Raw genomic sequence first — 72,089 nt, forward strand, 5'->3', positions numbered from 1 at the left:
ACTGCTCAGCACCAGAGAACTGTGTAGTCTGACTTTCAGTCTAATGCAGATGGGGCCAAGGAGTCATTTGAGAATTAGTTTAAATGAACTGAGCAATTTTGTGGCACTTCAAAAATAAAGCGCAGAAAACAAAGCATGATTTATATTTCAAAGAGAAAGCACATGCAACCCTCCCACTGCCCCATGTTGCATTAGGTATTGATCACAGACCACTACTTTTTGTATAGCAATTCTAATTTTTGAAACATTTATTAGTGAAGTGAATCTTCATAAGTAGACAGTATTCCTCTTTGGTGATGTTTAGATTTTCCATTAAAAGCAATTAGTTCATTGCAAATAGGTAAACAAGTACCCTCCAGTGACTACCTAACAAAACTGAAACTACTCTAAGATATTGTATTAGAAAAAAACTTCTGGTACGGAAGGTACATTTGCAGTCCGAAATGAAAATGGATGGGGTTGGATTAGATGTATTAAAAAAAGAAAGCTTCAAGGATAACTTTATGAATATTGATGCTCCTCCCACACTGAGCAATGCATCCCTACCTCTTTTAAATAAGCATGTCTACACGGAGCAAGCCACCAGATGACGCAACTGGTGGCTTCACGCGTCACAAGAACTGACTGATATAAGCACCAGATAAGGATTCAAATAGTCATATCTTTGTGTTCTTTATATATGTGTTGCTTCAGAGAGAAATCACCTGCAAACTTCTTGAATGGTAAGCGTAATATAGTTTTCCTGTAGCTCAGATTCTGTCGCTGAAATTTTTGTTGGGCCTATTTTTCTTTTGCTTTTAGGGAGATTTCTGTGTTAAAAATACAAGGTAGAATATTTGGAATTCATATCTAAATGTAAATTTGGCATAATTTCAGCTAATTGAATAACTGTATGATACATATCTTAGTGAATTTTAATAAAATCTACTTTTTTCAAGCAGGAAAATAGAAAGCAATATACAAATAATATGTCAACCTTCCATGTTCAGTATGACTTTACATTTCTTACAAACTAGTTTTTCTTTTGGCCACCAGACAACATTTATTTTCCCCAGCAGATCTATATATAAAAACATTTGAAGTATTGCACCTACCTTATTGGTAGATGTTAACTATATTTCTAAGTAATGTTTATAAAAATGAAATATTTGGTTATAAATGCTTAGACTAAAATGGACTGTTATTACTGAGGGTCTCATTCACAATTTTTTATCTCCTAAATATAAAATATAAAATATACTTCAAACAAATAACTTGTATCTGTGCCATTTAATAAGCATACAAAACTTAACCTTAGTCGATGAAACACAGTGTCTGAATGACTTTTATATGACCACCATCCTTCAGTTAGGACAGGAATGTCCAGGACTTGGGGAAATCAAGTCAAGAGTCAGTAAAAGACTAGCTAAAACATACTATACTGTGCTTAAAGTAATTCCATCACGATATTTTGGCCTTTTTCTTCTTTCCTGAATTATCTGTGTTTAAACTGACTAATTTAAAAATAAACTATATATTTCTGTATTTTATGAATTCAGGTATGTAGACACCATTTTTACTCAATTATATGTGTAACCATTTCAACATAATGTTTTCTTTCATTTTAAATAAAATATATCTAGTTCATTTGCACTATAGAACATACATTTTAATAATTCTAATTTTGAATGTCTTTTTTATTTTTTTCCTAACCTGATAGAAACAGTTCAATATACTGAAATTTCTGCTTCACAATTCCAGTGCAATTGCATGGGCAATTCATTGAGAAGAAATAAAACTGATATAGACATCTTGCAAAATAAATTATTGATATTTGAAAGAAGTGTAAACCTGAGTTGTAATCTGACATAGACAAGAGGAACTGGATTCTATTTTGAAAAATTGACATTTTGTTGCAGTTATACCAGTCTGTGATGATCCATAGAAAGCATTTAATGAAGACTTCTGGTGTTGACCACTTCTGCAATATAGATTCAATTATTTATTCCCAGTTACTTATACAAGAGATTCAGGTTAACCTGAAAGGTAGGATCCATGTCTCTCTCTAGATGTCAGAAATTAAGGAAATGCTTGTACGTAGAAGAATTAGACGGTTAAGTGAATCCTCTGAGTTCAAGAAATGAAAGTATAGTCTGCATAAGCTAAAGAGAAGACAAATGTTGGCTGGATAATAAGTACAATAAGGAAATAACATCAGGGAAAGAGAAGAAAGATAATTAAGCTGCCTTGAAATATAAACAGAGAAGCTAAGGGAGAAAAACAGGCATGAGAGGGGATAGTAGAAAGGCTAGAGATACAGTCATAAAAATAAGTTTGAAATGACGCTGTGAAGACAGTTGGAAATAATGCACACTATTATCTCCTCCACCCTTCATTTTCTGTGCTTGCAAACTGGTGACAGGGGAAACATCCATGTTCTTTTCCATCAGTGGTTCCCCAAAACAACTATGACAATGAAAAAGTTTGAGCACTGCTTTAGCAGTGAGATGCACATAGCACTCTGAGGAAAACAGTATCAGGTCCCCTCATGAAAATGCTGACATGCATTTTTCCACTATTTTACCTATTTTTGTGATATTAACATCTATTTCATTTTCCTCTGTTGATTTGGGTTCCCTGCACCACTCCCCCTCCAAGCTGAGACTTTTCTATTTCATTCTTATTTCAAGCACTTTCTGGCCCAAATCATCTTAGATATAAGAGTTATTTTCTGCAATCATGACTAAGTATGGGAAGATTCACACTCAGCTAGTAATTTGTAACATATCTCCATTGCTATCTTAATCCCTTAATGATGACATTTCTTTTGGAAAACATCTTTATATCTAGAAAAAGTATATCAGACATCCTACACAACAGGAAAACTCCAAGACAGTAAGCTCAAAATTTACTGTGTGTTTTCATTAGGAAATAATGGACGCATGGAAACATTCAACAGAATGATAAAGCAAGCAGTTAATGCAGTTGTAATAAGGAAGTATTCCTACTTATTTTGCTTTTCTGTTAACTGTATATGGTCAAGGCAATTATATTCCTAGAGTGTTATGAATTACTAGGACACATTCTGACATTTTCCTTCCTATGGTAATTTTTAAGACCTTCCACCTATAAAGACGTTTGCCAGTAACAGGTCAATATCAATAATCACCAGTGAGACAAGACTGTAACTCCAAAAGAACAAAAGCCATCAAAGGCTCTTTCCAGCTTTTCAGAGAAGAGAGTGTAGGAGTTGTGTGTCCAAGATGTCTTTACAGAGGACAGATTTTGCTGGATAGAATGTCCAGAAGAGAGAAGGGTTTCTAAGCAGGCAGACCAATGAATAAAAATTACTGTTGCAGTGAGGGTGCTGTTCCCTGACAGGCATGGCAGCATATAGACTGTGTAGGAGAAATCTGTGGATCCATGTTAGGACAGCAATGGCAATGTAGAATACACAGCTGATGAGGAAAGACCCAGTAGCGCTAAGAAATAATGCCTTCTGAACGTATTACCAGTCAGCAAGAAAGTGCCTGAATTAGACTGCAGGTAGGATCTAGGAGTGTCTTGCTTAAAGCAAAATCTTGCCTAATTCTTACATGTATAAATATCCCAAGGCGCCTGTATCTTCAGCCTGGTCTAGCTGATTGCAAGGGGATTAGACTAAATGTCCTTTAAAGGTCCCTTCCAACCCAAACCATGCAATGGTTCTATGTATTTCATTACTAAGATTGTCCAGATTTTTAGAGTTGGTACAGCTGGAGGTATAACTTCACAATATCCAGAACTGAAATAAACTTGTCCATAATAAGCAGTGTAATGCATATATACTATGCCTCAGTCTGATTGGACTTTATGGACCAGAAAGTCTCTGAAGCCTGATAATTCAGCTTTTCCTAAATTCCGTAGTTACGGGAAGCCCAGGATTGAGGTGAGGTCCCTGCTTCACAGATGGTTGCTGGGTTTGGTCAGTGGTAGCTGATTGTAAAACCACAAAACCAGTCCTGGAGGCAGACACAAGAAGGTAAGTTTTCCAGTGTGGAAGGGAACCAGACTTCAGAACTTTGATCCTGACAGTCTCTGGCTGTACATTGGCACAGCTTCAACAGAAGGAGAGAGCATCACTACCAGAAAGCAAGCTGCCATTTGGTGGCCATGATTGCTTTTATTAAGAAGTAGACAGAGTATGTTTTAGCCTCTTTAATTTGAAGGCGGCATATAATGCCTGGCATGTAAGAGGCCCTCTGCTTGTTTAAAAGATAGTTGGCAAGACATGGTTTTGCTCCCAGATTCACAGAAGCACTACTGTCTGGAATGGGTACCTAAGTCACCCCTTCCCTGTACACACTCCACTCTGAAGCATCCAACTCTCACAGGGACAGGGATTGCATTCAGTTTTGCTACCATACACTTAAACCTTTTCTAGATCCAGTTTGTATACTTAAAACCTTTTGTTGGAGTTAACTTGAAGCCAATAGTCACTGCTGATAATTGCTGAGATGTACTGAGAACCTTGGGAAGTATCCTTACAAAGAGTGTTCTCATGGAGTGTCATCTCCCTGACTTATTACAATTGATATTAACCATAACATCAATTTAAAGTACTTTCAAAGCATAGCTTGTACTCTATGGGCATCTATTTAAATTTCTTCTTGTACAAAGCATTAAAAGTAGGACTCAAAATCTGTAAGATATTTCATATCTGATAATCATTAGAAAAAAACAGACTGCAGTGTAGTGGACTGAATTATTGTTAAGTACTCTTTTGTTTGGGGTTTTTTTAAGTAAGGCATGTAATAAATCTGTCAATAACTTAAATCCTTCTGTTGAGCATAGCAGCATGTTCCTCGCTACAGCAAAATCTCAAGAAGAAAAAAAGCAATGAAAAATCCATTAGACATAAGGGTAAAATGCAAGTTAAATTCACTCTGCTGGTTTAAAAAGACAGTAGCATTTTTCTCCATGGCAAGTACAACATGTTTCTGAAAACTTGTAGGAGACACTACATGCTTGCTTGTTTAGGCAGTAGCTTGGATTAATTTTTGGATGACTGTAATCAATATCTGAAATAGTATGATAAATTCATTTGGCTTACTGTATTAAGCTGACAATACAAAATCCTCAGTATAACTTTACACATCATAATTTGTATAATACTTCCTAAATAAATCACTTCCAAACCAAAAAACACACAGTCCATCCTTTTCATTACTGGTATTTGCTTGAATTTACAGTTCCTAGGCCTTCAAAATTAACAAAATTGCAGTACTGTGTTACTAAGGCTGCAAGACAGGAATGGTGCATACTTATGGTATATACAATTTAATTATTAAACAAACATTTTTAATGAAATGCTGCTTTATGATTACCTTTAGTGAATTTTGCTTGTACTAATGGATTCACTATTCTACCATTAGCAGGATCATGTTTGAAATAAAATGGTATAAACGTGTTTTAATCTACTCTTGGGAAAAACAGCTGCAAGAAAGGTTACACTCTGATTACTTATGTGAATTAGTTCCTTATGTCAAATCATTATGCAGAAATAAAAGCTGTGGTCAGCCCACTTAAAATTCCATTTGATTCCTCCTGGGAATGGAAAACCTTTGTATTATTTGTCATGCTCTGAACATTCTTCTGAACATTTAATAGAAGACTGAAAACTAAGAGTAATTTTAAAAGAAGGGGGCAGTATTATCTGATTGAAGAAAATAAGTAAAACCATGGCTGTTTGAGGATCGTGACTTCTGTTGTTTCATAGCATTACTCTGACTGCAATTTAGGGGATGTTAAGAAAAAAATGGATGATAGATTTACTAGTGCTTACTAATGATTCAGCAATACCTCTATTTCCCAGTAATGATTCTTGCAGAAAATAACATTTATTTTCTTTATATGATATCTAGACTGTTATTTGTTGAGCTTAATTTCTCACAATGAGTACTATGAGCAACAGAAAAGTTAAGGTCAGACAGAGAATTCAAAGGGACCTCACCATGGGAAGGTGAACAATCTCATTGAGGCTGCTCCTAGTCGAAGTACAAGGTAAAGGCTTTAGAAATACAGAGGGCTCCTCCTGTGACTTAATCCCAAATCACATAAATAGAATCTCTGCAGGCACTAATGACTATCTTGAGTGTAGCTTTCTTGCTATAGCATAAATGACCGTGTTTCTTTTGGTCACAATTAACGATGACATAACACTAAAATGTGCCTTAATGTACTGCTGTTGAATGTATGCAATATCTATGGGCTATGGCAGAATGTGGGCTGAAGAAACTTTTTTTGTTCCATTTGTTAATGTTGCCTGATAAATAATAGGACCAAAGCTCTACATCACAAGCACTTAAAACCACCCAGTTAGTCTTAGGACTATTTAGTCTTATGATCTTAAGACTACTTAATTAAGGTTGTGTACCTTAAGCAACTTACTATAAATGATTCTGGAGTTAAAAGCTCCACGATCAAAACAACAAACACACCATTTGTAGAGAGAAGTCTGGTGTTACACATGCCAGTGAAACTCTGAAGGAAGCGGCAAGTGTAAAGGTACAAATACCAGTGGTAAGTGCATTTAGGAAAGTTCTTCAACAAGGTCCTTCCTCAGTCTCTTAATGAAAATAAACTGTCTTAAGACAGGCGGGAAGGTTTTTCTGAATCTGGGTTAAGGGTTTAAAAAAAAAATGGAATAGAAATAAACTTTCTCAGGGCAAGGACCCCTTAAAGCCAGTGTTGGGATCAACGGTGCAAAGACATTCTGGTGATATGGAAGGCATTATTGAATTTTTCAGAATGACCAAAAATGTAGATGGTTGTGGGAGATCCCACAAGGTTTGGTGATACAGTAATGAAATGTCAGATGAAATTAAATGCTGATAAATGCTAGGTGGGTACACAGAGGAAATATAACCCTAATTATCCTCATACCAGTGAGTATAGCACAAGTGCTATTTTTTTATACTATCTCCACTTAGAAAAGGGATTGTGGTGTTTCTCAGGGAACTTAGCTCAGTGGCATTCAAAAAAATCGAATGCCTTTGTGAGCACTTAGGTGAGGAATGAAGAAAAAATTGAATAAACAGTTGGTACTATTGCTCGAATATACCTTGACTTCAGCCTGTAGGTCTTGCCATCCCATTTCAAAAGGAACATGGAAATGATGCAGAGTAGCAGGATGAGGTTGTTCAGAGATACAAAATGGCATCCCTAAGAAGAAAAACCATACGAATGAAGCCTGATTAGTGAGCAAATAGCTGGAAGAAATTTGCGAAATCATGAGCATTAACAGGGATTTTAAAAAAATAGAGAACAACTCTCCATTTCTCAAAATAAAAACACTAGGGAGCACCAAGGGAAGCTAGTGGTAAAAGAAAGCATTTTTCACAAACACATAATGAAATTACGGCACTTAGTGCCACAGAATGTTGTGGCACGGACAGCATAAAAGAGTTCAAAACGAATCCGTGGAGAGTTGCCGATGACGGCTGTGAACAGGCTGCGCTGGCCGGACACCTGGCTGCGGCACCCCCGAAGCTGCCGCTGCCATAAACCGTGGGGGCGCCGGCAGCTGCCACCCGTGAGCCCACGCCGCTCCGCCCGAGCCTCTGCCCGACCGCCGGTAGGGCTCGTCCTATCGCCTTAAGTAAACCGTTAGTTCTCCGAGATACACCTGTGGAATTCCGTTTGAGAAGAATGACTCAGTTAAAGTCGCTTTCGCAATTAACCCATCGAAACGCTTCGAGCTGCTCCCTTTCTGTACTCTTCCCATCGCTTTCCTGCGCTGCTCCAAACTCGCTGGTAAAAAAATGGTACAAGAAAATGTTGTGACTACAAAGGAAATACCGAAAAGCGAAGCGTAGGAAACTCGACTAACCGTGTTAAAGACGGGAGGCGGGTGCAGGCCGTCCGCTCGGCCCCGCAGACGGCGGCAGCGGCGCTGCCCGGCCGCCCCGGCCCCTCTCCGCGCGGGCTGCGCCGAGAGCCCGGCTTCGCTCCTCCGGCTGCGCTCTGCGTTTATTTACTTTCATATTTGCACACTGTGCTCTCCGCCCTGCAGCTCTGCACGTACAGATGCGCGCACCTCCAGGGACCTCTGTCACTGCCACATACCCCCTAAAACCCAGCGGTGGCCGTTAACTCCGTCAGCGGTGGCCGCCGCGGCTCCCCACCCGGCTGCGGGGGCGGCCGCCCAGCGCCCACGCAGCGCGGGTCCAGGCGGCGGCCCCTGCGGGGGACCGCCCGGACCTGCCCGTCGGCGCGGCGGAGGGCAGCTCTGCCTGCCGGGGTCCGCGGCGGGAGCGCCCCCGCCCGCTTTCCCCGCCTCCTGCCGCCGCTTCGCGGGGTGGCCGGGCGCGGCCTCGGCACGGGCCGTCACTCTGTCTCTCGCCTCGCAGGTCTCCGGAGCGGGCGGGGCGGGCGCTGCTCGGAGCCGCGCGGGTGGTCGCCATGAAGCGCTCGCTGCTGCGGCTCTGCCAGGCGCGGGAGAAGGCGGCGGCCTCCAGCTCCTACCAGGGCGTCGTCTGCGAGGCGGATGCCGCCTCCGTCGCCTCGCAGGATGTCTTCAAGGTGCGTGCGGCGGGGCGCGGAGCGAGTGGCGGTCCCGGGAGCGGGGTGGCGGGTGTGAGTGAGGGGGCAGCCCAGCTGCCCGAAACACCGAGGCCGGCGTGGGACGAGACGTTGCCCAAGGCTGGGAGGGCGCTGGGACGCGGAGGGTGAAGGCGGAGGGTGAAGGTGGAGGGTGCGGTGGGTGGGGGCGAAGTCGGGATTGGAGGCAGCTGTGCGGGCTTGGCACTGTTTGTGTCCCGGACACCCTTTGCTCCAGGAGACCCTTTCCCCTCACTCGTCAAGGGAGCCGTGAGGGAAGAGCCGAGGGGTGGGAGAGGGGCTGGGAGCCTCCCTGGCCATGGGGTGTGAAGGCACAGGACACTGCGGCGTTGTGTGGCCAAGTCCGAGCCGGGGCGAGTGGGGATGCGGGAGGGGAGCTGGCGAAGGAGGACGCAGGGTCGCAGGGGTGGGTGGTGGTGGCAGGCAGCTGCCGTGGGCTCACATCCCCCCCGGGCATGGCTCCCCAGAAAAGGTCCCACTCTTAGAGGGCGGTCCAGAAGTTATGATGGGAATCAGCAGACCGTCTAGCAAAAACGTCTGGAAGGTTTAGAAGCGCTGGGACTGTAATGAAGGCAAAGGGAACCAGCAGCACCAACCTACAAATGCGAAATTGCTGCCAGGAAGGATCTAACACCTTCTCTTTTGCACAGAGAACAGAACAAGAAGTTGTGCGTGTGTATTGCAGCTAGGGAGACCCAGACCAAGTGTCAGGGAAGCCTTTTCTAAGAGTTAAGACATATCAAGCGAAGGAAGAGGTTGCTTATAGGATGAATGACTTGGGTAACTTAGGAGATTTGTAAGAGCAGGCTAAAAGAATTTGACAAAGTATGTGAATGAGTTTAAAGACCTCTTGAGGTCATTTCCAGCCTTGTTTTCTGTGTGCTAGCTATAGTCCTGAGCAGCACCTCTTCAGCATAATACAGCTTGTCACTGTGGTGGGTGATCTGCCACCGGAGCTGTTCAGGTGAAGGGCAAAGCAGCTGCTGTTGTTTAAAATAACTTGCTTTGCTGTTTTGAACCAACCAACCAAAGTACTGAGAAGACCCAACTGATTTCTTCCTTTCCCATTTTATTAATGAAACACTGCATTATTGGCTGAAAAATCTTATTTTTGTTGACAGAAGTTATCATCATGCCACATTTGGTCTTACTGATGAAAAATTCCAATGTAATGAGTGGTCAAATGTCGTCTAAATCAATAGAAAGATTTAAAATTCATTAAAATTAAAATAAGTTAGAATATTAGAAGGAATAGAAGATACTGGGCTTTGTAATAAGGTTTTCTTAAATAGCTTTTTGATGTGTATAAAATGTATAGATATTTGTGTATGTAATTGACCTCTTATTTTTGTGACAGTTGAAAGTTAAGTACCCTTTCCACAATGGAAATTATCTTTTTCTGATTGCACTTTTGAAGCAGATGTTACTCCTGTACTGGCCCCAGTCTTCTAAATCTTTAAACGCATTTGCAACGTTGTTGACAGAAGTAACCTCTTTGAGGTCAGTGTGGCTAAGCTGAAGTTAAGTTAAACACGTGCTTAAGAGTATGAATGGGCTGCCGGTAATGTGTATTACCTTCTTGACAGCAACAATAGTTGAGTCGTTGTGGCTCAGGCGATCCTGGAGAGCAAAGTTTTCCTTTTCTTTTGCAGCTGAGAAGGAACAGTGATTTTAGAGGATTTGCATTTTTTTTACCCTTTGCTTGCTTACACATCATTGGGAAAGTTTGCATTATTTTTGATATGCATTTTTCTTTCTTTTTTTTTTTTTTAATGTTGTGGAATTGTTCTTATTCCCTGTTAACTTTTTAATAACTTGGTTTTAAATTATTGCCCCTTCTACTGCAATCATTTTTTTCTATCACTTTTCTTCATATACAACTATGGATTTTGAAACACTCTTTAACAAAAATATTTGGAGAACATCATAAAGTATCAGCAATGTTGCCATAGTGGGCTTCAGTTGCAAAGCACAGTACCAGGAAGGTATCAAGGTATAAGTGGGCTGAGCTGTCAGAGGGGGTTTTATTGTACTGTGCTATGAAGATGCTGGGTTGTTTCAGGCTGAGATAGTAGCCTATGGGATGCTTTTAGGATACTGATGAAATTAAAGAATTTATCGGTTGCTCTGACATAACATCACAGAAACCCAACAGCTGAACTTGAGAGCATAGGGCATAATATCATTCTCTGTAGAAAGATCTAGAAAAGGCATTTGTCTAGATTATTATTTTTTCCTCTCTGTTGAATGTATCTGGCATGGCCAAAGCTGTAGAGAGTATAAAACAGTAAGTGATGAATTTGCTTTTTTGAGATTTTCCATGGTGGAGGGAGGATCTTGGATGTACAACAGAAGACAAAATAATGTATTCAAGATAATTTCCATTTTTGTTAATTCTGCACTGTTTCTCATCTGGGTCTGATTTTACAACCAATTAAATCGATCTGAGTTTGACTGTTAACTCAATTTGATCAGGATTTGTGTACTTCTGTATGCAACGAAACAGTTGGGGGAGAATTATTGAGTGGTAACATGCCCACAGTAACACATTATAGCATTGCTAACATTTTGCCTATTAAAAGAATGAGAAAATAAGAAAATTTGTGTCCAAAATAGGTGATTTCAGATGGAAGCGCCTGTAGGCTAAGGAGCTTCATTAAGAAGAATCGTTCTGGGCTTACCAAAGTGGATGAATTAAATGCCACCCCACTGCATCACGCTGCGGAAGGAGGTCAAATAGAATTAATGCAGCTGATCATAGACGATTCTTCCTGTGAAGGTAAGACACATTTTATGAAATATCTTATTTTATAGAATAAAAATGTTCAATAATCTAAATGTTTGTTACTCAACTGAAGCAGAACTGGTATTTGTTATCTACATTTACAGTTTTAAATAGAATTCAGACTGTCTGCCACAGTTTGCAGTGTCTCAGGTGTGTGGGTTGCCCTTTTTGTTAGGACTGTTTTCTCTCTAATGCAGTGAATCAATATATCTTATTTTGTTGGGACTCAGGTTTACAGTCCTCAGAAATAAAAAAGAAAACTTCAGTGAAGTACAAGTAGGCTGACTTTTTGTCTTCCTTATTTATGTTATGTGTCTTTTGTTACATTTCTAATACAGGAAATTTAAAAGAGAATTAATTTGGCTTCTTATGCTTGTCATTGAAGTTGTCATTGTAACAATGTATAACTTAATTAGTAGCGGGGAAGAGTAAACATTTGATGAGATAGGCCATCTAAAAACGTTTAGGGAAGAAGTGGTACATAGGAGAATATGGGGGCCTTCAATGATGGAAAACTTTCTGTGTAAAAAGTGTCGTTTAGTAGCTATTAGTAAGCGTTGTGAACTACATAGTACTCCACTGATAGACTGTGAGCTACTGAGCAAACATGCAATAGCCCTGAAAAGCTCATTTTTTCACCCAGTGTTGGCCAATCTAATTTTAGACTACTCTGGCTGAAATTTATTTTTCTTTTCAGTATATAACTTTTGTCTTGATTTTTTAGAATATTTGTTTAAGTTTATTTGAAATTTTGAATCTCAGAATATATGTGTACAATAGACCATTTTTATCACTGGGCATGAATGGATTGACTTCTGTGTTCTCAAGTGAATCAGAATAGATAGGGTCTTTGATCTTACAATTTACAAGCACTTATTCAGTATCTCTTATTTTAGTTATTCACATACACTTGTTTTGTGCATCCTCTAAAGCAATAGCTGCGAAGTTGAGTAAGATAGGAAAGAGAAGAGACAAGGAAAGAGAAATCAAGTAACCCTTGGTGGGGGAAAAATAATGTGCAAGAAACAGATGTTTCACTCCTCCCATCTCTCTAACTAATACTGCGTATTCAGCACAATATTTAATCAAGATAACACAATGCACTGTGTGACATGGAATCTTTCCTTTTTTTTCTTCAAAGAAATGCAGTAGCACAGACCTAAACCTCCATTGAGGACACTTTTTTTTTTTTTTTTTCTTCCAGTACAATCAGAACATGTGATGATTTTGCTTTGGTTTTGTTTTTGTTTTCTCTCTTTTGGCCTAGTACTAAATGTGATGGATTCTTCTGGAAATACCCCACTGCACTGGGCCACAAAGAAAAACCAGGTTGAAAGTGTTAGTTTGCTTCTTAGCAGGGGAGCCAATCCAAACATTCTGAACTCCAATATGATGGCACCTTTGCACATGGCAGTGCAGTCCCTGCATAATGAAATTGTTAAGGTAAGTCTAAAGTCCTCATAAATCTACAGACTTAATAAGTAGCTCAACAGCAGCTGCGTGCAGAATGCCAAGACCTTGTTTATACATGCTGTATCTCCCCTGTGTGCTTTGTTTAGAGAGTAGGTTGTGTAACATAGGATGCTTATAGAAATGTTTGTGTCTTCTTAGCACAGCAAGTCAAAAATAACCTACTGATTTATATAAATACTGATATTTATGTAATGATAGTAGTTGTTACATTTCATGGAGAATTCTTTTAGTTTCTGAATTTTAAAAGTTCAGAAAGTTATTTTTCAAAAGAAAAAAAGGTTCTTTTTAACACTAAAATTTCATGTAGGCACGTGTCATTTCAAATGTTTATGTTCTGATTTTATTTTTTTTTAAATTGTATAGGGAGTCATAGAAGTATCAACATTTTCTAGTTTCATATTGCATTTTTTTAATGAAAACCAGATTAAAATTAGTCAGAAAACACAGTTCTTAAAACCAAGATTTTAATAATAATTTGAATAATAGCAGAACTAAAGCTGCAATTAAAAATCACAAAAATATATTGTGAAGAAATTACTAAGGTGTCCATTTTGAACCTTGTAAAATAGCAACAGCATTGAGATTTTAAGCACCATAATTTTTTCATCATTTGTCCAAGTGCAATGAGAATGTTTTCTTCATATGCAGCATTTGGATAGAATTTTAGAATTTGTAAAGGTTTTGAATTTACAAGGTGAATGCAATCTTAAAACTGTATCACTTGCTTCTCCCTTTAAAGTTGTCTTTTTTATTACTTCATCAAAAAAAAACCCAAAAGAAAACCATATTCCTCTGTTCAAGACTTAAAATCCTTTAGAAATTTTCAATGATGAAATATTTCACTGTCCTCACGTCTTTTACAAAATCTGATTTTATTATGAATTAAGAACAGAAAAATCTGAAATACAATGGAGTTTTTTAAATGGCCTTTGTGTCAAGTTCTGGGTTTGAGTTATTTTACAGCTCTGCTCTTGACTAAATGCGTGCTCTCATTCCCCCTCCTACCCCCCTCCCATTGTGTATTCAAGCTAATTCTCCTTTTGGTTTCTATTGTCAAATTGCCTGAGAGTGATTGAAATGTGCCAGTCCCTCCAGTACAGTAAAATTCTTTGGAATTACTGAATGACAATTAAATAAATATGTAGGTAGAGGAATAAATATGGGGTGCAGTACAATCATGATCATTTCTAGATCCTTCGCTTCTCAAAAAATGCTGGAAGCAGTCATAGAGGTACTTGGTGATACTGATAGCTCAGTGTTAACTGTTAACATAGGGACTGAAGCAGGAGTTCAGGATTGGAAGGGTCCCTGTTTCAATTTTCTTGTTTCCCTTGGTATTTTATATCTGTCCAATAGATGCCTAATCGAGCAGGATCTACAACATTGCCACTTTCCAGGGAATACAGAACATTACAAGACATTATAACAAACTTTGGTTAAAAATCCCCATCTGCACTTTGCTACAGAAAAGGTTTTTGTCCCAGTATTGGGAAAATTGTTAAATAAAACTTTCAGCTCCTGTGCAGCTATATACAGTGTTTAATCTAGTTACCCAGCTGTCTGCTGTAAAGAATTTTACTTTGCTTTTCTGTTCTTACCTGCATTTTTCTACATTCTCCTGCTCCTCTGCCTGTGTGTTGCGGGCTGTTGGCATGTGAAAAGAGCAAGTTGCAAGAGTGCTATGGGTGATAAACAACAAAAGTAATGGAATAGGCCTTCATTGTTGTGTTTGGCTTATGGCTGACTGAATGTTTTCTTAACCATTTAGATTTTAGTACAGCATAGCAGTACAGATGTTAATTTGGAAGGTGAAGCAGGGAACACACCTATAATTGTTGCATGTTACAAGGATAATCCTGAAGCACTGACACTTCTGGTAGGTATAATTATCCATCAATTTTTAATATAATTTGTTTACCTTGATGCAGTGTTATTCTGTTCCTGTGTTCTGTCTTTGTTCAATGGAGGACGGTTAGTCATGGATCTGGTATTCAAGTTGCTTTGCATAGATTACTAAGAAACAACCTTTTAGGAGCATATATTAATATATCGGAGCGGCAAACTTACAAAAAAATTTAAACTGATTTTGAAAGGCATGAGAACACAAGATGAAGCACATGTATTTATAGATGTATGGATATAACATGTAAAAGATGTTTGAGTATAAACTTCACAATGCATATACAGCATTTAAAAAAAAGGAGACTGGTACCCAGGAGACTGTGTCTGCTGCTCAGAGAGGCTGTGGAGTCTCTTTCTCTGGAGACATTCAAAACCCGCCTGGACGTGATCCCGTGCAACCTCTCTAGGTGAACATGTTTAGCAGGGGGTTGGCCTAGACCAGGGGTCCTCAAACTTTTTAACCAGGGGGCCGGCACGCGGATGCAGTGGCAGGCAGTCATCTGCGGCTGCTTGGTTTCCCCCCCCAGCCCCCGGCGGGGGGGGGGGGGGGATTCTGTAAATACCGGGGGCCGGATGGAGGACCCTGGGGGCCCATATCCAGCCCGCGGGCTGTAGTTTGAGGACCCCTGGCCTAGATGATCTCCAGAGGTCCCTTCCAACCCTGGCCATTCTGTGATTCTGTGTAATAGCATGTTCATTATTCAGAATTTTCTGTATGTCATTAAGCTATATCCAGATATTTTCCAGATTGAAAACGGAGGGAAAATATGTAAACCAAACAAAACAGGATGTATGCCTATCCATGCAGCTGCCTTTTCAGGTGCAAAGACGTGTATGGAAATTCTTTTAAAAAAAGGTAAATACATTGTTCCCAAACACTCAGTAGGATTTATTGTTTATAATAACATTATCTATTTTCTGCTTTAATTCTCAAAGAACTGTGAAAACAAGGACTTATAACTGTGATTGTACTTACAAGAAGTTAATGCAATTATTCCTATGGGTAATTCATGCTCATAACTTTTGTATGATTGCAGCCTAACTGCTTTCCTAAATGCGTGTCCACCCATTGTTTAATGATAGATGTGAAAGGTTTGTATTTTGAGGAAGGAGAATATTATTCCACAGTTAATATACTTGTTTTGAAAGCCTTTGTATCTTCTGTTATCTCATTCTCACTTTAAAAAAATCCATTTATTTTCATGTCTTAGGTGAAGAATTGGGTCACTCTGCTAAAACCCACATCAATTTTACTAATAATGGAAAGTGCAGTCCACTTCATTTGGCGGTTCAAAGTGGAGACCTTGAAATGATTAAAATGTGCATTGAATTCGGAGCCCAAATTGATCTAAAACAGGTAAAACTCAGAGTGGAGCAAAATGTAATTTTGGTAAAACCGAGGTATTTCTAAATCTCTGAACGGTATGAAAAAAAAGTTGAACAGATAATCAGTGCTCATGGTCTCTTCCAATGCAAAACCAAGGGAGCAGCAAATGAAAAAAAAAGTCTCATGTTCAAATCAGGCAAAATGCCAGGTTTCTTTACACAACTTACATAGGATGTTGTGGATATGAAAATACATTTCAAATTTTTATTTGAATTCAAATTAATTCAAAATAAATTTCAAAGTACATTTGGGCAGATCTATCGAGGAAAAATTGGTTCTCAACTACTACATACAATGATACCCCCTCTGGCTGAGGAAGTCCTTGAGTCATAAACAGAGCCTGGGAGAGCACTCTGCAGAATGGTGCGGCCTTCTTTAGAAACCCTTTACTATGCAACTGCTATCGTCTCTTCCGAGAAGTGGAATCTTCAATCTGACCCTTTCTCATCATTCTTGTTTATCCCTAGCCTTGCCTTGGCCTTTATAATATCTTCTTTGTAAGCAAGCACAAATTCATACTACTGCTGCTACTGTGATACTGTTGGTGTAAGGGCCTGTGCCCAGCTTCATGATGAATAAACATTTCTGCAGATATCTGTCATTAATCAAATTGTTTGCAAGGCTGAAATCAACTCATGAGAGCAAAGATAAACATGGTTTAGCCTTCTTTTATTGGTTTGATTCTTTGAACACGCAGCTTTTGAATGAGATGATTTATGCTGCTGATTTTGTGATGGGTAAGACTCTCCTTTTGAGAATGCTTATGGCATTGTGGAAAAGCCCATTCCAACGCATTCACTGAAATGTTCCTGTTCTAAAAAGGAGAAAGTCAAAAGCCTCAGGCATGTATCAAAGTTAGTTTGTCCCATCTAGCTAAATCATGTTCTGGCACATATTGTTCTAATACTTTATTGCTTAGTAATTTTATGACTGTCTAGCTTATAATAGTTTAATAACATATTAAAACAAGTTATTTTTAACCTGCAGAAAATTTTATTGAAGAATTACTTCTAAGGAAGATCCCTTTCAAGGAAGTCAAAAACATTTTAGAATAATACATTTTCTGTATTATAAGGGCACATTTGTTTGCTATTCATTTGTATTGATCTATGTATGGTTTTCGGTAGTTTTCCTTTGCTTCATCTCTTGTATTAAAGGGTGCTCTCTGTGTCTGTTTATTAATTCAACTACAAAGATTGCTAAGACTGTAATTATCTCATATCTTAGAGACTTGGTGTAAAACAATAAGAAGCTTTGTAGTAATCCTTTAAAACTATCTCTGTAGTCTCTTCTGGTTTTTAAGATCTCTTTAGAGTTCCACTATAGTTAAAGACTAAAGTTTCATTACTTACATAGAAATGTAGGCATTTAAGAATCATGAATCCCGGCTAGTTCACTAGTATGTTTACGAGGTTGGAGGTTAGGTTGTTGGGGTTTAAATATTTAAATGTTGTTTCATTTTCCCATTTACAGAATGAAAAGTGCACAGCACTTCATTTTGCTGCCACTCAAGGAGCAACGGAGATTGTGAAATTAATGATGTCATCCTACGCTGGTGAGGAATCCATTATTGATGCTGTAGATGGGAATAAGGAAACATTGCTTCACAGGTAGGAGGCTGCTCTGCCAGATTTCACTGTAAATTATGTGAGCTATGATATTCTCAGTTATTGTCAGCACCAAATTATACTTTATATAGTATACTTTGGAACACCCATATGGGTTGAAACAACTTCATGGGATGGGGGATGGTTTTAGTGATAGAGTCAGTAATTTGGTCAGAATGCTAAACGTTTTTGTGCTGCACCCAAAATCAAGAGTTCCAGTTATCTTGGAACCATGCCAAGGGATGCTCACTAACAGTATTGAAAATTCCCTCCAGCATAGTAGGTGAACAAGTTCATGGATTGTTAACAGACTCTGAGGTTGTGGAACAAATGCCCTCATCTAATAGGATTATGTTCTCCAGAAATGAGTGAAAAATATAAATTCTTTAAAAATGTTTTCTTTTTTCCTCAAAAAATTACCTTATACTTACCAACAAATAGATGTTGGTACACTTCTTTATGACTACAAAATTGTAGATGGTGTTTGTGTATGTAATAATCCTCTAGGCTTCTCTAGTTTTTCACACTCCGTTTGAAACCAGAGTACTAGACTGTGGAGAAGTTTCCTCAGTCTTCTGTGGCAGAAAGACACTTAGATGTGCTGGCTACCAGCTCCATGGAAGATAGTATATTTCCCCATCTATACATTTTTGCAAGAAAGATGTGTCTCACTGCATTTAAGTGTATTACAATATAAAATAATTAGTAGAAAGTCAGAGGCAGGGGAGATGATTCAAAGATAATTGAAGAAATTACAAGGGGACTGTATTGTAAACTTAAGATAAGGTTTGGGTATACATGGAAATGCTACCATGATAGAACACGATTGAAGACAAAGCGATGACAGAATGCCAAAGAAAATTGTGCAGACACAACATACTACTTAATAGATGACTGGCTGTCATATGCATGAAAAAGATTGCCCTTGGAAAAAGCTTAGTAAAAAGAATGACACTTTTAATACCTGTGTTTGTGAAACAGGAAAGAAAATATTATCAAGAACCATCAGAGAGGTCGAAAATGACCCAGATCTCTCAGAACATAAATAAACTGAATAGTGACATCAACTTGTTGAGAAGTGAAGGAGCAGTGAAGCATAGGCAGGACTTGATCCTTTCACATTCCTACTGTCATGTTTCCATCTAAATGTTTTATAAAATGACTTCACTTTCTCCTCAGCCACCTTGGAATTTATTTTGAGCGTGTGTGAAGCATTCAATATTTGTGCCTGGCTGGAGGGGTCTACTGTAGATAATGGAGGTATCTTTAATTATTTGGAACCATGACATGATTTTTAAAACATGTCTTTTGAGTAATCAGTTCTAATTATAGTACACCCAGTGTTATTACCTCTTATAATGCTAAGGGAACTGTTATCTTTGAGATACAGTGCAACCTTGGAACTGTCCTTCTGTGTTGGTCATTGAGTCAAAATATTTAACAGAGGTCTGACTTCTGAAAACATTTAGACTGCGTGTATTAGCTATATATGTTATATAGTTTTGCTGTGCTTGCTGCTTTCACAATTTTTTCCTGTATTTCAGTGTCTTAATGTAGAATAAACCCTGATAATTTTTCATGTGTATAGACAGATGTAAAATATTTTTAGTAAATTAATAAATGTCACCACAATTTTGATCAGTGTATTATATTTTTTCAAGTAGAATTGCCTGCCACAGTCAGAATACATGTTTAGACATTGTCATTTAAACCCCACTTTAGCATTATTACACAAAATATATAGGAAGTTATTTTTTTAATATCAAATTAGTGAAATGTTTTTGAGACATTAGGTTTGCCTGGAACAAACTGAGTCTGAAGTTTATGGAATTCTATATTGACCTTGTGTGATACAGCAAAAGATCTGAAATATGAAATGACTGATTCTGTTAAAAATCAGTGGTAAAATGCCTGTTGACCTACCAGTAAGGTCTTTGCTTCCTGCAGTGAGTTTTCAATGTATTAATTGAACTGAACTTAGTTTAAAAAGAAAATTCCATGACAAAAATCAAAACCATTTATTAAAATCAATTATGTAATAAAGGTATCTTTCTGTCTTTTTATATTAAGTATTTATTGGAAAATATTAGAAAATGCAGCTAATGGAGGAGAATGCTACCCTTTGGCTTGAAACTTCATTGTCCTTTCTAACGTTACTGTATTTTTTGCATTTTTCCCCACAGGACAGCATTGTTTGATCATTATGAACTGGCAGAGTATTTGATTTCAATGGTAAATATTTAATCAAGCAACATGTTTATAAAGAATATTGCTATCTATTATTACAGGTCTGCATAGAGTTATTAATAAAGGAGAATGTGTTCTCAGGTATACATTATTTAGATAGATTTATATACATTTCATAATGCATTATTGACAGTTACAGTGCAACAGTAGTTATGGCTCCATGATTGTGTTCCACAGTTACAGAGGATGAAAACTTGCAATTTATTTCCATTTTGCTTACTCAGAAAAGTTTCATAAACATCTTTTACCAAATATAGTGAACTGGTTTAGTCATCCTCACTTTTAGGATATGAAATAAGAAATAAATGCTAAACATGCATTGAATTTGATCTGATTTTTTTTTAAAAAAAAATCCTTTCTTTAAAGTATGTACGCATGATTGTTCTGGGGTCACATAGACATATGAAGTTTGTGCATGATCTAGAAATATTTTTTACTGTATGTAGTTTGGTTATATTTCTTCACTGAATAATTAAGAGGGAGAAAGAGAAGAAATGTAACCAGGAATGCTACTGGCTATGATCCAAGTGTCCATTTATACCAATTAAACAAGGCTCAAATACTCATTATATGCTGCATTTGGTTGAGGAAATTTTCAGAAGTCATCAGACTTCTTTTTCATTTTATATATGTTTAGGTTTTTTACTTTATTTCATGATAATTATATCAAGAAAAATTCTCTTTTACATACAGTTTTGCTTCTCTCAGAAACTCTGTTATGGGGACTGAATTTAGTCAAAACTAGATGTTGTCCTTATTTTTAATTCATATGTGCAACGGTGAGGTTTGACTGCTTAAACTTGTCTAACAAAACAACTTGTTTTGTTAGAAATAACAGGCACAAGTTTTTGCATGTGGAGGCTTGTGTGCACAAAATATTAGAAGAAATGTCTTTTAACACTGCATTTTCTAAGTACGAACTTGTATTCCTTGAGTGCCATTTTGACTATTTTGGCCTCTTCCACAGAACCTATGCTGAGGGTTTGTTTAGCTTTCCATATAGAGTATGTCAGTTTTTAAGCTTTAGGACTTTTTCATTTGCCCTGTCTGGGAATGGACCAAAATATGCCAGCTGGGGTTAATGAGATGTGGCACATACGACCTGCACTGCGTGCTCTCTTGGACTCACTAGGTATCGCCTATGCTGTGGTGTACACAAGAGTGAAAAAGAAAAGGTGGAGCAATGCTACTGCTCAAAAGGAACAGCAAATTCCAGTTCAGAATGGGTTTCTGCTTTTAACAAAGAACATTTATTTATTTTATACATTAAATATCCACATTTCATGCACATTAACTTACAATGATTACTTCCGTTATCTTATTTTTGGTACTTTTTGTGTCTGCAAATGAAAGCCATTGTAAATAGATCTAGTGTTGCATCTAGCTCTTCTAGACAGAAAAAGTAAGATGATCTGTGCTAAGCAGAATTCTCCAGGAACACTATGTATGCTATTTAAATTTAAATTACACCAATTTTTTGTGAGTTGTAGGTCAATGTGCTACACAAAAAACAGAAGCAAAATCTACATATGTTTCTTGCAGAGGTTTTCATAATTTTGCATTTGGTCTCAACATAACATGGCAATGAGTACATGCTCTTTTTTTGGTGAGATGTACAGCTATGGCTTGCCGTAACTGAAGACTGACGTCTTAAGAAAAGGGAGAAGACAGAAACCTAGATCAATATACGTAAATTCTAAACATTACAAAACTTTCTAGCTTCGAAGAAATACTACTTACAAACTGGTTTGCAAAGTAAGCATTTTAAGCACAATGACTTTAAGAATAATATTAAAGTGGCCATTTATAATTAGGTGCACAGTATTTGGTTTGTGCATGCAAATAGTGTAATTGTATTTACAAGTTATGTAGACAACTATAAAGGAAAATAAAGACATGAAAATCAGGAGGTTCTCATAGTTTAGCTCGTGTGTTAGCATTTTCCCTGCATATCTTAGTGTTTGGGGTTTTTTTCTTGTGTACTGGACAATTTAGCATTGAAGCGTCTGATGCTTCCGGAGTTTACTTCATTAATTTTATTGAAATGTGCATATCAAAAGTAAATAAGCAGTTATTTTACACATTTTCTTGCTTCCTTTTTTTGGACTTCGTGTTTCCTCTTTTTCTTCTTTTGTCTTCACTAAAAAGAAAAATGAAGGACTAAACTGGTATAAATTCTAATTGATATTTACAAAAATTGCATATTTATTTTTATATTTTTCCTATGTAACAGCATTGGGTTTATATTAATATATGTTTTATTCATATATATTAATGTACTAATGTATAAATTGAAAAGTAAACACAGGTCAGAAACTAGATTTACAAACTCTTAATTCAGCTGGATTGTGAATGTGGTAAATATATGTGACAATATATAAGTTACTCCTGGTTGTGAGAACTAATGGTGAATGCAGCTGAATTAATTTTGCTGAAGGCTGAACAATGATGTTAACTGGAGGAAAGGCAATTAAAGATTGTGTTATTAACTGGAAATTGCTGCCCTGCGCTCACTGAAATGAATGAGCCACTTGGATAAAAAAGGTCTCTGTTTCTCTGATGAATAAGAGCATTTTTAAGAGGTTGTCTTACCTCATAGAAAGGTAATTGGGGAAAAGGTCCTGCATGTGTTACATTTCATCAGCACACATTGGAAGCTTCCTGTTCTCTGTGGTAAAGTAATCATCGTACATTTATTAAATGTTTCTTATTACTACATTACAGGTTTTACCATCCTAGAAAGTAAATATTGCTCATGATGATGATTAATTCTCTCTTGAATTAGGACTGGACCCAAAGACAATTCAAGTTAATGGAAAAACTCCTATTGATTTTATTATTTTTTTTCAATGATCTTTGGATATTACCTGAAATAAAATAGATTTTTGTGTGTACTGTGTTCCTTACCCAGATTTGCAACTAAATATCTAGAAAAATTATACCTAAACCATCATAAAAATACATACACCTCATTGGTTCATTTATTTGTATTTTCATACTGCCTTGTTGGCAGGATTTTTTAGATAAATGTGTTTATGCTCATAGCATTTTGCTGATATTATCATAGTGATACTGTGACCATAGTGACCATACTGTCCTGGCAATATGCATCTCGTGCAAAAACAGACAAAACAGCAAAACTGGGCTTTTGCCAGAATAACTTAGTCCAGTGCTTGTGCTTCCCCTAAGGAGAAAGGTCATACCAAAAACCTAGAGTTTGAAGAATAAAAATGTGTCCACTGTTGACAGACTTACTTTGGAGTCAAAATTAACTTGGCTTATATAGCTTATGGTGAAGAATGGAAAATGTAAATAAATCAAGCTATACAGATCGAACTATACTAATCTTTGGATGCCTTCTTGAACAGTGTTCATATACCACAGAGATTCAGAAGGGTCTTGTTTTAGTTATTTTTGATAGATAAGACCCCATCATTCCGAAGGGCTTCAATTTTTGTATTTGTTCAGAACTTCAATCCCAGTATTTTTAAGTTAGAATTCTATATTTCAGTATTTAAATGCATGGAAAGGTACCCTAACAAAGATCATGAGTCGTGAGTTCAGTATACTTAGAACTAGGCCACTAATTTATAATCTAAATTTATATATATAGATGACTGGGCTGTGGCTGATGGTTTTAAAACATAGTATTTTTATATACAGATGTAATGTGTTTATTTGATTTACTTATCTGGAGCATCTGTAGTTACTAAGAATGCCTGTAATTCTGCTATGCCTATAAAGGGCAGCATTATTTTTAAATTTCATTTATTCATTATTTATGATAAACTTGAAATTCTTCATTCCAGGGTGCTAATATTGATAGTGTTGACATAGAAGGTCGATCCCCGCTTTTGTTGGCCACTTCCTGTGCATCATGGAAAATTGTGAATTTACTGCTTTCAAAAGGTAAAAAGGAATTACACATATGATATACTTCCTTTAGGCAAGGTTCATACATGTTAAAACTCTGTGTCTCACTTTCCTCTCATTTTCAATTCATTACTTCAACATGCAGTCCAGGAGCAGCTGAACTAAACAGCTGCACAGTGCTGGTATCCCCTGAGATAAAGGAGGAATTAGTGTGATGATTTCACCCTTTTTAACACAGAATGAGCAGGCTGTAGAAAAATGTGTATGCCATCTTGTCATGCTTGTCAAGGTAGAGGTGGCCCTGGCACACCATCCCTGCATTCCTTGGCAGTTCACAAAGTAGCAGAACTGTGGAATAAATATACCATTTATACAGAGTCATGTTTTGTACCAGCAGTCAACTTTTAACTGTTAAAGCCCATATTTCAAACATTACCTGTGGTTTTGTATAATCACACTCCCCTTGAAAATGTTTTGAGCTGTATTTTTCGATCGCTACGCTTTTGATGCAAGCTACTTATTGTTATGATATTACCTCTTGTTGGTAGTAATATAACTGATTGTGTTAATAAGCCCTTTAATAAGTTTCAAAGCTGTAAAAAGATTACAACTTTTAAACAGTAGAAGTAATCATCTGCATATATATAAATTACCTCTCGATTTGTGGGTGCTCAGTATGTCTGAATATAAGGGCCACCCATAAATCTTAGTGCTGCATTGAAATACAAAATGCATACACACATGAGATAACGATGAAATCTGAGTGTCAGTAGAGGACTTTTTGTAAGTAAAATTGTATATTATAATGTTGACTTGAAATGATATTTGTTATTTTATAGATTTATAAACACATTTGTTCCTTTGTCTTGAACATCATCAGTTAGTGTCAGGGGCCAGCAGTTTTGAAGTTGCTGGTGTTTATTTCCATATTTATCTAGGAGCAAATGTGTCATTAAAAGATCATCTTGGTCGGAATTTCTTGCATTTGACGGTATTGCAACCTGGAGGATTACAGCATCTGAATGAGAAATTTCTGCAGGTACAGTAAGCATTGATTTATGTCTTTCTGTTATCCTTACTAGAAAATGTAAAGAAAAAAACAGCTAACCATTTTACTTTGGAGTGTTTGTAAAGTTTGTGGTACTTGTTAAGGTGCCCCATGTCACAGATAATAGTTTGAAGAGGTACATATCTCTCATTAAAACATTTCAAAGCCAATAATACAGTTTTCTTATTGCCAGGCAAAGGAATAACATAATCCCATAAATTATTTTGCTGTTGGGGGATTGAATAGCTCAAGAGGTAGGCAATAAAATATAGAACTTTTCACTTCTATTTTCCTAGCTTGCATGCAGTAAAGCTGGGGAATGTGCTCATACACAGTCAAGCTCTAGGACTTAAAGAGCTTACAGCATATTCTGCAGGAGTTTCTTGTGGACAGTAGTGAAGTCTTGAATTTAGTTTTAAAAAGGATTTCAAACATGGATTTGTATTTGGCTATGCTAAGGTGAAGCACTCATACTGCTAGAGCCGAAGCTCGCTTGAAAGCATTAAATTTGCTGGCCTCCAGAAACAACCTTTTAAATGTGAATCAAGTATAACTTATCTTACATCTGCTGAAATCTGTAAACAACTTTGATTAGTAATGCAGAACAGGTTTAACCTCTCTTTTCAGCAGATGTAGAGAATCAGTTTTAAACCAGAGTGATAAACCTCAGTTGTCTGCATTGACTTTCTAATTATTAATCATGCTCATAATTCAGACAAAGGAGTGGAGTAGACCGGGGAGGAGATTTTAAGTTGCTTTAAGAAAGGCTATACATAGGATAGTGTTAGACAAGGTGCAGATGAAAAACAGAGAAATGAAGATTAGAAAGAGAAATGGGGGAAATAAAATTACACTGTAAGCCAGTGAACCAATGATTTTTGACAGCCAGAAGTTTTGCTACGGAGTACAGACTATAGACGACCCTTATGTTCTGTACAAGCCTTCTGCTGACAGCAATCAGTATTACGGTTGAATGGCAGCAAAGAAGAATCTCCTGTATTATACTTTTACTGTGGTTGGATTGCAGCAAGGGTGCAGACTGGCAAACTGCTGTGTTTTTCAAAGAGTAGTTATTTTCAAAATCGGTCACCCACAAATCAGGAGACGTTAAATTTTCATTGTTGCTAAATTTACTTTTCCTAAACTTTATTTCTTATTATTAGATACCACTTTAAAGTATTAATGCTATTGTTACAACCTATTAGAAGCTGTGGATCATTAGTGATACAAATGTAATTCTGTGCTTTTGGGGTTTTTTGGGGGGTAACAGATGGAACATATTAAAAATCTTGTTGTGGATGAAGATAATGAAGGATGCACTCCACTGCATTATGCATGCAGACAAGGTGTGGCTCTGTCTGTAAATAATTTACTCAGCCTCAACGTTTCCATCTATTCTAAGAGCAGGGACAAGAAGTCACCATTACACTTTGCTGCCAGGTTAGTAGTGTAGTTGAGACAATGGAATCAATGCCATTTTTTCCATCTGTTTTGTTTTGGGGTTTTTTACATTAATTTCTATGTTTATCTTTCACAGCTATGGGCGTATCAATACCTGTCAACGACTTATAAGAGATATGAAAGACACAAGACTTTTGAATGAAGGTGACAAGAAGGGAATGACTCCCCTTCATTTGGCAGCCCAAAATGGTCATGAGAAGGTAGTTCAGTTTCTTCTGAAAAGAGGGGCCCTTTTTCTGTGGTAAGTACACAGATTTCCATTCATTAAGGCAAAAAAGAATTACCACCCTACATTTTATGTCCATCTGATGGGAAGTTAATATAATATATGAAAATATTGAATATATTAATATATACAAATAGAAATACACAATATAAGATTGTATTGAAAAATATTTGTAAAACTACGCTGATTGTACATTGCTTCAACCTGACAACATAGAATCATGCCTAGCTGTAAAGCAAGGCTTCTAATGCTGGGGAAACTGAGGTTTCTTTAAATTCAACTAAGAATACTGAACTTTTTGATGGAAAAGATAGTGTTTTGGAAATATTATAATCATTTCAGCTTCACTGACAGGCTTGGATAGGGGTTCTTGGGATTGGTGGTTCACAGGCAACTTGCATGGCATTCTAAGTCCTGCTTTCAGGTCAAAGATTCTCAGATCATTGGCAGCTCCGCAAAAGCTTCCAGGCTCACACTAGTAACACCAGAAGCCAAAGCTAGCAAAAGTTGACAGTCCTGTCTCCAAGGTACAGTCTGGAACTTTAACTTTCAAGTCCTGTGCTTCCAAGTCCACTGCAGCTACACCTTGGAGCTAGAGGCATAAGCATTCCAAGGAGATCCTTTAGCAAGACCTATCATATGTTCGTTATTTGTGACTGTGGAGGACCCACTAAATGGACTGTCAAATCCTTTATTTCCAGTGTCCTTAGCTGGACTAGTACACCTAGCAAGGCTAGAGAGAATAATATACATACAGATATATATAAAAGTATATATATATGAGTACACAAGCATATGTGCATGTATTTAGGCTTAATTTAGACTGAAAACAGACATGTTTTAAAGAAATATCCTGGTAGGTTCTATGTGATAAAAGACTTACTGAGTTTCATTATACTAAGATGAAGTAATATTTATAGGAATAGATTTGTGTGTTAATAATATTTTGTATATTCACTGTCTTTAAATGCAAAAATCTGTAATATGGCCATGATCTCTTCCACATCTGTTGCCAAGTATTAGTGACAGACTATTACAAGCAATTGTGTTATTTTCAAGGAACATGTAAGAAAATGGGTTCAATCCAGATATATACAGAAATAGAGAGAAGAAAAGAGAGGGGGACCCAAGTACTGTTGTTGAGTTGAACCTTTTACTTCCAAATAATGCATTGATAATCACATAAATGTTGACAGAAGGCATGGACATCTCTGCAGTAGTCATGCCAAAGAAAAAGAGGTTTGAATCAAATGAGAAGGCATTTACATTTACTTTAAATTTACAAAAATGTTTCCATTTATAATTACTAATTTTATGCTGCTACATGCAAGTGATTATAAAGGCTGGACAGCCCTGCACCATGCTGCCTTCGGAGGATACACTCGCACAATGCAGATCATTCTGGATACTAATGTGAAGTGTACTGACAGAGTGGATGAAGAAGGGGTATGTGTTCACATAGCATTATTTGTTTCTTGCCTGTTATTACTTCTAGACCAAACGTCGATGGTATGCTATTAGTAGTTTTCCACTGTGCATTACTTATGTAATATTTCATTTCTTGTGGCAGATTTAAAGTCTTTATGTTTCACCACTGTTAAAGCTTATTGCTTAGATTAATATATGATTACTGAAATTGTTATCCAATTCTTATAAGTGGGAGACCAAAAAAAAAAATAGCCTAACAGAAAACATAAAATACCGAGTATGTTAGACATGTCCCTCTTGCCTCCTTTACAATACAAGAGTATTTTAACAATGTAGTACAAACATTGTTAATTTAAATTTAAGGAGCTTATACAGATTTTCAAAAACCCAGTATCAACTATAGCTCATTAACATATTGTTTGAAATCCATCCGTTCTGCACAGTGATGTCCAACAGACAGAGCTCCTCTCTTGCTCTGAAGTTTGGACAAATGCAGTGTCTGTTGGGTCAAGACAGAATCTTGTTTCTTGGATTGGAGACCTCTTGCATGAACCTGCCTAACAGTTCCACATCAGAAAACATAGAGGTGGTCATTCTGAAGAACTATTCAGTTTGCAACACAGAACGTGTTGCTAAGTTCTCTGAGAACTGATGTTGAAAAAATTTAGAATTATTAGATTAGGAACAAATCTTGCCTGGAATTAATGAGAAACCAATGCTTAGTTCTTAATTTCCCTCAGAAAAATCTGGGTGAGTTGGGAAGGCTTTCAAAAGTCAGTTTCAGTGTGACTTGATTCCTAAACCACTCATTGCCTTACCTTTATGAAATTACTGTGCCTGCAAATTTTCTTGCAGATTTGTTTGTATGAGCACATCTGGATATAATTGGATGCTTCTTTTCCTGTATATCAAACAACGCAGGTGTTCTGTATCTGTAGATACTATCATTTTTACCTATTTGTGACTTGCAGTTTGTTAGTCACAAAACTAAAATGTATTAATGAATTGTCTTTTCTTGCCTGCAGCTGACTTTCCTCTTCAGAATTAGCACTACTGTAGCTGTAGGCATAGGATAAAGAACTTGTCTATAATCTCTATCAGAAACTCTGTGACAATATTCTACTTTTTAACATTGCTAGCAAAAGTATTCAGGACTTGCAACTGAGAATAATGTGACTTTTCAATGTGGGAAATATGTGTATATATTTATTTATATATACATACACATATGCTGAAATATGTTGTACTTTTCTTTTTTTTAATTATTTTTATGGATGCATTGTGTATTACTTTCTTTGCAGAACACAGCTTTACACCTGGCTGCAAGAGAAGGACATGCAAAAGCAGTAAGGTTACTTCTTGACTATGGTGCAAAAATTCTGTTCAACAAAGCAGTAGCTTCTTTTTTCCATGAAGCAATACACAACAGGAGAAAAGACGTAGTGTCTGCTGTCATATTGCACAAAAGGTACAGTACATAAAATATGCTTTTTTAATTTATTTTCCATTGTGTTTTGGTTTGTTTTTTGAACTGAGATCAAGTTCTTAAAACTTGTAGTTTAATAATTAAGACTGCGTGCATATTTTAAAATTCCAGAGATTTTGTTGTGTTCTAGTGAAAGCAAATAGAAAAAAATGGCATAATTGTAATGGACATATATGGCATTTTGTTTTCAATATTAGATTGAGTATTCAGATTCTGTTAAAAAAAACATGTAGAAGCCATTAGAAATAAGTAATCCTTCTCATGTCTTCCCTCTTCTTACATACATCATTTTGGCCTTCTACATAATGCTTCAGTACCTACAGAATTTTAATCAAAATGTGAATACATCTGATACCATTCAAGAGATTTAATTTAAAGTTGTTGGTATAAATGTTGCAAATATTTAAAAATGTGGCAGTTCAACTGCAATTTGGAATATTTTTAATAACAATATATTGAAGGCCTACTTCAGGAATAAAACTGTTGCACCATCGCCCAATGATCACATTCCTTGGTAAGAGTTGCAAGAACATTGCCAGTATTCTACTGTATTTATTATTACTCACCTAATCTTATAACCCAAGATTCCAGATTTAGTTGAATTTCATATTTTTTTAGGTCTTAGCATAGTTGAAATATCACTGTTTAATTTATAACAGAATTAAACATGAATCGTTCTATAGAGAAGCATCCAGAATGTTACTCAATTACTCCCCAAACAGCTGATTTTCCAATTAACGTATGTAAAGTTGTTACATACTGCAATGTGCAAGATAATATCTTTAATAAATTTCAAATAATCTAAAAGTAGTTAATTTAAAAGAGAAGCAACTAATTCATCTTCCGTTATCTTAACTCATTTTTGCAGGTGGGAAGAAGCTGTTGTGACATTCTCTCACTATTCTAGTGCTAATAAGTGTCCTTTGCTGGAAATGGTTGAGTATCTTCCTGATTCATTTAAAGTAAGTTTTCTGCACGTCTTAAAGAAATGACTGCACAAAAAAACCCTTAGTTATGTTGTATCATTTGCCATTGTTTTCCCAACGTTTTCCTCACTAATATGTATTATTATAAACTAGAAACAATATACATTCACAAATTGATTTAACTGTATTTTAGTGATAGTTTCGGTATGGGTGGTTTGATTCAGTGTTACTATAAAAGTTCTTAGCTTCCCGGGGTCAATGGAACTATGAGTATAAAAAGGAGTAGAAAAGTAATGAAAGTCAGAAGACAATTGGGTTCAAAACTGTCTGAGATATTTTCACCTTCTGGGCTAACTGTTAAATGATGGTACAGAAATGCTTTTTATTAAACCAGCAAGTGACTTGGTATGTATATTTTCATAAGCGCTTCATGTTTTGTGCTTGTGAACTAGCCTTGTAAACTACAGTTTCATTATTTACCTCCTACATGTAAACTCTAGAGTTTTATGTCTTCAAAGCATGCACCATAAAATCTGACTGAATCATCACTTCTGTTAGAAGACTGCTGTATTTGAAGGTCATTTTCTTCAGGTACAAACGTATTCTTTTGATAAATGCTATGTATATCTCCTTAATTCACTTTTCTGTTCCATCTGCAAAGCTGGTTTTGGACAACTGCATAATTGAGTCTTCAGAGGAAAAGACAAGTCGAGACTTCTATGTAAGTGGATGAAAAATTTACATTTTACAGTCTTAGGATGGAATATTTCACAATATGCCTGGCTATAAGTTAGCAGTGGTACATTATTTGCATAATAATTAACGTAGAAAATCATCAGTTTGGCTTACAGGTACTAATAGTGGGCTAAATTCCAATACCTCTTAAAAATTTTCTATAGTTGCAATTATAGTTCTATAGCTGGTAAATTGAAATCAGCCAATATTTGAACTTGATTTTATTAATAATTCAGTAGTTATTCACCAATAACTGTATTTGAATCTATGCTTTTAATATATATTTGGCAAGAAACTCCTCGGTATTAAGATGACTTTTAAAAATCACTGCATCAGATAGGTACTAGCAATCTTCAATTATTAGTCTCTTTTTTTTTTTCTTCTCAGCAAAGCTACTGATTTAATTCTCTTTATTGCCTCTGTGACACTGAAGTGAACACATTTTTGACTTGAAAGTTTGGGAAGTACACAATATGTATACTTTAATGTATACATCAAGTTCATATGGATAAGATACACTTGTAGATGAATATCAGCTCTTAACAGAAAACACAGGTGACCGATCTTATTTTATCCTTTGGGCTGTAAACAGCTGTGAAGTTCAGTTTCTGTAATCTTCATGTTTATGCATTTTAAAAAGTGTAACATTAAACTTGAGCAATCTATAGATTTATCTTTGCTGTGCTAATTCCTGCATTCAAGCTGGGTATCAGATATGGATATTTTAAAATAACAGTGTTAGAAGATGTATCTATTTATGCATTAAAAAACACGTCTATCATATGTAGTACAATTGTCATCAATAATTCAGAGTCCAACATGTTTCCTTTTTGTAAATTCTTGTCCCAAATCTCAGGCAGTAGATTGCTTTCATAATGCTAAAGAGGCAGGCATGAATGTTCTACAGTTATGTTACCTTTGTTTTCAGTATGATTTCAACCTGATCAATTCTTACATTGGATTGTGTCTATATCATTAACAGAAAAATTGCAAATTTTCTGCTACTGTACCTTTTCTTTATATTGTGTTATCAAAGCCACATAACTTTTAAATACAAGCTTTTCTTCAGTTAACATTAAAACAAATTACAGTTACGAGAATGACCTTTTTAAACTGTACTATTTGAAGAAGAAATGTGTACTTTTTATTTTACAATTCAAAATGACTATTTATTTAATCATCTTACAGTCACAAATGTGTATCTTGATGGCATTATGTTCACTGGCAGAGTAACCAACAACCAGTATACATCAATGTTGTAATTACTTTGACACAATATGCTTTTTTGTCTCTAAAGGATAACTTTTTTAAAATTAAGAACATTATCTCAGTTTTAGATTACCTGTCTCATCACATTTAAATGCTGGTGTATGTTTATTATTCAGATTGAATATAACTTCAGGTATCTTCAGTGTCCCCTGACACTTAACAAGAAACTAAAGGAAGGTGAAGACATTTTCTATGAACCACTTACCACTTTAAATGTGAGTTCTTCATTTCACTCTGACATCATTCCATGCTGTCTTGCTTTAGATAAAATCAAAAGTTTGAATTTTTCATCATAGTATTTCTTCTCCAAAGCCCATAACTCTGCATATTTAAAGTATATTGGAATGAAATATGAACCAAAGTTCTTGTAGTGTAAGCAATAAATAACATTTCTTTTAGGTTTAGGTAAAAATTCCTAGTTTATTTAAAAAACTATGAATATTTCAAGAGAAAATGTTGTATGTGCAGGTAATACAGCAAAGCAAACCATACTCCAGTCATTGTAGTGACCTTGCACTGGAATGTAAAACATTGAAAAACCTGGCAAAACAAAAAAAAAATTGTGTGCTAATTGCAAGATACGTTCTGGACCTAAAACAAAGTTTGCTTTCTTTCACATTGCCAGTCTGTTCCCTCAGTCTTTGTCAGAAAATGTTTACAGAAAATACTTTCTGGCTTTATTTGATTACTTTTTGGGCTTCCTGTTGTCAATTAGACTTGGTATACTGTCTAATAATTAATAAATATTTTCTTGTTAAATGTAACTAGAAAAACTCGGTCATCTTATAGATATAGTTGGAATAGTCCATATAATTTTTTAAAGCTTAAAATAGACTAACAGAGCAGCAGGAGGGAAGCTGAATGCCTCAGCAGGCAGGGAAGGCAAGATAATAATAGCTTTGGGCCAGAGTGCATGAACAGAACTTTTCAGTATCTTACATTTTACTTTTCATTACACTAATATTCAATTAAATAAGGTGGCCTAGCCAGTTTTGTAAGCACTTTACTTACCTACATGAGATAAGTTTTGTTGTTCTGCTTTCTTGTTTCATAGGCCATGGTACGCCACAATCGTATGGAGCTACTCAGTCATCCCGTGTGTAAAGAATATTTGCTTATGAAATGGTAGGTGTATTTTAATATACATAAAATATAATATTGCATGTCAGAATGAAGTCTGTTGTGCCTGAGAGTTGTTCACTAAGATGTACATATGTATAGTTTTGACTGAAGCAAATGCCTTTTCCATACAACCTCTCATAAGCATGTTTAGAATATGCTGATTATCATATAAAATGTAGCTTAGCATTTAGTAAAGATTCTTTGATATTTACAGGAAAGACAACCACTATCTTTGTTTCTGCTTTATTGCAAAAATATATAATAGGATTGCCAAGTTAAAAAGGGAAGGAACAGTATTTCAGAAGGGCCGATACACTTTTGTCCACATAAAGCTCGATGAACACATTCATCACAAAAGGACATTTTAAGAAATGTTTATCTCCTCATCTTGAAAACATTGTTGGCTGTTACATTTGAATGCATGCTTTCTGCATTTGTACAGTGTTGTAACTTTAACGTTCTCGCTTTCAAGGATGGCCTATGGATTTCGAGCACATCTAATGAATTTAGGCATATATTCTCTCGGTCTCATCCCACTGACTCTTCTGGTCACTCACATACAGCCAGGAAGACCTTTGAATGGAACAGAGATCTATGAAGCAAGACCACTAGAATATGAGGTACTGAGTTTTCTTACTACTTACAATACATACAGATTTTTTATAGCAGAGATGTATGGTTATTTGAATAATTTATAGAATTATTTATGATTTAGCAACTCTAAGGAATAGAATTGAATTATATGCTTTTAAACATTCAGCAGCAACTTCTGTAGATAATTTTCAGTTCTTATTTCTTATTTTTAGTCTTTTCTGAAACTTACATCTGGGACATGGTTACTTCAATTTCTCCTCTGAAGTGAATATTTCTTTAATATTGAAGAAAAAAGGATTAACATGTATTTAATTATGAGAAGACAGAAAACAGTAGATTCTTTAGCTTTTTGTGTCCTTTTACTTTGCAACCAAAATAAAGGATCTTGCACATACAAAATTTGGCATAGAAAGAGTAGTCAATAAAGTGATTTTGGGTATTCAAATATATCTTTCTTTGCCCATATTAGGTATTACTTTCCCTTGCAGGCCCAGTATTTCTTTACTAAGCTCATGGACTATGATGCTAAGACAGAACAATTTTTGTCGGTCTGTATATAGGTACCTCATGTACAACAGTAGTGAAAAATGTAGCAGCAGAATTCACTCATATATAGATGGAAAACTCTGTGAAGAGGTTTTAAGCATATTTGGTGTTTCCTATAATACCTGTTTATAAACTTAAAAGAAAAATAATAGATAAAATTGTGTTGTGCTAAGATGTGAATGATACATCCCCATTTTGGAATTACGTCTCCAAATGGAAATCTTGATTAGGTAGCAAAGTATATATGCATCATAGTGACTTTTGAATATTTGTCTCTTAGATACAGCTGTGATAAGTGTGGGGCTACTCTAGTAATTTGAGTAATGATCTCTCATGATATGCGTTGAATGGAAATAATGCTTTAGTTGGGGCCGTAAGGAAAGCAAGCAGGGATGAACCCTGTCTCAAGGTAAAGCTGTCCTCCATAGATACTTTGGGGCTGTTAAGAGACAAAGCTCAAACTTTTTTTCAAAAGCTGAAACTGGAATAATTAGGATACCAAGGTGAACCAAAGAAATTAGACTTGCCGGGTCCACTGCTACAGGACAATGAGGCTTTAGAAAAGAAACACTGGTGTGACTGATTGACGTCCTTTTTGTAAGTGTTTCCTTCCCATAGTTAACACTGAGCAGTATTCTGTCTTTGGTTGTCCCTAAGTTGAACATTGTACTAGACTTCCAGAGAGGGAACTGCAGGTTCTGCTGTGTATTGAACCTGTGAGTACAGCTCATGCATAGTGTTACACTCCTGTGCCTGTATGAAGGGCAGGAGAGTCACAGAGCTCTGTCTCCATGACATGAAGTCATATATTCTGAGAAGATACACCTGTGTCATTAGCCCTGAAACGGTAACATAATGGAGACAAGATTCTGTTGTGTGGCGAATTTTTCAAATGATCCATTTCTAATAAGTGATTTTATTACTAAACCCAAAGATTTTCGCAATAAAAAAAAAAAAAGAGGCAAAAAAAATTTTTACAGTTCTTTTGGGAGAGAAAAAACATGAAATTGAAATAGGAACTCAAAAAGGATATGCTAGTAGAACTATGAAATAAAATAAACTCAAGGGATATAAAAGGTGTGTGAGGATATCCGGACATCTGAAAAGATCTGGAGAATGGCATACCCAGCCCAGCCCGGTACATGTGGGATCCTCAAAACATGCAGAAGCCAGAACAGCTAGCAGAACTGGAAGAATTTATGCTCCACTAACTCACATATCTTCTTGGTGGAAGACAGGAGAATGACAGGAGCTGCATGTAGCAGACAGGGGAATAACTCAGACTGACCCAGGTCCTTGAATCATCAGAAACTGGCTGGAAGAAGCATAGCTGGAAGAGGGAGTCCTGTCTTCCAGTGAGGAATGATGCCAGCTGGTAGAGAAGCAGTGCACCGAACAGGAGCTGTGAAGGTGCTGCCTGAGAGACTAGAGTAACAGCAGTGCCTGTGATGACATGCACTGGAGGAAACTGTGTCCTGATGACCCAGTAATGGGAATGGATGGGGAATGCCAGCTCTGTAGGGAGCACAGTGTTACAGAACGTGGTGCTATACTCTTAACCCAGGTGAAAGAGGGACATTGCAATAGGCAGATGTTGATGTGTATGGCAGTACCACTGAAAACTGAGTGCCATGAATTTGCCTATGGCCTGCCTATGAGTTAATGAACACCTCAGGTGGGGAATGAGCTCAACAAATCATTTATTAAAGATCAAATTCACTATTTCTATCTGTGCCAATAGCAGGCTTTTCACAACAAAGTTGTCTAGCTATATTGATTGTAAAGGGAGGCATCAAAAGGAGCACCCACATAAGGATGCCAGGATTTCCAGTTTTTCCAAAGACCTCTGTTTCCATTCCAGTTACTGCGATACAATGGTGAAGTTATGGACAACAGAATTTGTCTTTATGTTCATCCAGTGACAAAACATACTGAAAATGTGGCATAGATACTGCATTTCAGTTCCCAGACTTGAAATAGTAGTAGTAAGGAAGCTGCACAGCAACTGTTTATCATGGGAATGCTCATCCTTTCATAGTTTGTTTGAATTATGTGAACACAATATACATGACATGAATTTCACAATAAATATTAGTAAAACAATTTAGATAGTGGTAAGATTATATGAAGCAAGCTAACAGATTTTCTTGGCAATATAATGTGTATGTAGTAGGTAGAGCTGAAATAAACATTCATTCAATAATTTCTAATTTGTTTTGTGCTCTGATTTTTGTTTCAGAACTCATACTTCACAAGGGTGTGTATGTGTTTAGTTTTAATTATGAGTTTACTGGGAATCTGCAAAGAAATATTTCAGCTGATTCAGCAGGTAAATACAGAGAAATGACATTATTCAGACAGTGTGCTTGCATAGCAGCTTGTGTGATATTGAAATAAATCTGATTTTCCCTAATTAAAAGGGAAATAGCAATTTATACAAGATTGAAAGTGAGAGGAAAATTTAAATAGTGTATTCAATTCAGTCCTTTAATGATGCATAACTTGTAAATATGTATCTGTCTCTCTTAAATCCTAGAAACTGAAATACTTGTTGGATTACTCCAATCTACTGGACTGGACAATTTATACTACAAGCATAATTTTTGTGTCTTCTTTATTTATTAATACACCAGCTCATTTGCAGTGGGAATGTGGAGCAATTGCTGTATACTTGTCTTGGATGAACTTCTTGCTTTACCTTCAACGGTAAAAGTTATTTACATGCTTCACACTAAAATACTTATAATATTTTCAGATATTATATATATTTTAAACTCTGACTGATCAAGTGTGACAGCCCTATTTTTTATTTTTATTTTGTTCAAGTTATAGAATTTTCCAGGTTTGGATTTTTTTGGACCATATGGATTTTTTAACCTAATGAACTGTAAAGTAGTTTTCAGTGTTTTTCATGTAGAGAATCACAACATATTTTATGACAAATAAAGAAATAACAAGATTTTATTTAATGTTAACTAAGCGAAGACACCACATACCTCTTTTTAAAATGTATTTCATTATACTGTATAGGTTTTCACTTTAAAAAAAAGGTCATGAATTACAAGAGGCAAAGGGAATTCTATTTTTATAAGTAATACCTGGGAGAAGGTAAATTTATTATTTTATAGATTAAATGGCACACCCCACTTTTCTACACCATAGTGTCCTGTAAAAAGAATTACAATGGATGAAATTATTTCTATAGTTGACATTAGGTCTATTTATTGCCATTAATGAGCTTAATGCTGTCACTGATACAATAGCGTCCAAGAGTTATGGACCGCAGGAGAGCTGGGTGAAGTAAAAATAGTGTGGGTGTAGTACTTTAATAAAAAAAACCATTTTTGCCTGAGCAGGACGGCCTTGCACAAAGATGAGGTGTGGCAGATCAGCAAAAAAGGTGATGATTTGGAGCTGTTCAGAAAAAAAGGATGACAGTATGTGATAACACTACATACAAACTCTTTTGATTCTTCTTGTATATATGCATTAATCACCCCCATGAGGTCTCGCAGACAAACAAATGTGGCATTTGCTGATTAATTTCAGGGTCATTTTACTGTAGTTGGGATGTTTAAGGACCAAGTTTTGTAAACGGAGTTAATGTCAGAGTATCTTTATGGTACTGCCTGCTGGCAAGCCTTGTCCTACATGCGTCTGACCTCAGATGACTAATGAAGGGGTGTGTCCTCTCTGCTGTGTGCTGTGGCCAAAATGGGGGTTGAACCAAAACAGTAACAAGTAAATCCATGATTGCCCAACCTTCCTTATTCTGCTAGATGAAATGCTTCCCTGGCCTCAATATTTTTCGTTTGTATAGCAGCAGAACTCTACACATCATTTTCCTAACTCATTCAGGTTGTCTCTTCTCAAAGCAACTTGTAGCTCTATTGACTTCAATAAAGTTTTGCCTAATGCATGCCTAGTAAGGAGAAGATCAGGTTTGCTCTGCTTCCAGTTTGATCTTTTTAGCTTTGCACATAATATTTCAGGAGGAAAATCCTTTTAAGGGATTTTCTTAGTTGCTACTGTTGTAGCACAGAACAGTCATGTGGTCCATGAACCTGGCAGAGGACATAAATTTCCAAGTTCCAGGTTTCTTCAAGTAGCTTAATCTGCTTTATTACAACTCATGTTCTAAGATCTAGTTTTTGTGTAAGCCAAGAACGGGAGAGGCTTGCCACATGACAGACTGTTGCTGGAAACACAGATGTCTTAAAATGCTGCTCCTCTTCCTAAAAAGCGTGTTCCTTTTTGTTTGCTTCTTTTCCATGCTTTGTAGTGTCATAAAAAGCAAAATATTTTTAAATCAAGCAGGTGGCTGCTAGGTGGATCATGGTGCCAGTTTTCCTTTTTTCTGGTTGCTAATTTGCTTCAAAAAGTAGGGAAAAAATGGGATAATTTCCTGATGTTGTTATTCCCAGTGCAACAGTTGTACAGTATTGTACTGTCTGTGGCTACAGCAAGGGTAAAAGTCGTCCATGACAAATAATATCTTGAAGAAGTACTTCTCTGGTGCATTAAAATATAAGATTATGTAGTTTAGGCTTGCTGTAAATAAGACCACTTGCATTATTTTGGATCTGAAAATACAACATGTTTGTACCATCTCAGAATGTCTCAGAGAGGCAAAATATCTATTCACACATGAAAATTACAATTATTTATTGGCTTACATAAATACTTTAAGGGACTCTAACCAGTATTTAATGGTTTAGTGGTGGACTTGGCAGTGCTAGGTTAGCGGCTGGAGTCACTGATCTTAAAGGTTTTTTCCAACCTAAACAATTCTATATCTTTTTTGTTTACTTATTGCCTAGATTTGAAAACTATGGCATCTATGTTGTGATGTTCTGGGAAATTTTGAGAACTTTGATTCGGATTGCTGTCGTTTTCTTTTTCCTGATACTGGCCTTTGGACTGAGTTTCTTTGTCCTTTTGGGTTCACAGGTTAGTTGAATGGCATAGTTAATTTTTTATCATTATAAATAATATTTTTGACTAAAGAATCTCAAGAGGTTATTTGCAAGTTTAATCAGGTTTTTTTTTCTTGATTTTGGTATTTCTTGTTTTTGCAGCAAACATATAGTACACCTCTGCTTTCTGTAATGAAGACCTTTGCAATGATGCTGGGAGACATTAATTACCATGATGCATTCCTTGACCCCTTACTAAGCAGTGAATTGCCATATCCATTCCTGAGTTACACTGTTCTCATTATATTTACCTTGCTTATTCCAATCCTTCTTATGAACTTGCTAGTAAGTAAACTACTTATTAATACACAAAAATTGTTAAGCACAGGTCTATACAATTTTAGCATATAGAATTACTTCAGTGGTGATTCGTGACATTCCTTTGTTATTTAACAAATTGGTGTTTTCAGTAACATACGAAAAATATGCCTTTCCCTGGATTCATTTTCCCTCTAGTTTACTGTTCTGAGTATTTTCCCAGAGTTAACTCTTGTAGCATTATCTTGCATATGTTTGGGTAGTAACTGTGATGGAATTTGAATTGGAGCTTCAGTGTATTATTATGAGGTCTTGATAAAGAAAATTGGGGAACAATGATTTTTGTTCAACCCTTTTCTGTCATAACCTAGCACTAACAACATTTTTTTTGAAGAAAAAGCCAAAGCCTAGATCTTCATTGTGTGCAAAATAGCAATCAACAACTAACAGCATTAAAACTAATGAGCCTGACCTGAACAGAAAGAATCAGAAAAGGGGGAAAATGTGTAATACATCTTCAGCCATATTACGTTGAACATCAATTTTTTTTAGGAAATCAAATTTTTATATGAGCTGAGCGATAAAAAATAATCAATTCAGGTTCTTAAAGTTATTTATTGCTACCATGATCATACATAATCAAGAGGTCAAATTTTTTAATGTAACATCAGCAATGAAGAATCAAAAAGAAGGGACGTTATTCTTGACAGGTCTTTGAAGTAGCTCTTTGGTGCCTTACTGGTTTACAGATAGTTGGCATTAAAAAAGCTTACTACATTTCTTGGTATGGCTTTTCCAAATATGCACAAAAGGGGTATGTTTTCAAAGTGAAACAAAATAAATTTAACTTCAGAGTAATTTTGGATTTAAATGTGAATAAGAAATACAATTGAAATTACAGACTACGAAAAAATAATGTTTTCCTGGTATTTTTAGATTGGTTTGGCTGTTGGAGACATAGCTGAAGTACAAAAATATGCTGCACTCAAAAGGATTGCAATGCAGGTAAGTAACATGCCGTAGAAGAACCAACTATAGGAAGTAGGTATCGTTGTTATAACACCATTTCGATAATTATCTGATTTATCATCAACATCCCTAAATAATATCTTAGCCTCTCTGTAAAGCAAACTGGTGAACATGGGCATCCTATTCTGAATCTCATTTTCAGTCATGTGAGTCATTGTAAAGGAAACGTATAAGCAAATGCATTTTTAAGGAACTTCTGAACAGTCGGTTCAACGAATTCTGAGTTATTCCAACAACAGAATCTCAAAATAAGTAAATGCAGCATTCAAAATTGGATAGTTGTCTTTTAAGGAGAGAATTGATGCAAGCAGTTGAAAGGTTAAGGTACACAGAAATCAAAAGGACACCAAATTCATTGCAGTATACTGAAGGCTTATGCTGGTCTGTGTGCTGAGGAGATGCTATGCAATACCAGGTATAACTAAGAAACTTAATGTCATATTTCTAAATGAGCCTACCTGGTGACTGGTCATAAAGAGGTGTGCACAGACAGAATAACCAAGCACAAGAACACCTCAGAAATAACTTCTGGTAGTCACATAACTTTAAATTGTGTGCTATACTTGCATAGTTCAAGTGTATTTGAAATATTTTCTTTTAGAGTAACATTTCCTCCGAAGAGGTATTTCTTTTCCTAAAGGTAAAAATGACTAAAGCAGAGGTATAAGGGCAGTTCTTGTAGCAATTAATGCCTTCCACCTGTTTAGGTATTTCTTTGCCAACAGAAAGCTCAGGAAGGATGTTGACTTGCAGCTTCAGACAGTACTATGCGATCTTTATTAAGCATGTAAAATTCTGTATGTTTGGCAGGATTATGGTTGTCTGCAATAGGCTTATACTGCACATTCTGTTTTTTTTGATACATATGCTCAGTATTTCTGTAGCAATTTGAGAATGACTGGAAAGTTAGCATCACCTGAAAAGGCATTCATATATAACATATTTGTTTCTACCCAAGAAAAAACTTTTCTCCCCAGGCATTCCACTGGCAGCTTAATCTATACTAGACTCTGTCTAGTAAAAGGATATAGCACAATTAAAGAGCAAAAGATCACTCTGCCATTATTATTTGGTCTGAAAACCCGTGGCTATGATAAGTATTCTGTCTTTTGAATATTTCTGCCCTGTAATTCTGTACCGCAACCTACAGTGTACTAAGGACATATTCAAGCCATTACACAAGAGCTAATTCATTTTGGAACCATTTTAGTTATGAAAATACATCTATGCAAAGTAACTAATTTTGCTAAGATACTCAGTGCTACTATGACTAGATGGTTTTAGTGTCTGTCTGGCTTCAAATATTATACCATTGTTTGCAGCGTAGATATCCTCTTAAGACTTGACATCTAGCAATAGTGATTTGAATATAATGACATGATAGTTATTTTCACAAGATAATGTGTCTTTATCTTCAGATAATCTCTGTTATTCTAAATGTAAAACTATGTTTAGGTAAATCTTCACACCAATTTAGAGAAGAAGCTACCATTTTGGTTCTTAAGTCGGGTGGACCAGGAATCAATCACTGTATATCCCAACAGGCCAAGATACTGTGGGTTTATGGTAAGATGGTGAATCAGACTGAAGAATTCTTACTAAAATGTGATACGATCAACTTACTTTGTGCGGAGATTGCTAGGAACATTGCATTAATAAGACTCAATCATTAAACTGAAATCAGTGGAATTGTGATTAGACCTTGACTGTCTTAAGTGAAAATGATAAATCAGTTGGAGCACAGCCTAACTTACTCAGATATAATTAGTGTTTGAATTCTTGTAGCTCTTAGTGATCTGTGACTTTATTGAGTGAGACAAGCTACAAAAGTTATTCAGACAGAAAGAATTATTCCCTTTTGGCATTTCTTCTTTGGTTTGTTTACTTTTCATTTCAGCTGGTTTTGGTAGACTGAATTTTCTGATTAAACAAATTTTGCAAAACAAATATTTATTATACAAAAAATAACTTCATAACAGAAACCATTTTCAACTTTAACACTGTGTGGATACTGTTATCATTCACTTATTTGGTATTTTTAATTTATTGTCAGACTACAATATCTGATTTCAGTTGGTTCCATGTGTTTTTTAGAGCGTGTTCCAGTATTGTTTTGGGTGTGAGGACTCTACCACAGATGCACAGAGCACTGATACAACATTAGAACTGGAAGTTCTGAAGCAGAAATACAGGTATTTGTTGTGTTATTTTACTGCTATAAAAATAAGTAGAACCAATATTACAAATATACTTCTGTAGCTCCATACTGTACCTAAAAAGTAAAATTCAATATATCTAGGGTCCTTCAGTAAGCTCCCTCACTATGGTAACAATATTTTATATTCTGTAACGTATTTACCTTCAAAATACTTGTGAGGTAGAGAAATATTTTTATATTTCCCATAGCAAAGAGGACAGGCTTGTTTGCTTATTAAAGCAAACTGAAGTAATGGGGAAAAGGTGTTTTCATTTCAGAATTAGAGATTTGTGTTTGGAAGTTTTCAAGGGTTGTTTCAAACTCACAGTTGATGTAATTCTAATTGGTTTGCAAATGCACACAATCTGTAACTGCCTTTCCTCTTGTCCAATGGTAAATCTGCTTCAGATTGTTTCCCTAAAAATGATTTGGTGTCCTGGTTCTCCCTTGAACAAATAATCTGTTTCCCAAAGCCTTGGAAGTATTTTTCTTATTCATCTTACCAATAGATCTGTAAGAATGGTTTCAGGAAAGCCTTCTGTAAATGTAGGGCTAGGAAAATCTCTTCTTTCTCATTCTGTCTCACTGTCCTCTGCTCTTTCTATTTTTTTTTCTTTCTCCTTTTTTTTTTTTTTGAGTCGACGAAATTTTTGTTTCCCTTCACAGATTCTGATTAAGTACTTTTTTGCATGAAGGACCCAACAAGAGTTGAAGGGGGATGAGAATACACCCTACAGGTGTAGGCAAACAGTGGAATTTAACAAGTCTTTCTTCAAATCCATACTACAGCATATATCAGGAACCAGCATAGAACATACTCCTTTTTTTTTTTAATTATTATTTTTTTTTTCCCCCCATACAGAGAGGGAAGAAACCCGTCATAATAAAATTGCTTGGAATAGAATAACTTCTGGCTGTTTCACTATGGGAAGTTACATTTACTGCTCTGAAAATACTGGCTGACAACTTTGTTTTACTTGTTGCCAGAACATTTTTATTGTCACAGTTCAAAACAGCATTCAGTTCCTACTGAAGCCTAGTGGAAGTCAGTGATGAGTGTATATGGTTATGGTTTTGGTTTTTTAATTTGGGGTGGGATGTTTTCTTTTTTTTTTTTTTGGCTTTTAATTGCTGCACACTTAATTCTTGTGTTTTCCATCTATTTTAAGGCTTATTTACATTTTTCTACAAAAAAAAAGGGGGGGGGGGGGGGGCAACTACATCTAATGCAACCCCAAACTGTTCTTTACAGAGAACCTTTTCAGTCACAATGTGTATTTCATGCTATAGTTTTCTGAGTCTAGACATTCTTAAAAGTAGATTTTCAAAAAGCCTGTTTGATAGTTTTGTCAAGAGAGTTTTTAGACACATTTCCCGTTTCTTTCATTGTTTCTTAAAAGATAACAGATAATTGTGTTCTGTGTGCATGCTGCTGTTAACTCTTTACGTGTATCAATTGCACTTTGGATAGCACGTTAAAGGAGATCAGTAAGTGCCTCATCAGTATCTCTCATATGCGGTTAAAGTAGTTGTGAAGTTCACAAAGTGTTTGTGGATGCTTAATTGACATTGCAAATTTGGCCCTTTTTCTTTGCCAGACTACTTCAGTCAATAGGAAAACCTTTTGACAGAACTGTTCAGAATTTTATTTTGAGAGTAAAGTTGCTCTGACCTTAAGTATATAATAAGTTACTTTTCTCAAGAACCAATAATCTGTTCTTTAATCCTGTTTCCTGAAACCTGGAGAAGTACAGCACCTTGAAAAATGAAATGTACTCCAGATAATATTCTTTGTTAGCAGAAGGCTGAAGTTGGGGACTGTCAGGTCTTTTGCATCTATGATTTTAATGACTAACATGTCTTTTGAAACCAAATGACAAAGCCTGCTGTATGCATGTTTTTTTCTTTTTTGTTTTTTTTTTAGGCTCAAAGATATATCAACACTGTTGGAAAAGCAACATGACCTCATTAAACTGATTATCCAGAAAATGGAGATAGTGTCAGAGGCTGAGGATGAAGACAGCAATGATTTATTTCAGCACAAGTTTAGGAAAAGGCAGTTGGAGCACAAGAATAGTAAATGGGATACAGTGTTAAAAGCTGTTAAAACAAATGTGCCTAACTCAAGCACAGAAAAGAACAATAGCTTATTCTAGACATGCCTATGATATCATGTTATGCTATCATTTTGTTTTACTTTAGAGCCACTTCTGTTATTGTCTGTGCATAATGTTAATGTGATACATCATGTATTCAAGTATGAAAAAAGGCCAGATCCAAAAAGAGGATGCAGGTGCTCAAAACATTATATAAGGAGACTGAAGATGTCTACATCCAAAACTACGATCCTAAAAGTGGCTGGCTAATCAGGAAAGTGCCTAACTCACCAGATGCCAACCCTGCTGTCCTGAGAGTTCCAAAGGCTTCTGCCTAGATCTGTTCCTGGATTTGACCCTAATGCACTTAGGTCTGTACTTAATCACATTATTTTCTGTTATGAATATTTTTAGAATTTCTGCATTTTTAGAAGTCCAAACTCTAATCGTTTAGCATTCAGATGTTTTGAGAGAGCCAATGGGCTTCATGTAGCTTAAAGAAAAAGTAAGAAACTTACCTGACAGATTGAGTTGGAAGTTTTGCTGAGTAAGGACTGCAGGATCAGGCCTGAAAGGTAAGGAATGAGAAGATCATGAAATTGTAATGTAAGGAAAGGACTGTTTTCTTTTGTAGATAACTATATATATTCTCAGAGGGGTCATTTGTATTAGCATGCATATAGCAACGATAGAACGACATGTTAAATATTAGTCATTTGCAGCTTGCTATTCTTACACTGCTACTGTGATTTTGGCCTTCCTGATAATCTAAACCTGACCTTGCTACTTTAATCTGCACTTTGGTTTTATTGTTTATTTACTGGATATTCAGTGCATTATGTAATATACAGTAACATATCAAGTGTAGAAATAAACGTTAATTAAACTGTGTTTAAGTACCTGAGTATATTTGTTTCAAAACCAGTGCTAATAAACTAGTTATGACTATATGTGATTGTAACACTTTTTGATCTGCTTTTGAATTCAGACGTTTTCTTTAAGAACTTTATATTCATTAATTCTTCATGTAAAGAACAATTATGATTCCTGTTTATTTAAAAGTTAGCCACCAGAAGGTAATTCACCCTATGCAGAACTTCTCCAATCTTCAGAAAACATAGGAAGAGACACCGTAAATTAGTGACTTGTGCCTTAAAATTGCCATGGATGACAGACACACTGTTCAGTGGGGAAAATGCTTTCTCACCCACTGCTTTATCCCAGCTTTGAGACTTTAAATCCTTGCCTGGTAAAATACAGAAGGGAGGAGGTTATCCCTGGCATTGCCTCTTCTACCACGCTTACTAAGGTGAACAGTTGCTCCCTATCAAATGGTGGATTTGGAGTTTGTTTCTCTTTGCTAGCAAGATTCACTGATTCCTTTGAATCCTGTGGCATAAATCCACACTAGTTGTAACTGAAGATGTTTGCTGTTAAAACACAAGCTCTGTTCCAGGTTTGCCTCCCAGAATATGCAAAGGCATTTTTTATTTAAGTGTGACTGTAATCGTTTAGTTAAGTCATAGTTTGAGACAGAAAATAAGCACTTGGCCACTCCATTCAAACAGCAAACTGTGGGCATGGGTATATGCACTGCTGTGTGACTGTGTCCACAAATGTGCTTCTGGGTGCTCCAGTCTGCCTTTGGATCACGTCCCAACTGTGCTGTGGGATTTGGTGTGGACCATCACTCTCAGTACCCAGATGGAAAGAAATGCATTGCGTAGAGTGCAGCATAACAGTGCACCCAGATTTCTCTTGATGAGGAGGGGGTGAGGAGCCTGTGCTGCGAAGCATGCTGTACCTGCCCTGCAGGCTGCAGCAGGAGCAGCCGTGGGTTCTGCTGCAGGGCCAAGCCTGGTGTGACACAGTGAAACAGGGAGGGAACCAGTAAGCAGAGTCAGAATCAGGAAAGTAAAATTGAAGGTAGTTGTAGTCGTTGAAATTGCAGTGTGGCCTCTAAACTCAGGTCTGTTCCTGTGAATAAACTCTCTGGGTTTTCTGAGCCACTGTGCATCTGCAGCTCCCTCTGTCAGTGGACACAGGAATGTCCAGCTTCTCAGGATGAGGCCAAACACAAAAAACCATAGATTTTCTTTTTAATTCTTAAAGGCAGAAAATTTTAAATTCCTGACAATCTGTACCATTAACACTAGATGGCAGTGAGTGATAGCATTTTTGAATACGTAATTTGGGCCTATATTGGGCTTCAGTTTTAAGCTAAGAGGACCAGTTGTACAGTTACGGCAGAAGCAAAGTAGTCAACGTTTCGTTTAAAGTTTGAGCCTTTCAAGCCTCTTTAAACTGAAGTCTGAGACATTCACACACAGCAGCCTTTCAGCTTTTCTGAGCATTTAACTTACAGTTTGAGAAATATTTTCCTTCCCCTCCCCCCCCCACCAGCTTTGCTTCTTTCATGCACTTAGCAGCTGTCATTATGGTAGAAGATATGGATGACTACATCCACCTTTCCCACATACACATCCAAAGCAAACCCTAATGCCATTGCATAGTTTGCCTGCATGGTTTGGTTTTATTTTATTTTCTGTGACTTAGCCGTAGAAAGTTCACAGCCTATTAGAATTCTTAAAAACTGCTCTTCCACAAATTATTGTGACTGGACAGTTTGGACATCCAATGTGGGTCTAAATCCAGTATTGGCACATGATTAAGAAGCCAGTGCACATCAGCACATACAGAATTGAATTTGGCAATGCAAATGCTTCTAACAAACTCCACGGTGTGTCATAATACCATTTATAAAGGTAAACACATTTAAGGATTTAACAAAAAAAAAAAAAAAGCCAAATATGCATTGTTTGCTGGGTAGTTTGCACTCAAATAGGTGGTTGAATAGATACCGGTTTCTATCAATACATTGTTTTAGGTAGTTGCTCCTGGGTTTGGCACGCATTCTCAGGCTACCATGGCCACAGGGACAGATTGGCAGAGAAGTGGCCATTTCCATTGTGATGACAGTAGGACTATACAAGGGTAGGAGAAAAGTTTATGGTGGTTGGGATATGAAGAGCACCTGTTAATTCAGCCATCCTTGGGTGCCTGCAGAGCAGGACTCTCACGGTGCTGCACAGAACTAAAATTGGTTGATTCCTAGAACAAAACACAGAAATTTTAAAAAGGTGTTTGCTGCAGTTTAAGGTCAAGATGCAAAGTTAGAACTTGGCTTTTCAGCTTCACGAAGGAGCAGTTCTCAGCAGATACAGAAATAACAGGGGATAGAAAACAAACCACCTGTATGTTAATTAATATACAAAGAAAACCTGATTTTGGTCAACAATTTGTATGTGGAAAGACAGAGAAGGTATTTTATAACTAGTTAATATTACAACATTGAATTAGTTATTTAACTTCCTATGGAAATCAATAGACTAAGGATATTTAATTGCCATGTGATAGAGATATCTAATAGCATCTAAGTACAAGAAGTATAGCGCTTAATAGAGCTAATATATATAGTACCAATTGGAACACAAATTGCAGTTATGTTTGAAAAGAATTATGTAGACTGAAGTGAAGATACAGGGCCATTTCAGCAATCTCTACAAGCAGTCCTGTTAGATACAGCCATGCACATTAACTGAAAGTGTCATCCTGTGAATTTTAAAATTCACACATAGGAGTTAACATGGATAAATGCAACTGAAAGTGATTCTTGGGTGGTGAATATAGTATCTTCAAACTGTAATGAGTGTATGTATGTATCCAGCCCTCATCACCCACTTCCCTTTAATCTGTATGGAAATACCACCTGGTCTTCATTCAGGGTATGGACAGTTCTGTAGGCATACGTGGTCACCATTTCTCTCTCTCAAGACTGTATATCAAATATTTCTGATAGCAAGTATAAATATTCCAGCTCATTTCCTGCTGCTCAGCAGCTCTGGCCATGTTTTCTCCTCAAAGCAAACAGCAGCATGGGTCAGGCAACAGCACCATCTCCTTCCACCAGAACCAAGGCATCCCCAAGAGTTCTTGCTGCAGGGGTTGATTTGTGCCTCACCTGTGTGACACACAGGAAGGTCACAATTTGGGATGAGAAATGCCATTACTGTATGATTTGGCAGTCTGAAACAAGTTGGCAATCCTTTGCTGAAACAAAACTTCCAGGTCCCTGGCTTTGTAGTGAATGCATCAGACTCTTGTTGAGAATGACTGACTAGCACAATACTTTGCCTAAGTGAATTAAATCAGCTTGAGCAATAAAATGCAGACTTAGGAGAAAACCTGGAGTGTCCAAATTTGAAGTGGACTTGAGTTAGACTATTTTAGGGATAGAAAACCCAGTAGGTAGAAAATAATTTGCTTCAAGCTGTCTAGTGTGCACATTTCTGTTCTTTATATGATCTTATGCTGCTGGAACAAAGCCAAAGCCACCCTGTAAGTAAGCCTCCATGATTTTTTTTACTCACATTTTGTCTCCGAAACCCCTGCCTTGCATTCTCCTTACTTTGATGTATAATACCATTTTCTTATCTATAATACATTTTCTTATGTAATGTACTGAAGATGTGGCTTTGAAAAATGTTTCACACCAAAAAGTCCCTTCAGATGTCCAGACAGTACCTGCTGCATGGAAAGTTGGATTATAGAGGATGGGTAGAGGAGAAATTCCCTGCCAAAACCAACAGGAAGGATTTATAATCCTTGGAGGGGCTGCATGTATTGAGAAAGAAGAGAAATCTGTATGAATGAAGTGGTGGACTTCCTAACTGCTTAGGGTTTTGTTTTTACAAGATGAAATGCCCATAAGCAGAGTGTGTAGTGAGGAGAAGAAAAGGAGGTGAGAAAACACCTTTAATCCATACTGGAGGACCCAAAAGAAGAAACCAGACCCAGATTTTCCCTTAGGTTACTCTCTTTCACCCCACCCGGTCAGTGTAAGTAATCATTTAGGCTGCAACACAGTACACACCAGCTGTAAGGTATCTTTGTGCTGGCTGTCCCATAGAAGGGGTCTCACTGTGGGCAGGAATTAGGCCCATGTTATCAATAATGAGCGGACAAAGTATAGGAGTGTAGCAAACCTTGTCCTAGACTTTTGGACAGCAGAAGAGTTTTGGGAGCTTTCCTTTTGAAATTATTTGAGGAGCTGTAAAGGATGGCACAGGATTTGAGAAAACCTCTGATACCAAAAGCAAAAGTACTGCTTAAAAGCAGTGTTTTCTGAGCAGTAAAAAGACACTGGATGGTGCCAAGGTGTGAATCAGTACTGGCACATCAAGTGCAAGAGAGCTCCATGTGAGCTTGTCCATGAGTTAGTCTGTGCACAGGCCACTCAAGCCTATCTAAAGCTGTTAGGTAATGATATTGGCATCCTTATAGAAATGCAACAGGGCAGCGTCACAGGAATCATGAGAAGATGCTTCAGACACTTGAAGAAGTAGGTCAGGCAGGGAGAAGTCTCAGCCATGGTAACACTTGGTTTAGAAATCTAAGTGGGAACTAATGCAAGTGATGAGAAGCAACGCATTTTCTGTTGTTTCATGATTGGGAATCACAGCTTAGAAAGCAGAGCAAACTTTAAAGCTATTAATTTCAGAAATGAGTAATGATGTTGTTAATATTTATTTATCCAGAGATGTGACTGCGGTCTAAAATCAATCAGCAACAGGAAACGGGACTGAGAAAATTTAGGCACGCCAGTAACTTGGAGAAAAATGAAAGGACAGAAACTGGGAGTAACCAGGTTAGTGTGATCACACTAAAAAGAACCGAAAGCCCCAAGACAGAACTGCCCCAGCCTGTGTACAACAGTGGTGCTCACAGGAATGTCAAATTCAGATGCATTCAGCCATGTGAGATCTTGGACAGGGAAAGTTAAGATCATATAAACTTTTAAAACCAGGAAGCATGCTTCTCAACTTAGTCGTGACGATAACCCCTGGAACTGGCAGTGTCCATGGGAATGACTCAGCAAGGCACCATGGAAGTGATGCAGTGACGGGTAGCCATAATGGCTTCAGAATCATTTCTCATCACTTCAGCTGGCTCACTTCCCATTAATTCGACTTTTAACATTTATTGGCATATTTTTTTAGTCTGTGCTATAACTACAGCTGCATTAAATGGCTGAAGGTAATCATGGTTAAAAGTTACCACTGACACCATTACTGTGTTGTGAGGAAAAGAGCGTGTGTATTTCAAAGGATTTGGTCTGCCTCATTTGGTTTGAAGGTGGTGCCCATGTCTTGCATGCAAGGAGAACTGAGGTATGATAGCTAACAAGGGGAAGGGATTCTCGAGGCAAGGGCAGCTGCACTTCCCTAGGCTGAAATAGTTTGCATAAAAAGTGGATCGGGCATTTGAGACTCAGAGACACCAGTTTGCATTAGCACCCATCAGCCTCCAAACCCAGCTTGAACACAACAGTAGGGCTCCTTCAGAAGCACTCATTGCTCTGAGCCCGGCAGCATGTGTTAAGCCTCTTCCCCCACTGCATCTGCTGCCACTTCCAGCTGTCTTCAGTGCACACCAGGCTTCTGCAAAGCTACAAGAACAAAAATTCTAAGCACAGCTGGGTAAGTCCTTCAAGTACCCAATCTGAAAAAAAATGAAGCAAGCAAGGATTACCAACAACAAAGTCATCAGAAATGAAGGAATTCAAAGATAGAGGGGAAAAGACAGAGTTGGATTAATGTGTTCAGCTTGATTAGAGCACTCAATGAAGGCACCACCACCTTTATTTTGTTGTCCTGAGAGCAAGGTGTCTGTAGGTAACAGTTTTAAACATATATATATATATATATATATATATATATAAATTGTATTTGAGATAAAAGCTGGGAAGCAGTACTTACCATCTAGAACCCCCGTTTTCTCCAATGGGATCCTGTTTCCACGTTTCCATGGTGTGACAGGAATATAGGTATTTCAGATCCTTACTATGACAGTGCCACTGTAGTAACAGGAGCAGGAGGGAAACAGCTTTGCTTCTGGGAAATGTCAGCATCTCCTCTGGTCTACGTCAGTGCTGAAGTACAGCATCCAGGGTGCTACAGGTAGAATCTACGTGCAAAAATCCTTCTGTAAAAATAAATAACTTCAAGATAAATGCTGTGTTTGCATGTTCAAGACAGATGTTCTTGGGAGTGTGATGAAGAGGAACCAAAGAAGTATTTGTTCAAGTCAAAAAACAGCATGCTTATAGCTCAGCTTAGGCTTATTTTTCACATTTATTAAGGCACATGGGACGTGTATCACTTAGAGAAGAAAAAGATCAAATGTGAGAACGATGTTCCTTCATCCTGCTATTGGCCCAAAGCTGGGCTCATTACCATCGTGGTCAGCCTCTACCAAAAGCAGAGCAGTAATAACCTGCATCCATTGCGCTCCAGCACATGGACTTGTAATAGAGTTGCTAATTGTTGATAGGAAATTTAACTTTTAGTGTAGAAATAGAAATGTACTGAGGTTTGCCTGTGGCCTTGACAGTCTTCAAAAGTGTTTTATGCACTGTGAGCCCTCATTTTGTTTATTGTCAAGTTAAGGACTATGCTGGTGCTTTTGTCTGATGTCTGGCCAGGAGATGGCTTTGTCAGTCCTTGCCCACAGAACATCAGTGTTTCTAAAATGCTCTTGGACAAAATGGATAGCTAAAAGCAAATTTGTCCTCAGAGCGATACTGCTCTATTCAGCAGAGGCAACACATTGACAGAGTTGCCTAAGGGCTGGATCTTTGCTCTGACACTGCACAAGCTCGCAGCTTTTAAGAAGTTGCCTCTCTGCTTCATGCAGATGAAAGCAAACTAGCTCACTGTCTGGAGGAAACGAAGGCAACTTCTTCAGGATAAACAAAAATGTAGGCTGTTGTATGCATACGTTTTTATCTGACCATCTGACGGTAATAATACTCCACATGCTTATAATGAAACAGTCTTTATTTTTACCCCACATATATAAATATTACATACATATTTTATTTAGTATATGTATCATATATACAATATATGGTTATGGATATTGTATATAAAAAGTAGATGGCAGGTTATTTCCCATTTGTGAGAGGGGCAATCAGTGCACGGCTGTGGTACGCCCACTATCCCCAGGCAGAGGCAGTCAGTGGGCAGAGGGGCACATCTGCCTGGAGCTGTGCAGGACAGGCTGGGCTCTGGCACTCAAACGGCCCACCTGGGAAAGATGCTTCCTCATGTAAGGATGTAGCTGGGTACTGGTCAATAAGCAGCAAAAGAAAAAATGACAGCTCAAATCTCAGATGACTCTAGTACATTTGTAGGGTGCCTTGAGCGTGCTTATCTCATTTGGCTTTGAGGAGACCTAGGATTAGCATTTCAAAGCCATACCTGGTGTAAGTGTGTGCACTGGCTGTTCTCCCTTAAGCTAGCTGGTAGTCTTCTAAAACGTGTACTGCTTTGTGAACAAGTTTCACACACAAAGGAAAATCTAGGGAGTTCTGCATTACTTCAGCCTTTAACGTCAACCCAAACTTCCATGATTAATAGAGCTGGACTAATTTCATTATAATTTTTTCCCTTGCTAGTTACAGTAAGACTTTTTTTCCAAGCATGTAAAAAACCCCTCAGTTATTTCATGTTTCTTTATTGATATATATAAAACTGACCAAAAGATTTCACAATTCTCTTCATTCCTACATCTGACTCAAATAAGTGATACTTTGCTTTGAAAAGGTCTCTGTTATGCCGTAACATAAGCAAATAAGTATGGGGGGCGGGGGTGTGAAAATACATGTTACAGTTACATCAGATGAAACAGATGACCACAACCAGAAGCCTGAACTTTCAGCCTTCTGTCCACCAGGCAGGCAGGGTCTTACGGAAGGACTGAGGACAATCCAAAAGTCAGGCTGCTACAACCAAGGAAAAACAGCTGGAGAAGCAAAAGAAAGTGTTTCCCATAAAAACTTGTTACAGGAAGATAAGGCAGAAATATACATTGCTAAGCACTATAAAAGGATCCTTAGAAGTGAAGGTGACTGCCGGAATATACCTCTGCTGCCTCCAAGCCACAGCATCAGCTGTGGGCTCAAGTTGGGAAGCCTCCTATGACCTGGTGGTTCCCAGTGCCTATTCCTACCTTATACCAAACCAAATCATTGCTTTCCCATCTGCCTTCACAGCAGCTGAGATGGATCTATGATGTCTTCTTTGCCTGAGATCAGTTGTACGATGGATGTCACCACAAGGAGAAGTCAGGCATATGGTGGTACATAGACTGCCACCCCTGATTATCCCTTCCTGCCCAAAACACAAAAACTGCAAAACTGCAAAAGCTACTTCCCCTGAGGTACACAAGCTGGGTTTCTCTGGAAAGTATGAGCAAGTGAACATGCACTGTTAAAGTAACTGTTTTCTTACCTGTATAATCCATAGACATGAACTAAGAGGCTAAGAAGATCAGTGTGGAACAATGAGTGCAAGCTGAGGAGGAGGAGGTGCAAATATAAAGCATATCTGACCCAACCTGGGGGCTGTAAGCAATTATGGCCGAACTTAAGAGGAGGGGAGACAACTTGAAAGGTGCTATAGAGAAGTTAGCTTAGAGAGCATTTGTGTTCTCTGAGTCTGGGGCAGCGAAGCTATCCATGCTGTAGAGCTGCTTAAATTTGACTGGTGAAAGAAAATCCAAGGGATGCTGGAGGAATTAAGGGTGGAGCCAATAGTCTACAGCAAGGACTGCGAGTCACTGGGGAGCTTTGTCTGTTTTCCAGCAGAGTCATAAAAGCATCATCCACTTATCTGAATAAACACAACAATGCACAAGTTATTCCTGAGGAACTCATAAAACATGTATTAAGGACTCTAGAGTTAAACAACAGAATCCTAGCTCCAGCATACATCTTTTCTGATGTAAAAGTCTGCTTTTTAATGCCTAAAGTCCTATTTTACAAAATAGCCTTTAAAAAAAGATGCAATGATTACTAAAGAGCTTACTCTCCAATTATGAAATCAAGTAATAACATATTTCTAGGCCTATGGATTTCTTTCCTCTTAGGCCTTCAAAACAGTTAAAACCTCTACCTAGAGAGAAATAAGAGAGGTTCAAGAAAATAAAAATAAACACGACTTAAGCTTTGGTTTATTTTATAGTTTATCTAAATAAGGTTACAAGAGGTGAAATGCTTCAGTGAGACTAAAGCAAAATGAAAGCAGCATTGGTCATTCTTAGATTCAGCACCTGCAACCCTTTTGTGTCATTCTGTTGCAGCACAATCAAACTATCAGGCTGCAACAAGGTCTATTTTACCATCTCATATCAACTACTCCACATACCAGTCCCTCTGCTCCCTTACCCAGGACACGTGTTCCCTCTTCTCTCTACTTCTTCCTCGGCTGCTCCCTCTTCATTGGCTCTCAACCACTTAACAGAACCAGCCACACCTGCCCCTTATCTACATCGGCCAACCCGCAGCCCCTGAAGCCAGCCCACAGCTGTATATTATCAATGATAATTAGCCCAGCTTCATTCCTTTACATCAGGGGTCCTCAAACTACAGCCTGTGGGCTGGATACACCCCCCCAGGGTCCTCAATCTGGCCCCCGGTATTTACAGAACCCCCCTGCCTTCCCCCCCCCCCCCCCCCCCCCCCCCCCCAACTGGGGGGGAAACCAAGCAGCCGCAGATGACTGCCTGCCACTGCATCCGCGTGCCGGCCCCCTGGATAAAAAGTTTGAGGACCCCTGCTCTACATCATTCAAACTCCTGGTCTGCCTCAATGTACGCATTTAAACAGCGTGGCATTAGACAGCAGCAGATAAAAAGGAGGAATGGATACTTCTGGTTATTGTGGCCCCAGTGATAAATCCGCTATTGGTTTCCATGAGATCTCAGTTCCTCTGAGGTGATCATTCCTTCAGGAATCTCACCTGCAGAAGGTAGTTCTTGTTCATTCGCACTGAATGCCACACTGCTGTGACGGGACCCAAGCCCTTACCCAGCCCAGGCAACCTGCTCCGAGCCCTGTCCCATGCTCTCCAGGTCCAGCTGTTCACCTGCATCCCCACAGAGCAGGATATACTGCTGCTCTACTGTTCTAATCAAATGGAATGAGATAGCTGTAGGGCAGTTTATTTCAGATACTCCATTTTTCAGTTATTAGGGGTGGGTTTTGCAATGAGTTTTCCCTATTTTCCTGTGACATCTACCTTCGCATTGCCTAGGAGATTAGAACGTGCTTGAAGAGCATACTGACTGCGGGTGGCGATCCTGGTCCCTATATGAGAACACACATGGGTGGTTGCACCTTAGTTCAGGTATGGCATTCCCAGCCTGATAAAATTTTGGAAATGCTTGAGAAGTTCGTACAAACCTGCCAGTAAACTATGCCAGATTTCAGAGCATGTGTGGGATGTCTGAACACGTCCAGAGGAGAACTGCCAGTGATGTTTTGCCCTGTGCTACACAATCCCCCACCAAACACATTCTTAGATAAAGGATCAGTAAACCTGTATGTACCTCTTTCAAAGCAAGAGTAGAGTATATGGTCCCTTGCTGTTCAAAATACAGCAAATTTCTGCTTACTGCCAGGACCTCCATGCTAGCACAGCACTTGTTTCTTGGTTTCTATCAGCAAGATCGTTATCCCAGGGAAGCAAGATACAAAGCAACCTAAGTTGTGGCAGCATTAGTGTTGTCATTAGTGGCATCCATCTTATGTTAACACCCTGCTATTCATAATTTAAGTGGGTTGGGCTCCTTCTGGGGGAGGCTGGGAGATTTTCTCATTTTTTGTCAGTGGTGACACGGCACAAGATATTCCCAGGACACCTGCAGTGGCACATGGGCATTGCTGACCACCCTGAGCACTCTCTGGTGTGCAGCAGCAGCGAGCGGGTTGTCCAGCATGAACAGAAGACACAGGGCTGTGAAGCACAACCAGTGCTGCAGAGGACACCCCCCTGACTTTCCCGGCTCCATTCGTGGGGTGTACTTGGCAGAGCAGCAGCCAGGAAAACCAAACAACAGGTGCTGCAGCATGAGTTATATATTTCAGAACAAAAATAACCTCCAGAAGTGGTGTTGGCCCAAGCGGCTGCCCTGATCCGCTGGGAAACTTCTAACCTGCTGCAGAAACTGAACTTTTACCAACAGTTTGGCTTTCACTGGTTCAGTGGCCTGTGCTCTTCCTGCAATAAGCCCTCGGGATGATTATAAGGAGAAGAAAATGTATTACTGCGGTATTGTTATCAAAATAAGATTTTTTCAAGATCACCTTCTACACCAGAACCAGCAAAGCAAAACAAAGAAGTGACTGGCAAGAAACATGTAGCAGGTGGCACAAGTAACGTGTGTGGTCTTTCCCAAATCGGAGCCATATGATGTTTCCTGAGAGGCTTTCAGAGTTGCAGAGCCTTGCGAATGCCCTTTCTGTAATGCTGCGTGTTGGCACTGGGCAGCACTTGCAGCACAGCTCACACACATGGGAGCGGAGCAACAGCATAGCTGCCCTCAAACATGCCAGTGATTCTTCATCCCCCCTCACATTTTGCAGTTAGGCTAATTAATAACTGCATAGAAGTGACAGCATTGTAATGACCATGGCAGCAAGTCCCACAGATCATTGACAGCAAAGGAAAGCTCCATTTTTACTTCAGAGAGCTTGAAGTCAGCTTCCAGGTGTGGCTCAGCGTAGGCAGCAACCTGAAGACGATTCAGGCACAGTCAATAGGATGGGCGCACTAAAGGAAAGCAAGTCCCAATCCAGAAGGATGGAAGGACAGAAAACAGTAGCCTGTTCTTAACTCCTGAATCAATTCCGTTATCAATGCAGACTAAGATTCCCCTAAATTCCTTTTTCTGATATTCTGACCCTCCCTAAAGCTCCAGGCTGCTGCCTCTGCAGCCTCGGAGCAGTGATATCCAGCACAGAGCCTCCCTGTGCTTGCAGAGACCCTCAGGCATCTATGTTCATCTGCAGAAAGTTAAAGGAGGCTCCAGGGAAGCCAGTTTACCCTCCTGTGGGCACAGCAGGACAGGGTAAGCAGCCAGGTGACCATGGATGCCGAGTTAGTGACACTGCCAGCTCTTCTCCCAGCCCTGTAGCATCAGCCTGTAACATGCCAGAGGGCCTTTGCTAGCTGTGGAAACTGACCCTTAATAAATTTCCCTCTCTTTCATAAATTTATGCTAATTTGGCTGCTGAGGTGGTGCCTGACTGGGCAAAGCCTGAACTGCCCATCGCCAGCTTCCCCACCCACACCGCTTTGGTGTGGAAATTGCCAGGAGCAGATAAAACCAACTGGAACATTCCTCTGTTGCTGTGGCTCACAACCATGGCTATTTTTTATTTCCTAGCAGCGACAGTCTTTTGGATTACTATGTTTCTCCTTTTCCCATTCAAAAAAAGAAGTTTTCTCTCTTTATATACGGATTTCACCAAATAGGATAAAAGACCCTTCTACTACAACACATGTAAGACAATACCACTGACCCGGGGATGCTCTTTTCCCCATCTCAGCATTCAGTAGAAACGTAAATTGGATATCTGCTAGAGAAGACAGTAGAAATAGACTCTTACTTCCTAGTACAAAAAATAAAAATCTAGATTTCAATTGATAGGAGATATATGGTGTGCTTAATTATAACAGGTAACAATTTAGCAGCCTGAATGAAGGTTTTAGATAGCAATCATCATTCTTCTGTTTTTTTTCTTAAAAGAAATAATGCTTAAAAAAATAGTTTTCCATTTCTTTAGCACCCAAGAAGCAGACAGCTTTGTAGACACTGCTTCATGGAATCTTCAGGAGGCCATTGCTTCTAATTGCTTGGTACAAGCTAGGAAACATCAGCCCATGCTCCTTAGATTATTTAAAATATTTTTTTACAGAAAGAGGTTTTTCATCAGAAAACACTGAATCATCAAGATATAAATCACTCACAAGATAATCAGCATTTCAAAAATATTGACAAATTGTGAAAACATCTTGGGTTTTATTTGTTTGTTTGAAGTCAGAAGGGGCTAACCATTAAGTTCGATTTATTTTAATTTTGAAATGTGAGGGTTTTGTAAAAAAAGAATACAAGACAAATACTGAAAATATATCAATGATTTAGATTAGGTATCAAAATTAAATACAACACTGGTTTAGTTATACAGTTTTTAATCATCAGCTTAATGGGTTTTATTTTGGATTGAGATTTTTAATTTATTGTCTTGATCTGCCCTGTGAAATATATTTTTAAAACCTGCACTATGTCATAGGGAGGTGTATCGTGCCCACCCAGCTCTAGCTGCAGGTTTATCTGGGTGCCCCTAAGTTGTCCATCCACATGGGTGACCATGTCTCAGACCCCTGGAAACCCAAATGTCACCACAGCTCCACGAGGCAGAGCTGTGCTTGCCTCTCTGGGCAGCCTGGGGAAGGTGAAGTTGCTCAGTTTGTACTCTCCTGCTCAAACAAATGACTGGAGATCTGAAGATAGAGCAGAAGCCTCTGGAGTGCCATCTTCAGCTTTTTCTCCTCCAGCCAATGTTTTAGCATGATTGTATCAGGGAAACCAGATAGAGAAAACTCTGTTTTGTTGTTCCTGCCAGCTCTCAACCTCTGAGCCCTTTGGATTAGTAATGCAGTGAAGATGTGTGCCTTGTACATTGCTTGCTGACTTCCAAGTTGCTCTGTAATGCTCCTTTCTGGGAAAGGGAGCAGTGAGGACTGACTTTAGGGAAATCGCAGTTTGATGGATGTGGGAGGTTTCCATGTTTGGAAAGAAGTGTTCCAGTTTCTTTCTGATTACTTTTTTGTACACATGCCCAGAGATGTGGCTATGGTCCCACTTAAAGCTAATTAATAAATACATTTGAGGCTTTGGGTGCTTTTAAGGCAAATTTAACCCACTCGATCACCCACTACAGAGGCTGTAGAGCCAAGAAGCTCACTAGTCACACACTTTTTTTGTAGAAAAGGCAAGATGGAGGGGATAGAGCTCTCCTCCTTCATTACCAGCTCCAAGCCCTGTCCTTGACATTAATGTTAGATTCAGAGGACAGTGCCAGCGTTGGCAAACCCACTCTCAGGAGCCCATCGGTGGCTGTGCCTTACATGCCTTCCTGGCCACCCCCCAGGGCTTCTGACTGCTCCAGCCATGCTCCCAGGCTCACTCACCACTGGACATAGGCCCTGCTTTTTCCTCCCCCCAGCCCTGCAGGCAACTGTCCCGAGGTGTGACACCCTGCCCTCTCCTGCCTTCACTAGAAATCCCAGGGAGCTATTAAAACGCTGTTATAAATCATAGTTATTAACCAAGTGACTCATCTTACAGCACTGAGAAGGAATCTCCGATCTCCCGAGCGCTTGGTGTCTCGCACAGAGCGCGCTGGGGTGTTGATGAGCCTTTATGGTAACCTTATCTTGCATTTCCAACAGCAAAACCCAACCTGTGTTTTACTCCTGCTGTTTATATATCTAATCAAAGTGGGTCAGGAAATGTGGAAGACAGCACCAGGGCTGCCTGAGAAACATAATATTTGTCAGAGAGCATTAACTCAGCCTCTCTCTTTCAGGGAATGATAGATGAAGTGTGCCTGAAACTCTGTTTAGATTATGTGAAGTAATGCACTGGTGGTTACATTCATCCTAAGCAAATAATTTTCACTCACTTGAGCTGCCTTACAAAATTTTCCAATAACACTTTAAGCAGCCTAAACCAAAATGAAGTCTTCATGGGTCACTCACGTGGGCGTTCCCCTTGGAGCCCGCTTGCACACAGACAGGTTCAGAGGGCTCTGTCCCTCAAACAGAGGTGGGCCCCAGGATAAAGCCAGGATCAGCATCAGGACCTAAGTCTGGGAGCTGCCAGGGCTGGTGCCCCTGTCCACTGTGTAGTATTTAAGCTGGTTCAAGCGACAGAGAGTCTGATGCCAAAGAGACAACATCAGCCCTTTATGAAATGGTCAGATGACCTTCACAGTGGCTCTGAGAACCTTCGTTGTCCCCATGGCCACCCAGGCAAGGGCAGCTGCCCGCTTTCTGCTGGGGGAAGCAGAGATCACCTCTGATCCCACTGGGAGCTGCTCCTCGCCCGGCTAGCATCATCCCTGGGCAACGGTCCCATCTCCTGGGCCCCTCAATTTGACAACCATGAGGGTTGTGTCCCTGCCCCAGCTCCAGGAGCTCTCGAGAAAGAAGAATAAGTTAACACACCGAGCCTTTTCTTTCCCAGGAGAGTGCAGCTCAGCAATAGCACAGGCAGCCTGTGCCAGTGAAACAGGCTCTGGAGCGACCCGAGCCAGCCTTGAGACTCGTTCCTGCTGCCCCATGAGGTGTAAGTGCAAGGGCTGCTCTAACAGAGAAGGCTTCAGCTTCAGCATATCTCTACTGAAGCCTGGAGAATCTTACTAGAGATAATTATGCCTTGCTCAATTTAATAATTGCACAAGGATGTATTTCATCTGCACTCAGTGCCAATTCTAAGCTGAAGTGAATGTATTTGCCTAAGTTTAATATTATTTAGGGAGGAGTGCTATAATTTTCAGGGGAGGAATGCAATTAGATGAAGCCTAACAATGTTTCTGCTAGACAGCATATTTTTAAAGAGTTTTGCCTTTATCCTTTTTTTAAAAGGAGCCCTTGTTGACAACAGCTCCTGCTTGCACATGTGGTGTGGCCCCAGCAATTAGGAGTTCTGAGGATTAAGTAAAAAGTCCCATTTAAAACTTTTCAGAAAATACTTTGAACAAGAGGGGGAAACCACTTAAGTCAGCTGCTTCTGTGCATGTCTGTGCTATGAAATATGACTTCAAAGAAAACCATTCTGTTTCCATTTCAAGGTCTTTTTGTAAGGCAAGGAAGATAGGCAACCGGCACTGGAATGCTGCTGCTGGGAGATTTATTAGAAGTCTTGAAGGATTTGGTAGACCGGGAAGGTAATTTTTGTATCCTACTGCACTCAAGACTGATTTAATTTTGTGTCAGTTCTGGAACTGCAACCAGAATATGAGCTGTGAGTTTATAAATTGCTCCTCTGAGTTCCTGACCTTGCAGGGGAGGGGAATCTAGAAGGAGTTTGAAGATAAAGAGATTTTGCACAGGCGATCAAATGCATTTCACTGGGCTAGTGGACCTCTCACTTGTTCTTCATTTCACCCTCAAGCATCCTGGCTTTGACAGGATGCCAATCTCCTTGCCAGTCTCCATGCTGCAAGGGTGCCACTGTTCATCAGGGTATGTCTGAAATTTGGATCACATTTTTTTGAATGGAGGACACAACTATTACAATAACCTATGTATATAACAATTATTATAAGGAATATTTTTTGTTTTGTTACTATAATGTATATAAATCTTGAACTGAAGTGGGATTTCAAAGAAAATATTTAAGGGCAGCAAATTTTGTTCAAATAGCAGGAAAAATGTATTAATCGGTTGATTAGATTTGGGAATATTCTCTGATGGATAATGCCAGGAGTCCCATAATATGAGTCACTTAAAAATATATTAGACATAGCCCTTGGGAATGCATTTCAATAAGCAGTTTTATTTTGGCAATAATTAAAGAGAAAATGAGCTAATAGCACTGTAGGATTTTTCATTGTTCTGTTCCAGCTCAAAAATCTATGGTTCAAGTCCTGAAATATGTGTAGTCTATGAAGTCCCATTAGAATCTAAGTTTCATTTCCAAAGAAAATTTGATTAGAATAAATTACACTTCCTTGACATTAAATCATTGCTATATGTAAGATATGAAGTACGGAGTGACTGCCTTTAAAAATCATTTCAAATACCTGAGATTAATATCAGTGCTACACTGTAGCTGCAACAAGTTTCAGGTTTTCTACAACTGATATCTGCAACAAGCACAGACAATTTACATAACATCACACACATTGAAATAGCATTGCCTAATTGCAGAGGCGATTACCACCACCATGCAGCAAATCCTCCACATGGTGGATGTATAATACAGGACAGGGACCATCCGGTGGCAGCCCCTGAGCTGTGGCAGGCTAACTGGTCACATGCTGCTGAATCCTACCCTGGTTTCCATCTGAAATTTTTGCTTTTAGCAAAAAAGCTAGCTCATACTACAAATGTTACCCAAATATCAACTTACCATGTAAGCACTCATTGCTGCACCAGGAGTGCTGTGCAAACAGTAATGGAAAGCCAAGTGATCCGTGAACTATGCCAGTAAGATAGAAAAACTGAAATCCCCCTGTTACATACCAAATCAACAAAGCCTTACTGTATTATATACAGCTCATTAATAAATGTCAAGTGTGATTAGCATTGGTGGAGCTGTTAAAGGAAATACATTTTATGCATTTATATTTGCTGCATTGTCTATTTCAGTGGCCAATTCATAATTTTATATTTTGGAGGAGTTATCTCAGGACCAGGTGGGAGATAGACCATGTACTACCTCCTGATTCCCCTTTATCTGGTTCATTCACCACTGCAAGCCAGAGGCATGGTAGGACTGGTACAGGCTTTTCCAGGGAGAGTCCACGTATCATGACACATGCTGTGAAAAATCTCGGAAACAGTGGTTGTTTGACTTCAGCTGGAACTAGCAGTGGAAATCTCAAATGGAAATTACACATTGTTTTACCTCAAAATGGGACTGGGTGCCCTGCTTGCTCATATTAATGCTGCGATCATACTCTGCACTTGATTGTGGTGGCATTTTTTATTTCATATTCAGTTGACTATGGAAGACAGTACAAATCAAGAGGCCAGGCTTTATTCCCCTTTAAATGGGAACCCAATCTTTCAAGTGCTCGGCAGGACTAACTGAACCCTTAATTGAAAAACAAACAAACAAACCAACAAATAATGTTAGCAAGAAGCCATAAGGAAAGTTTCTGTTATGTGCATGTCTGTGTTGCCTGAACATACCTATGCTAACTGGGAACTGCAAAGATGCAGGCTTCTGAAAACTCTGGAAGAGCTAGTCTAAAGGAGATGACACAAAGCCTGAAGCCATATTGTTACAGTTGAATTGTGAGCACAACTTAGCTTGACTGGAGACAAGTTTCCTTCCTGACAGACAAGCTAAACAAAGCTGGTCACCTCCCCATAGAGGACTGAGACCCAGTCCCATCTGAGACCCAGGCTTCTGTTTTCACAATGAGTATTTAATTCCAGGTGCTGACTTTGCAAGTGAATTTTCATTTGAGAGGGTTGAGCTGTCAGGCTATAAACCGAGGAATTGTAATTCCAGAAGGAACATCAGAGAGAGAAACAAGGCATCACCCAGTGCACATTTAGCATTTCCCTCCCATACTCCATCCCGTTTTCCACCATCCAGAAAGGATCAAGAGGTGGAAAGCAGCTCTGAAATCCACGTCTGTCCAGGCAGGGGATACCTCCATCATGGCACTTCAGAAGACAGTTGTAAGTCACCTTCAGAGGACACCACGGGCGTGGGCTGTGAGCACACTTGATTCTGGTGGGATGCAACTACACTTCTAGGGCTTCAGATGCTGGTAGTGCTTGCTGAGAAACCCCCAAACCCCAGTGTCCTGTGTCTATGCAAGAAAGCCGAGGGGCAGAGAGGAGGAAGAAATACTGTCAAGCTCATCCTCCCTCTCAACGGGGTTTATCAGGACATGAGAAAATAGCCAAGCCGATTTTGAAGTTGTTGCATTGCAACAGCTGCTTAAGGACTTTTTTGATGATGCTGGGTGTTGGGATACTTCCTTTTGGACATGTCTTAAATGAAAGCATCAGGCATAACTTTAGCTTGGAAAAATGTTGTCTTTGCTAGATATGCAGAACCCTTAAGTACTGCAGAAAAGTCTCTGCAGTCGGCAGCCAAATAAAATCTCCAGGTTGTCTCTACAGTGGCTGTCAGTCCATGACACCAACGGCTCCTTTCTGCCTGCCCATACATGGACTCGTTCCACAAGACTGAGATATTTTTTAACTGTCTACCTACAGTGTCTGCTACTGGCACATTAACAAAGTAGTAGCTGCTGCGTACCCAGCTCTGAAAATATGTGTCACTACTGAAAAAGTCTGTTTCATCTGCAATATTAGCAGAACTATCCACATGACAGCTGAAAATGCAAGAGCTTTGGACATGTCCATTCAAACCAGCACTGTGTGACTGCATTATGGAGTTGTCATTTTTGGTTTTGTTACTCTAGAATAACTTCCATGCTTGGAGACACAGCAGCTGAGGTGTTATTTCTAATAATTTTACTGTTGTGCCTTAACATTTGAATTAATACTTCCATTAGTATTTAGACCTGTCATACTCTGGAGAACATGCTGAGCTAACATGCTTTCATGTGTAGCAAGATTAAAAATCGTGGTGTTTAAACCAAGATATAGCTTAGAGTTAACCAAATGTCATCTCCTTCCACATTTCTTTGGCTGAGGCAGTCTTTGGAAGGTCAGCAAACAGAAGACCTTTAGTAGAAGTGGCTCTGATGGGTATCATTAAGCATCGGCTGGCACTGATTTTACTCAATTTGCATATGTGCTTTTTCTTTTCAGATACGTTTGCACAAGATGTATACCTTTTTAGTGCATTGTGTGTTTATAATCAGTAGCTGCACTGAGGACTGATGTATGCACTGAAAGATCACTGAAGCTTATGTGGAGCTAAATACACTAAAATAAAAACATCTTCTTACTAACATAAAAGCATTTTATGAAAGAACCACCCAACCTGATCTGTTGTCATTACAGATTTCCCAATTCGCCAGGTGCTTAGCATTTTCTTTCTGCCGACCCCCACCCCCCATCTCCTTTCTCAGATGAAATAACCTGTAAAAAAGTAACCTGGGGTGTTTGCCTATAAAAGTTTGTTCTGGCAAAAAAAACCAAAACACATTCTACAAAGTCCTTGAAAAATCTTTCATTTGGTTCTGTGGTATTAGTATTTCAGTATTCACATATATATTTTTCTTCCTAAAATGAGCAAAAATGCTACATGACATTCTGGTCGGTTTTCCATCTTGGCAGTGCTGCTTATTACAAGGAACTTTCCCAAGTGGTTCTGATAAGTATTAAGTATTTTCATTAAAATTAATCATGTCAGCTACCTAAAGCACAAAAAAGCAAACTTAAATAAATATTTTGGGTGAAGGAGGGCAAACATTTTGAAAATCCTCTGTGTATTTTCCTGGGATGTGATCTTTTATGATTTGTCTGTGAGCAAGCTGAAAGACTTTTAACTGTTCCTAACTGGATCCTGTTTTGCTTTACTGCTCTTCCCTGCTGGTCATTCAAAACTGTGAGGGATCCTTGGATATTTTGCTATACTATTTTTCAGTCAGAGGATGAAAAGTCTGAGGAATGCCAAGGGATTATTATAACAGTATAATTAGCTTGCAGACAGCTCTCTTCTCAACAGCTTTCAAAAGCTCTTCTATCCATCTCGGTTACCCAAGTAATTAATTAAACACAGCTGCAGACTAGAACAACTGTTGCAAAAAAATGTGTTTGCCCTTTGCTTTTCCTGCTCATTTCTAGGCAGCAGAAGAGGAGGAAGTCACATAGGAGCAGTTAGGACAGCTAAGGACCGTCTGCTTCACCCCATGGCCTGAAATCCTGTTAAGTAGGAGAGAGGGGCAAAAGCATCTGTGAAGCATGGCACTTGCTGCAGCCAATTCATGCCCGCAGCAGGGGTCAATCTTTTAAAATCGTTGCTAGTCTCATGTGACTACGTCCTGGAAATGACCTAAGGAGGAAAAGCCCTGAGGATCCTTGCCAAAACTCCTGTGCCATGTCTTTTTTACACAGTGTTAGAAATAAAGTACATAAGTGGGAAAAATGGAATAACTGAAGCAGTCTGAGTTTGGAAGAAAACTGGCAGAAAACTGGAACAGGTGACTTTAATACTTTCAAATGTTCCTGGAAGCAAATGGTGCTTAAAAAAACATGCTGGAAATGGTACCGTCTTCTCAACTGCTAGATGTGGCCAGCTCAAAGGTGCAGGGGACTTACAATAAATTCCTTTGGGACAAGTAAAGGGAAAGCAAACTAACTGTGTGGTGAAATCACTCCAGTCATACAAGGCTATCATGATCCATGGAAGACAGTGGCTTTGGAAAGGTGTATTTTCTGTCCAAGAAGCCAGATATCAGGCCAGACGATTGAACATTATATGGCAGAGTTATACAACAACGGTATCGTTAAATGTGAACAATTAATGCGTGGGCAAGCTAAGCAATACTCGGCAGCCATGTTATTCTTTCCTTTTAATGGCCTTTATCAGCCAAATATAGCAAAGAGCACGAAGTGAAAGTAACTGTACCACTAGCCACAGACACTGTTACTTGGGGCCTTAGGAGCACAAAGTAGCTATGGAGGTCAAAACCTAAAGATTGAATCATATCACGTCTTTATTGTCTTTTCACAGATCAGCCACTTTCCCAGCAGAAAATGTAGAGAAGCATGAGAAGCAAGAGTTAGTCTTTTCCAAGGGTGTCTGGGGATGCACGTGTGTTGTCACAGCCTTCCCCATTGCACAGTTACAAACGACTTGCTACAGTACAAGATATTTTATGACCTGTGTGATTGCTTTTCCACAAAATGACAGCACTGTCAAGGAGTAAGGAAGCCCTGTACCCAGGGTCTGAGGGTTATTTTTGCAATGTGTTCAATGGCAGCAATTCTGGTTTAAAATGAAAAAGGGATTTGTCCTGGAAGGGAAACCATTTATCCTCGCAAGGCACAGGTTGGGTAGTGTGTGGAATGTCATCGCTCATGTCCCATCCAGCTTTCTTCACCTTCTACGTGATGATGGAGGTCCTGCCTGCTTGCCCTGAATGAGTCAGGAACCGTAATGAGGTTTCCAGGAGGCACAACTGGAGCCTATAGCTCTTTCCAGACACTTCCAAAGATATTTTAAGGGCACTCTAGACACACATGCTTGTCATGAGCTCCTGTGCAGACTTGAGGATGAAAGATACAATTTTAAAGGTCAATGTTTGAGAGCAGATGTATAGACTGTAAATAAGTACTTGAAAGGCCTTTGTAAATTTGCTTTGTGTACATGGGGTGATACGCGTTGAAGGCTTGCCTCTTGACTCCTAGCTGGCAAGCAGGACCATGAGAAAGCATGGTGTTGTTCACCAGTGAACTAAAGATACTGTAAGTAAGATGTCTGGGAGGTAAAGCCAAGTAAAGGACTCTGGCTGCCCACATATTGCATATATCATCTATTACTGGTGGCACTGAGATGGTACAGGAGACACTCAGCAAACACAGAATTAACTAATAAAGAGAAGGATAAAAAGGCACAAACAGGCATTCTTCAGATGATGTAATCTCAGTAGGTAGCTGGTATTCAAATTATGAAGTTCTGGATTTTGCTAGGTATCGCACAGGCAGCAGGAGGGAAGAGCGCCAGCCGCAGCAAACCACCACCTCACAGCTTTCCCGAGGTCCTGCAGTGCTGTAGCACGATGCTCTACTCCTCCCAGCCCCTGACATACAATGAGCTCCGGCTAAAATCGAGGTAAAGCAGTTTCCATATTCTTCAGAGCACATATCCTGCATTTTTTTCAGGCCTTTCTTTAGTGAGTGTTGACGGTTTATGCTATTTCTCCTTGCTGTAAGTTAAAAAGCAGGCTATATCTGATCTTGGGCAATTTCCAAGATTATATGTTATATATATATAACATATATATAACACTGTTATAATGTCATTGATGGGCTCTCTATAGATTGTAATGTGCACAGCGACTTCCTTACAGGATGTGGTAATACAGTCCCAGCTATCTTTTTCCAGTGTTTCTCTTCATGCTAGTTAATAAAGTCATACCCTGGAGGCTTAGGATACTAATTCCACTCTCTTTGGTTAGCATCCCTCATGTTCCACCTTCATTTGTATTAAACTGCATCATATTTTAAATGAAGGACCCTAGTCATTCTGTTTCTTTTCTCAAAGTCTTTTAAGTTTGATCAGTAGCCATTTTCCACAATTTATTTTCCAGGCTCTCACACGCACTGCTTGTTTGACAGTGCCTCTTCCAGATATTTTTATTGCACTTCCACGATGCTCCAGCAGCTTGCTGACCATAACCTTCATTATGATTCTCACCAGCTGACGGGGAAAGCTTAATTCCCACCACAGGCTGGGCCGCATTGGTCTCCTACTCTCATGTTTTGTCCTGGGTCAGGCTGAGTAGGATGATGGACAATTATCAGTAATGACAATGCATAGCTGTGGCAGCCACTTTGGGAGAAACTGCTCCTGGATCTGCTATGGAGGAAGCCTAGAGAGCACACGCTGCCTGTCATCTCCTCCTGCTTAAGCCTCTCTGCTGCAGGCCTGCCTGCTGGTCCGGAGTTTCATTAAAAGGCTTCTCTGAACAACAATAGATCATTTAGACGTAAATGTAATTAAATCCTTTCTAGGCTCCAAATATTGTAGTGTTAAGCAAACTTCATTGGTGTTTATGTTTTTATATTAAATTATGACTATAGGAAGATCTGCTATGGCAAAAACTGTAATTCTTACTAAAATACTTCTCTGAAAGGCTTTAAAGAGAGAAACCCCAAGGACTGAAATCCTAATATTTACTTAGCAAATGGATATGCCAGCATGAGTGCAAGGTCCTGTTGGGGCTGATTTAACCATATTTCCCACTGTAGACCTTCAAAGATCTCACTGATACTGCAGCATCCTGAGAGTGGGCACGTTCTGGATTTGAGCTGCCTACTGAGGCTGGCAGCTAGAACAGAGGTTACAGCAGGTTCTCTGAGCTGAAAGGTGTCTCTGATCACCCACCTTGCCCATGAAGGCTGCAAAACAGCTCTAGCTCCTGACAGCTCCCAGCTTGGATTCACCCAAAAATCAAAGAAAGGAAATATCTTAAGCCTGGTACCAGTACTGCGGGATGACTGCTTTCATTTCAAACACATTCAGAAAAGAAGAATTCAGTGAAATTTTCTTAAAAACGAAAAAGAGAAAAATAAAACCAAGTATAAATGTATCACAGCTATTAGCTCTGTACTTAGTTTGTGCCACTTTCTGCTTGCAGTCAAGGTGAAAAGAGAAAATCTTGGGGTGGATCCTCATTGTCTGAGTCATCCCATTCTGAATGAAGCTCTGTGAGGACTGGCCCTTTTCCGCTATGCACCCAAGAAATATTTGCTTAGTTGCAAATATTTCTTAGATTTCAGCTTTTGCTCTCCACCAGAATGTGGAGAGGCATATTAAAAATATGGACAGCACAGTCTTGTTAGAAAGTTTTGATCCACATTTGTTAGCCCAGGCTGCATTCTCTTAAACATTCCCCTAACGTTTTTTTACTTTATCAGTATATTTAAGATTTTATTTGCTCTTCAGGAAGACCTTGAGGTCTCAGTAGGTTGCATTAACTATGGTACAAACACCTGCTGGCAGACAGATCTTGGGACAAAACTTCTTTAACTTAACAAGATAAGATAGAAAAAAGATGGGTAAGAAAGGAAAAAAGAAGATGCACTATTCAGAAATATAAAAATGTGGAACAGAATTATAGGGAGATCTGACACCTGTCCAAAATCACCCAGGAGGTGTGGCAGAGTAAGAAATTAAATCCAGGTCTTCCTCATTCAGATCCTGAAGTTGTGGGCAGCCTGACTACCGTAGCATATACCACAGATTATAAAATTTTATTGGAGTGACCTCTGCCAACACTGAATGTTGTGTGTGTCCCAGAGAACACTTTCTGGGAGGTGTGATCACTTGATAATGAAATTTTGCATCCTTTCTCCATATATTCTAAAAGAAATCATTAAGCAGGCTGTATTTCAATCACAAGCTTACTGCTGTTCATGAAACAGCTTAGGCTGTCCTCTGGTAGTTTACGATGTCAACAGGCCCCTTGATTGAAATACAGCCTTGAAATCCACTTCTTTCTTCCAGACTTCAATATATATTATTCTTGCAGTTTTTAGAGACAGCTGTGTGAATTAATGAACTGATCTGAGAATCGAGGTTGGCCAAGAGTGCCATTTAAAAGTCATGTAGATGACCTCATAAAAATTGCAAAGAATGCCTACAGCTTGCTTGTAAAACAAATCTATTCCTTAATAACTCAAAATGCCCACATAATTCAGTACACATTTTAACCCGAGTGATTGCTTCATAAGAGAAGATGAAAATTTCCCATGAAAAAGACATTTAACCAGTACAGGCAACTATAAACTTTAATTGATATTTCACAGTATGTACAAGTTTGCTCTCCAGGGAGTGTAGAATATCATTTTTGCACCTGCACTCTAACTGCAGTCTTATAGTATTTCAGCCATTAAACATTTTTCATTAAAGCACTTCATATAGAATTAGTATAATCTGATTTTAACAAAAGCATTCTATATATAGGTTTTTCACACCATATTAATGCAGAACTGTTAGAACTGGAGAAGTAGTATTGTGCAGACAAACCCCAGGTTTCAATGCACAGGCAGTAATAGGGGTGGTCTTTACTCAGAGCACCGTATTTGTAAAACATATTTATGGTAATGTACTTGACTGTATCCGAGAAGAAAGGTATTTCTAATAAATTAGGTTTTTTCCACATAAATTGCTTTTTTGCGCTAGATTTCCCCAAAGAAATTGGGGAATCTAGTGAAATAGCAGTTTATGGTATAGCACAATGGTATCACATTCTTTACAACTTCCATCCTCGGCAGTCATAAAACCTAACAGTAGAAAGGGTGTTTGCATATTGGGCAGCAGAGGGAATATTTTTGGATGGCTATAACTTAGCAAATCTGCAGAAATATTTGTCTTATGGTTTGTATTTTATAGCTGTTATCTAGCTGGCAATCAGAGGTGAACAGCTGTGCAGTTTTAAGATGTATGATTTTAAAACAATGAACTGGAGGCCTTGCTAAATGGTTCAAATTAGATGTGGGTAGCAGCAAACATCACAGGACTTTTCACCTTGTGTTTGAG

The 72,089-nt window shown here is 38.4% G+C and overlaps 1 protein-coding gene across 1 annotated transcript; it reads left to right on the plus strand.

Annotated features, from left to right (window-relative positions):
- The first annotated feature begins 8,360 nt into the window (after positions 1–8,360).
- TRPA1 (transient receptor potential cation channel subfamily A member 1) lies at positions 8,361–46,201 on the plus strand. The gene is made up of 27 exons (XM_055799814.1): positions 8,361–8,541; positions 11,197–11,359; positions 12,633–12,808; positions 14,607–14,714; positions 15,488–15,596; positions 15,952–16,097; positions 17,601–17,737; positions 19,918–19,966; positions 23,791–23,890; positions 24,793–24,893; positions 26,173–26,342; positions 26,440–26,604; positions 27,921–28,035; positions 29,319–29,485; positions 30,372–30,465; positions 31,091–31,150; positions 32,550–32,648; positions 33,488–33,558; positions 34,028–34,175; positions 36,935–37,024; positions 37,232–37,401; positions 39,516–39,645; positions 39,774–39,956; positions 40,866–40,934; positions 42,414–42,524; positions 43,053–43,150; positions 45,080–46,201. The coding sequence occupies exons 1-27, from the start codon at positions 8,422–8,424 to the stop codon at positions 45,309–45,311; spliced, it is 3,381 nt and encodes a 1,126-aa protein (XP_055655789.1). The 5' UTR covers positions 8,361–8,421; the 3' UTR covers positions 45,312–46,201.
- The last annotated feature ends 25,888 nt before the right edge of the window (positions 46,202–72,089 follow it).

The sequence above is a fragment of the Falco peregrinus genome, chromosome 3 (assembly GCF_023634155.1).
Source record: "Falco peregrinus isolate bFalPer1 chromosome 3, bFalPer1.pri, whole genome shotgun sequence".
Taxonomy (NCBI): Eukaryota; Metazoa; Chordata; class Aves; order Falconiformes; family Falconidae; genus Falco; species Falco peregrinus.

Bases quoted from the DNA above. Each gene is read 5' to 3' on its own strand.
- TRPA1 (XM_055799814.1), top strand. From the start codon at position 8,422: ATGAAGCGCTCGCTGCTGCGGCTCTGCCAGGCGCGGGAGAAGGCGGCG. The intron at 8,542-11,196 runs GTGCGTGCGGCG...TGTCCAAAATAG, and splicing joins CCTCGCAGGATGTCTTCAAG to GTGATTTCAGATGGAAGCGC. The intron at 39,957-40,865 runs GTAAGTAAACTA...TGGTATTTTTAG, and splicing joins TCCTTCTTATGAACTTGCTA to ATTGGTTTGGCTGTTGGAGA.